The sequence below is a fragment of the Glycine soja genome, chromosome 9 (assembly GCF_004193775.1).
Source record: "Glycine soja cultivar W05 chromosome 9, ASM419377v2, whole genome shotgun sequence".
Taxonomy (NCBI): Eukaryota; Viridiplantae; Streptophyta; class Magnoliopsida; order Fabales; family Fabaceae; genus Glycine; species Glycine soja.
In genome coordinates this window covers 3173861-3241366 of record NC_041010.1, presented here as the reverse complement: position 1 = coordinate 3241366, position 67506 = coordinate 3173861, and the positions used below count along the sequence as shown (strand labels likewise).

Here is a 67506-nt window from a genome sequence, read left to right as displayed (position 1 = left end):
CCAAATTTATTAAAAAAACAAAAAAAAATTTAAAAAAATTTAGGTAATACGGATTGGCAATCCATACAATTCGTAAAGATTACCAATTCGCATGATTCTTACGGACTGTCAATCCATATATTTATTAACATGGATAATTTTAAAAAAATTTAAAAAAGTATTAGGTGTAGAAGATTTTCTTTCGGTGTAGGAAGAAAATCTCCCAAAAGGATGGGGAATTACTACTATTTTGCAAACTCCACCCCCCTTTTCACATTTATTATTTTTTTTCAAATTTTATCCCAACAATATTCTTATATATTCCCTCTGGTTTCAATATAAAAAGAAGAAAAAATAATTCGCACTAAAAAATTAGTTAATTACATTTAATTATATCAATTTCAATGAAAAAAAATATTATTTTTCAACTTACCTTTCATTAAAACTTATTATTAGAAATGAAGAAAAGTTATTCAAACTATCAGGTCAATTAATTAAAAGGTATTTTAAAGATAAAAGTATTAAAGAAAACAAAGTTAATTTAAATTTTTTTATATTTGAGACAAAAAAAAATGTGGTTAGATTTATCATTTTAAAATTGAAATTTCAAAGAAATTGAATTTTTCAAATACCCATCACACAAAATACTTACTTCATTTTACAACTTACTTCCTTTTACTTACTCATCCTGCAAAAAAAAAAAAAAAACTATGGCATCAAGCACTCCTTCATTTCTCTTATAATTCTAAAGCTCTCTTATGCTTTCAAGCTTTCCAAAAGACCTATCCTTTCTCGTATAGGACTAAACTCTATGAAGGCTACTTTTATTCGAGCAATCAGTTAGTAATGTCTCATAACATGGTAAACATCAACAAAATTCTATTGTCCATAACACAACAACCCAACAAGTGCCCAAGACCATTCGGCAACATGCCGGTATCTATTCATTGAAAGCTATTTGTGGCTTTGTTAAGATATTTGTAGAGGGGTAGTTGCTATCACAATAAGCTCATGCATGACTCCGACCCTTTGTGGAGTCTCTCCTCTGAATATCCCTAAGGTATAACTCACACTTGCCAAAGGAAAAAGTATAAGTGCTTAATTCTAAATGCTTATGAATACATGACAATCAATATGTACAACAATACACTACAATTATATTCTCGTTACTTACACCTTTACCATGAGATAAAAATCAACAATGCATTTGATCTTTAAAACATCAGGCTATATCCACAATTGATCACTATAAGTCCCAACATCAACCTGTTAACATTTGATCACTATAAACCACCTAAAAAAAGTTTAGATATATTTGAATTTCATTCTAAAAGTAGGTTTTAAAATTATTTTTTATGTAGATCATAAATACCTTTCAACAAAGACAATCTCGTTTGAGTCAGATATAATTATTATAGGTGGTAAAAAATTTTCACAAAATATTTAATATTTTTGCATTTTTAGGACTCGAACCTAAATCAGATGTCAAGTGAAATAATCTTATGTCAAGTTGATTGACAAATTTAATGGCTATATGATTAAATAATTATTTTGGTGTAATACACATATTAATAAGTTTTATGAGAAATTCATTAAGGTTTCCCATGAAAATTTTATTTAAATATTAAGTATTCAAATTTTTTGAAAAAATAAGGATTCAAATATGTAATTTTTTATGAAATTTCTAGAATTCATTATTTTCTAATTTCAAAATTACTGAAATACCTTAATCTTCAATAATAAGCTTCTTAACTCCAAATATAGTTCCTTAAGTTTTCCTTCAAGGAACTCTAACAAACATTCCTTACAAGCAAACACTATTAAGTATTAACCCCAAACCTCCAAACACTAACATCTTCAGTTGTAAAGACCGAGTTAACCCCAAATGCCATTCCCACCATTCTCCTCCTGGTCAAGAACTTATTCTTAGTCAAGCACCCAAATAAGAATCATTGCATCACCAGAACCCCGCACCTAAGTCACCCTCACTGTCACACATGCAGCACTGAACTCTTCTTCTGATTAATATTCATATTTATAGCTCACGATAGTGTGTAGTCCATGAGTCCATCACCCAACAAAAGTGAGACTTGAAATAAATATGGAAAGAAACTTTTTTATTTTATTTTAAAGAATATAAAAAATATAATAATATGTGAGACTTTTTAATTTGTGCAGGTTTTTTTATTTTAAAAAACTAATGACAAATGTTGGTAGATCTAAAATTAACTTTAGAGCAACCAACATTTATTTTATCCTTGGGACAATCCGGAATCCACAATCATATTGCATTGACCAAACTCACTGCACTGTCTTTGAATTATCACCTAAAATAGCGCTTCCAGTGCCCACATATTTGTGTCTCCTGTGTCTTAATACGAATTGAAGAAGATCGATAGTGTTTTTTAATTACAATACCATCACATATGAAAAAGTTGTTTAACTCATTTTGGTACACCTTATAATGTTACATGAAATTCAAGAACTTCATGAAATTTTCTTCTCACAAATGATACAATTTTTAATATCATTATTTTTTTCCCAATCAAATAACCTTTATAAGATCCGTTAAGAAAATAGTTGCTTATATATATATAAGAATTATCACGCTAATTATTTTAATAATTTTATTTTCTCCTAAAAGTAAGTATGAGACAAGACTAGTCAGAAATAAAAATTACTAAAATGAATTTTATATATTTCAATAATTTTTTTCCGTACGCATCTACCTATAATTAGAATCAAGAGAATCAAATATAGTCAACATACTTAAGTGATATAACTATTTACTAATTGTGCTGGATTTTTTTGTTTAAGAAACCCATTAACAATTGTATTGCATCTTGTTGTTATTATTTTAATGGTAAAATTTCATAAAAGTATTCCTAAAGGTTTTTGTATTCTAGTGTAGTGAAAATAAGGACCTGTTTGTAAAAAAGTTTTGAATTGAGATCTAAATTATCATATTTAAGAGCTAAATAAATTAACAAACAACTCATACAAATGAATTTTAAACTTACAACCAATAATCAAAATTCAACAGAAAAATCAATAATTAAAAGCAAAGGATGGCAAATTAAAATAATATTTATAACTAAACACATAGATCAACTACCTGTTCAAATTTAATTAAGGTTTCTAAATATGCAATTGTATTGAATATTCAAAAAGATATCGTTTATAATAATCCTATCTGGTTCAGACATGATTGTCTCTAGTAATTAAAGAATAATCATAATCTATAAAACAATAAAATTTGAAAGTAAACTATACTAATAATGAAGATTTTGTTTACACTGTTATTTAAAGTCTTACATGTTTTTTGGGATGAAGGAAAAAATAGGAAAAATAAAAATATGGAAATATATGATGATGTATCGAATTTATTTTGTAATTTACAAAATGAACCATGGGATATGGAATCTTATACCTTACTTTCATTGGAGGATGGTCGTCCCCTACTATCTTCTCTATAATTCATTCTTAGTTGTGTTTTAATTTGTCATCTTATTATAGCAACTAATCGTGGCTCATCTCGAAAATTCCATCTTGCGCTCTTAATGGATAGATGCCAAGATCCGCACTTCAACTTAAAGAAGTCTTCAACCTCAAAATGATTTGAAACTGTCATTAGTCAAATGTCCAACTTCATTGGACCATTACTTTGCAACACTGAGGAGGAATAGCATCGTTCCATGCAAGATGGCAGGTGAAGAGCAAAATGTTGTTGGCTACTACCTTAGACTCGAGTTTGAATTTATTCAGTGTTGTACGTCAAAATTGGACTAGTAATTAACTTGGTAAAAATACTGGATTAAATGTTAATGAGTTATTGCCAAGTGACTAGTGAATTACTCACTAAATTATATGACTCGATATAAGGGTAAATAATCATTTTTGTCCTCAATATATAATTAGTTGAAAAATGTGTCTTTGAAAAATAAAAATACAAAATTTAGTCTCCGAACGTGTAAAAAATGCGACAAATAGATCAAGCCGTTAACTTTCGTCCGTCACCGTTAATAAAATAATTTATGTGACATGGAAAGACAAATTAGTCACTGAAATGATTGTTGACATAGATTGTCAGCATAGGGACATATTTGTCATAATATTTTTTTGACTTTTCATCTTCTCACGTTGACAAATGTGTCCCTGAAAGATAAAAATACAAAATTTCGTCCTCAAAAGTATAAAAAGTACAACAAATATATCTGAACGTTAATAATGAATTGTATAGGAGAGAAGCTAGGAAAAAAAGGATAAAAAAATAGTAAAATACAGCTTAAGATTTAAACTTCTATACTTTGACATTCTATCTATTTATCTATCTATCAAATTGTTAATTAGTTTTTTAATTAATCAATATAATTGCTTATTTTTCAAAATAAAATAGATTTCTTTAGTTTTATGATATAAAAAAAATTGAGTTACCATTTTAAAAAAATGAAAACCTTTTATTTCTTGAATTTTTTTGTTTCTTCAATTAATTATTAATCTTTACTACATACTCTGTCATGGTATGTCAAATGGAATGCAAGATTGTTGCAGTCCCTAGATCAGCGAAAGATACAATTCTACATCCCAAAGACAAAAGATAAACCTCTGTATTAGTTTTTTTTTTAAGTTAACATCTGTATTAATTTGAGCATTATTATATTTTTTATTTAAGTTTATTGAAGTTCTTTATTTGTTAGTAACTGTTTTCATTTTATTCATATTATGTGTAAGAAGTATTGTGTCAAATGGAAGCACATAAGGTTTATCCAATGGATTCTTTCATATTTGAGGTATATATATACATTTTATTGATTAAGAAAAAAGACTTATAATTCCACTTTAGTTTTATCAAGTTTAAATTTTGTGAGTCTTTTTTTAAAAAAAAAAAATAGTTGATTAGATTTTTTAAAATAAATAAATTTAGTCTCACGGTCGATTATATTTTTTCTTCTCAAAACTCTCGACATATTATTCTCAATCTAAATATAAGGGTACTTAAGTTAGAATTGAGATATGAAATAATTTTAAAGATTAAAAATGAGAAATTTAGTATAAATTTGATAAAATTATAAGATATAAGATAATTTTTTTTAACAACAAAGATTAAGGTTTGACAAAGAAATTAAAATAATAAAAATACATATATTAAAAGACAATTTAAAAAATATATTACATAAATACTAAACGAATAGGAGCAGTAAATTACAAACACATAATAATAATAATTAGTCACAATCTATTATTAACGTCAGGATATATTTGTCGCACTTTTTATACTTTTGGGGATTAAATTTTGTATTATCATCATTCAAGAACACATTGGAGTAGGAAAACGAAAAGTTAAAAAAATATTATGACAAATATGTCCATATGCAAGCAATTCGCGTTGTCAATTATTTTAGTGACAAATTTGTCTTTCTGTGCCATGTAGGCTATTTTATTAACGGTGACGAACGAAAGTTAACGGTCGGATATATTTATCGCACTTTTTATACTTTCAGAGACTAAATTTTATATTTTCATCTTTTAAAAACACATTTATTAACGAATTACACAATAATAGACAAAAAATTACTATTTATCCTCAAGAGAATTGAATATTACACATTTGTTGAAGGCTAAAGTGCTCACAGCAGCTTTATAACACGGTAAGATACTCGTTCTTCGTCTTATTCTTCAGCATTTGTTATAGTTTCAAAGTTGCAAATCTTCAAGCTGAGCACCCACTACAAATTCTTTAATGAGGCAATTGATTTAGGCCAATCAGTGGATTTAATCTAGTTAATTATGACCATTGCATTTCACACTATAATTTGTGGATGAACCTTTGATAATTGGTGAGAACCATAGTACTTGTTCTCATATGTGATAGAAAAAAATATACAAAGAGAGGTGTGGATATTATAGTATCCATATTTACATCTATCTTCGTTAAAATTTGTAGGTAATTTTTTTGTCTCAAGACTCATTGAGTAGGTAACTATCCTATACATTGTACATTTTGGCTGGTACTTAGTAAAAAAATAGAATTGTTATCCTTAATTAACAACACATTCTTTGGCATACTTTTAAATACACACTCTGTTATTAATAAAAAAAATATTAAAAATCATAACTTTTTTATAAATTTTACGTCTTATTTAATCAATTTTTTAGATTTTAATTTTTTCAATTTTTAATAAACTTTAATCAATAATAAAATATGTTAAAAATAAAAGTTAAAAAATGTATTATTGGCCCTTCTCTTAATTCAAAACATGTTTCTTCATCTATATTTCTTCGGCGTTACTGTGCAACATGCATGCTTTAAAGTTTAAATCATATCTGATCCAATCACTCCAGTCAAACTTTCCATAATTGTTACACATAATTTTCCGTACAAAAAACATAGGTAATTTTATTAGATATTCCGAAAATCCGTGCCTAGGTAGTCCGGTTTTCTCATTCAGGTGTCGGCAATATATTTTGTCCCCCAGTGATCTCTTTTTCTTACTTTTTTTTAAAAAATAATAATAAATATTACTTCCTCTATTTCAAAATAAATATTGTTTTTATAAAAAAAATTGTCTCAAATTTTTTTAATACAATGTTAATTTTTCGTATAACTAGTTACATATCGAACCCATATCTTATACCTAAAAAGCCCAAACTATTGGTGAGTTGTGTCTTATCGTGTGTCATTATGCCATTCATATCAGATATATAGGTAGGTATTTCCTGGAAGACCGTCCCCCACATGAACATGTCTAGTTTTGCTTCTTGGTGCTTTTATGGTCGTGTTCATTGCTTGAAATTGGCTTCTTTATTGTCGTTATTATAGGAACTGGAAACATTGCAATATTCTCCAGATGGAAAACAGCCTTACCTTTTTACCTTTTTTGAGGGATGATGATTTGATTTCCCATAAAGTAAGCAAACATTTTAGGAAAATCAGCAACCTTACATAGTACGACCACTTTGGCATGAACACAGTACAAGTATGTGTCGAAATATCATAAGCTGAATATTGTATTAGAACAATTTTTTTTTCTTTCCTATAATGATGTATAAGAGTCTTCATAAATTATGAAATTTAAATGTTTTTTAATTGCTAAATTAGGAAATTTATATTTTTTAATTCCTCATAATTTAAATTTGTAAATGTAAACTCTAACCGTTAAAAATTTAAAATTAAATTGTGGAACAAATTGCAAACTTATCATGGAAATAATTTTATTTTTTTAAAAAAAGCAATTTAAAAAAATTCACGTACAAAAAAATTTAAAATTTTAGACACTAAAAAAACAGGACTTTTAAATTGAAGTACTAAACCAATAAAGAACCTCAATAAATTTATAAAACACCAACTCTTTAAAATCTTATAAAATATAAGCATCACCTAGATTATCGATTACAGACATGAGAAATTCAACACATTGATTTTTTACTAAAATTTAGTTTTATCCTTTATCTTATTTTAATATTTATTTTAGTCTTTTATCTTTTAACAGATTCATGTTGATACTTTAATTTTTAAATTTAAGTCATTTTGATTTTTCTATCAACTTAAAAGTAACACCATAACCTAGATAAATAAAATGACAATACAACGTCTAATATCGAAAATTGATATTTAAATTTTATATATATTTTTAATTATTTAACAAAAATAAACTATTAGTATATGCAATGTATGCGGTATTATATTAATAATATACAAATTTAATTTAATTATATTAATATTGTAAAAAAAATATTAAAACGTCTCAAATCATTTATTCCTATATAGTAAAAAAAATAATTAACTTTATATCTTAAATTGTTTCAACAACAACAACGTGTTATCCCACTAGGTGGGGTCGGCTACATGAATCAACTTTCGCCATAATATTCTATCAAGTACCATACTTCTATCCAAATCTTAAATTGTTTCACTACTAGAATATTAGCCACAGAAAATGTCACTCACTAAATGTAGAAACTTGGTCTCTAATTTACTTAGCCACCGAATCAGTGACAGAAATAATCGGTTGGCAATTTCCAGGCTGCGAAGCTGTTAGGGACCGGTTGCTAAGAGAAAAACGCCTGTCGGAGAGTATTTGGTCGTTTCTATATCTGGAACAAAAATAGCAACCAAATTAATGGTTTCAGATTTAGTTGCTGAATTTTTTTAAAAATATATTTATAATTTAATAATTATTTATTCGGTCACTATTTATGAAATTTTTCACTATTTTGGTCGCAAAACTAAATTATTATAATTTTTTATTCTCATTTTTATATATTTTAGATTAAATGTATTTAAATTAATAATAAACTTATACCAATTATTTTCGATATGTATTTCAAATGGTTTAAAAAAAATTACATAAAAATACATCACGATTCAAATTATAAAATAAATATTACACATGGGAGCATAATAGTCAAATCATTATATTTAAAATCTATACTTTATTAAACATATTATCAAATAAATAAATATAATTTGGAGGGAACTTTTAATACAACATAATAGGATAAGACAGACTTTACATAACAAAAAAACTTATGGTTTGGGTCATTTATGAATTAATTAAATGGAGCACACTAAATGGGAGAGATTGAATAATATGTTAGTGAAAACTTAAAACTTATTTTTTAAGATGAAAACATTTTCAAAAGCATATATGCTTAAAGATCATCCAACACGATTTGTAGCCAAGTTTTGTAAAACAAGATTTTTAACTAGGATCATCCAAAGAGGCTAAAAACAATTTTCTCAAAACAAATTTATTAAGAATTTATGCGTCCAAGGTGTGTTAAAAGGAACACAAGAGAAAACAAGTTAAAACTTTAAAGAAATAATACAAACACTTGATTTATACCTATTCACTTAAACTCTTAAAGTTAAGTTCAATTCTTTTTCAAAATTTTGAAGAGTTCTACTAATTAAACACTAATTACAAAACAAATATTATATTTTGTCATTTCTGGCACATCCTCAATCTTTCCTTTAAGATTGATAAACACCCAAGTATTTATTTATCATTAAGTTATTCCTAACTTTCCAAACAAAAGTTTGATGAAATATAATTTAAATCAAATCTCACAGAAAGTATATACAATGAAGAACATATTACAAGAAACTTTGTTAAGTAAATGATAGCATACTAAGCATTTGTGTATGATTGTCCAGAGCAAGAATATATAAGAGCAAATTCAACAACACTTGAATATCACATATTACAAAAGTTGTTATGTGTTGAGCCTGATCGAAGTTCATAAGCTTAAAAAAAGTAACCGTTGTGGGGGGATCAAAATCTTGTAAAAAACATTTGTTCTCTCATAGGCTTGTATTGTTACTATGTGGCAGGTTAGGGTGAAGAGAGAAATAGGACAAAATGTATTGTCTTATTTATTTTAGTGCGACAAATATTTTATCTTCATTACTTGTACAAAAAATGGCCTTCCAAGAATATGATCATTTTTTGTCTCACTTAGTACACACTTGAAATTTAAATGATAAGCAATTCAAACATATGAGGGAATGAAAAATGTACAAAACTTTTCAAGAATATGCATTTTGGGAAAGCTCAAAGCATCTATATCTTCCTACTTAACCAAACACCAATAAGCAAGCACCAGAGTGAGTGATCGAAAAATATGCAACGGTAGACAGGACTCATGTTCTCATTCTTGGAAGCTTCCAAAAACTTCTTCACAATGTCAATTGAAGGAAATGAACAGTGAACAATGGATGAATTAGAGATTGAGAAATAAATAGAAAGCGAAGTATGAGAAAGAGATTAATTGACCTAGATAGGAAGATTTAGTGCAACATTTGAGAGTGAGGGGACAATGACTCCACTTGGATCTAGAGATGGAGGCGGTTTGATTGGAGTGAGGAGGAAGAAGAAAAATGAGTATAGTGAAGAAAGAAAATAAAATTTAATGATTATAGTTGTTTTTAGCCGCCATTATGTTAAAAACACTTATTTTAAATATGTGTGTTTAGCAACAATTAAAAACTGCAAGAAAGTGTTAGGTTTAAAATTTAATGTAGACACAACGAAAGAAACAATTCACAAGATTTTCAAAAGTTGGGACAAAATATGCTAAAATAATTTGTTGTGGGTAAAATTTATCAAAAAATAAAAAAAATTAAGTACAGAAATGTAATTAAACTGAAATAAATAAATAAAAAAAATCAATGCCAAAGGAATATTTGCATCCTTTCATCATAATATATATATATATATATATATATATATATATATATATATATATAAAGGTTTATTATTTTTTAGTACTTTTAAAATTTCTATTTTTAGTTAGAATTTATTTTTAATCTAAAAAAATATTTTTTATCAATAAATATTAATTTATTAATTTTATTAAAAATGTCAATTTGGGATTCGAAATGAGAATCTTTTTCTTCTGCCTTATTCTTGCATTCTTCCTTCATCACTTATAAGCTTTATATCTATATAAAAAAAAAATCATTATATATGCATCTTGAACTTCTTAGGGATTCGGGAGTCCATTTTTCTATCATGTTTTACTACTGTTTGATGGGAAATGAAGGTTGAATATATGTAGTTTTCTCGTGATTCTTTCTTATTCCAAATCCAACACCTAAAGCCTTTTTCTTCAGCTTTTTATTTTTATTTTTTGTCAAAATTATCTTTTAAATTTCTATACACAGAAATCCGATCCAATTAGCTTGGGATACGGCGAAGACAACATGATCTGTTGAATAAAACAGAACACAGAAGGAAGATGTAACTGAAAAGGAATGAATGTTCATGTTGTTGTTATTTGCAACAAAGGTTATTTATTTATTTTAATATTTTTATGAAAAATATAAAAGAATCATCTTTCCTCATTTTTTACCAACGAAAAACATATTATACTGTGTATCATATTTCCATAGGCAGGCAATGTGATTTTCTTTATATATATAGTTATGTGAAGAATCTACATCTCTTTATTATCTAAGCTATTACGTACAAGTATTCTGTAAAAAAAAGTACAACATATAAAAAAAAGTTTAGTATGTTTTTTATTCATAGACATTAAATTCATGTACTAAAATGTTTATAATAACTTGTACATACTTCTCAATCAATTAAAATCCCTTGATAATTGATTATGATTTTTATAGATAATGTTATACGAACAACAATTTCCACATATAAAAATTATATAATAACGAGTAGTTGATTGAAGTGATATACAAATTTTATGTATGAAAAAAAGTTTGAATATGTTTTTGGCCTTAAATGGGGTCTGTTTTTTTTAATCCCTAATTTAAAAATTGCATTTTCTTAGTTTCTCATCAAATTCTTTACATTTTTTTTTACTCCTAATTAATTTTTGGTGGTTTGAATGCAAAATTTGTGATGATTTTTTTACAGCACAAGAGATTAAAAAAATATTTCAAAAATTGGAGGGATTAAAAAAATATAAATTTTAATTTGAGGAAGTAAAAAAAGATAAAATTTCAAATTTAAGGGACTAATTAAAAACTTGCATGTTCCACTATTTATAAATATTAGCACAAAGGATATTTATTGTTTTCTGGTTTAAGATACACATATTTTATTTTTACCAAAGACAATATTATTTAAGTTACGAGTAGCAATAATGGATGATAAAGTTTTCTCTTTAATATTTTCCTAATTGTATATCTACTATGCTGAGTAACTGAAAATTACTTATTAAGTTAGAATAAAATGTTAGTTGATCTACATCTTCGGTCGGTAATGAATATCAATTGTTTATATTAAAAATATAAAAATTTACACAACTTATGCTTAATTAGTGTTTTTTTTTCGAATATCAATTGTTTTTTTTAAAATATAGGGTTAGTGCGCACATTTCGGTTTTCTCTTTATGCAGTGTCACATCAAAACTTTATGCAAAAAGCTTATAACAACATTGAAATTTGCAGAACTTGGTTAATTTTGTCCCATCCATGGATCCCAACAATCCAAAATTTACTAAAAAGTTTCTGTACATTAATTATATCGGTTTTTATACTTTTAGTTCTATATTCTTTTGCATTGAAATGAAATTGTTTGAAGGTTTTTTTTTTACTTGATTATGATAAGGTATTAGACTTAGCTAGAATTATTAGGTTAAGCTGAATTTCCATTAAAAAAAATATGTAAGAAGCTTGGTTTTTTTATTGATTGGTCTCTTATCGCATTTGTTGCCTACGGAACTTGATACTAAGTTTCACATGATATGAAAGTTTTGTGTCTATCTGTATTTTTTCAAATATACACAAATTTTAATATGATCCTACCTATTTAATTTTTAAGAACACAAAGATGGACAGAAAAATTTCACATAATGAGCATGTGGAAACTTACCATGAGAGTAACCATTAAATATCATTTGCCACGAAATGTTTGATTTAATTTGGATTACAAGCTCACACAAGACATCTGCCAAATTACTGCAAAAAAAAAAAAAATAGTAATTTTAAAAATAGATAACTCAAATTTATAAGACAAATTAATTTAAGAAATAAATTTGTTAATGCACATTCACTTAATTTTATTTTTTTTAAAAAAGTTATAATTAAGGTATAGCTTGTTAACACTCTTTATGTAAAAAAGAAAAAAATGGTTGTGCATTAGCAAATAAAAGTAGGATTTATTAACCTACGCTCACTTCTTTTTTAGAAAAAGTACATTAATATATATATATATATATATATATATATATATATATATATATATATAATCATTACTTTCTTACAATATACTTAAATAAGAACTTGTTATTGTATTTTTTTTTTCAAAAACATAAGTAAATATATTTAAGCAAATCCCTTTAAGAAATTATACCCATAAGATCACGAATGGAAAAATTAAAGAGTAAGTACTTTTCTTCGTTCACTTGATTATGCAGCATAACATCTTCTGGTATCAGTACTAATTGCACTTGGCTTAGGAAAAGATAATAATAATAAAAAAAGCATGTGATAATTAAAATGTATAATATTTATTTTTTTGGAGTTAAAGTGTGAATATGAACTCTCGGGTAAAAATAAGAAAGTTAGATGAAATATGAGAAATGTTTACAATTTTAATATTTTAAGATTTTACATTAAAATATGATATTTGTTTGTGGTTCATGGTTAAAAATCTCCTAAGTATTTTATCACTCTTATTTTCTAACAATCTCATTTTATTATAAATAAAAATACGGTTATTATTGCTATATATGGGCACTGAATTAAGGTGAGTCAACTAAGCACTGAGTTCAACCAGAGAAACAAAGCAGCATGAGTGCTTCAGAAAACCCTATTATTGATGAGACCACTGAGGGCAAAGCTTCTTCTTCTTCTTCCCCATCCTCATCAACAACGTTAAAACTATTCGGTTTCCTATTAACCCCAGCTGGTAACATTAATAACTATGAAGATATTAATCACATGCCAGCAACTAGCACCAATATTCCTTATAATACTACTTACAAGAGTCGATTCACATGTTACTTTTGCTACCGCGAATTCGCGAATTCTCAAGCTCTTGGTGGCCATCAAAATGCGCACAAGAAAGAGCGCAAAATAGCCGCGCTTTCATCCTTCGGATACTACCATCATCATCCACGGTTCATAGCACCTTCCCCATTAATCGTGGTTCCGCACGGAGGATCATCATCATCATCATCAGGACCGTTGGTTCATCCACGTGGGGGGCCACGCCATAATCATCCTCCAATGGGTGCAAGCATGGGAGAACAACAGAATAATAATAATATTGTTGTTGATGATGCTGATGGTGATGTTGATCTTAACTTGAGTTTGGCTCACAGTACTACAACTTCCAAATTCAGGGGCAAGAAAATTGCCAAGAGGAGGAGAACTTGAACTTAGACCAAAACCATGCCCTTTCTTTCTACCCAGTACACTACTTACATTTAATTTGTTTCCCTCGTGCTTATCCTTTTCACTAGCTAGACAACATGATAGGGATGGATTTGGCTCCCAACATCTATCTAATAATTGTTCATATATATTTTGTTCTTATATATACATATACATATATATATATATATATATATATATATATATATATATATATATATATATATATATATATATATATATATATTAAGGGAAGGAATGTCTGAAGCATATGCATGTACTGGAGTATGTGTATTATTAATATTCTACTATCTTTTTTTGTAAATAAAAACTATCACATTTGGGTGTGGCCTTCCTAGTATTTGTTAGATTTTGAGTTTGTAATTTATTTTTATTTGATAAGGAAAGAGATTCGTGTGTATGCATATTTGGTGATGGTACAATATCTATGACCAAATTGGCAACAAATATCAACTAGTTGTTGCTTGTTGCAAGGCTTTATTTGTGATTCAGAATCATGTTTGCATTTCTTTTTCCTATATATATATATATATATATATGATGCTACTACGTACGACATGTAAGACATGTTTGCCTTTGAGCCCAAATATGAACACATTCTTTCATGACTTAGATAATTCATGTTTTTTTTTTCTTCCTACAATTACTTAAAAGTTATTTCAATCTTTAATTTCGTTTGATTTTAGCTAGGTAGAAAGCCTATGTCATGGCAGTCAAATCTCTCTTTTTGAAGATCGAAATTGAAAATCGTACGTGCGCATATATATTGGAAAGTAAAGTTAAAGTTACTTTTATAATTTTGTTATTATTATTTTAAATTTAAAAGTTACTTTTTTATTTATCAATCACATGAATTTAGTCAGTACCTCCAATGTCATCCCTTATCGTATCAATCTCCATCTCATTCACCACCCCTTATCTTTTCAGGACGAAAGGCTTATTTTTCCTTGTTCTTTTTTTCACCCTTCAATTATATGAGTGGGGCTAGAGCCTTCCTATTTGATATTTAGAGCCCATTTTCTAGGCTACCACTCTCTTGTTTATAGGTTTAGCCCAAATCTGGACCTTCTAGAAGCTTTCAGCGGATCTTGAGAAGGTCCTTGAAGTAGTTGAAGCCAATGAGAGAAGAGAGTATGGTCTCCAACGATGCATATACATAAAGACGATAATGATGGTGTTGATCACAATAATGATAATCATGATGATGAAGATGATAAGGATGATGATAATGACAATGATAACAGTCATATCAGTAAAAATAGTGACAATCATAATGATAATCATAATGATGAATTAATAGTAATTGAGATATTTTAAGAGATGATTTGTTTAATGAATCTTTTAGAAATTTAATGATTATATTAAGTTTTAATTTTAATTTTTAAGTATTTTAATCATAATCTAATGATTGTGTGTGTTCTTATCACTTCATAAATCTATTATATATATATATATATATATATATATATATATATATATATATATATATGTTTATAAATAATCATTTTGGAGGCTAAATTTGGATGATTTGTAATATTCATCCATTTGTTTTGTAATAGATAAATATTGCAAATCATTCAGGAATCTGTCCAAACCAACCTGCATTCCAACACAAACCCAACCTACTCAAGTTTTTTGTGCGACATTTATGAGAGCAAGCATGAGAAAATTTTAACCTATGACATAGTTGACGCTAAAAGAGAACTTTTATGCAAAACCTCAATGAGGAAGTTTGTGTAATTTATTTAACTATAATTATTGTTTTTCTTAAATTATATTAATTACTAAATTTTAGGTTTAAATATGTTTTTATACATGTAAAATGTCAAGTAGTAAAAAAAAAATTTTAAAAAATTTAGATAGTAAAATCAAAATGAGTTATTTTTAATATTTATGCCTAAATTTTATATTCAAATGACTTTATACAAATTAAAAGGGTTGATCCAATGATGTAAGATCGTGTTGTATTAACATGAATGAGAATAATATGAGAATAATTTATTTAGTGAAAAAATTTATATTCGATTTCCATTTGTAAAATTTCATTGGATCGATAGTTGTACACTCCAAGGGAGATTAATTTTTGAACAAGTGAATTGGAGGACACTCATAATATTTAACCTAAGAAAAAAAAGTGACTTTATACATGAATATTCCAAAAAAACAGATAGATGCTTGATTTTTTTAAACTTAAAAACAAAATATTTATGAAACTAAAGAAATAAAGCTAGAGATATTCAAGGTCCACCCTTCCCTAGTTCCCAAGGCCCTCCGGTGGTCCTCCATTCCCATTCTAAATTTCGTCAAAGACACCTTATTTCCTTCTAACACCGTTTGCAACATTTGGTGTCCTTCCAAAACAAGGGTTTACTTTTGTTTCCCCCTTAACTTCATAAAATATCAATTTCAGCATTCCATATATTCCTCACTAAATTATTCTAAACTCAAATTCAATTTAGAACGATCGATCGACCAGGTAAGCCAAAACAGGTTGTCCTTTATTATTATTATTACTATTATTATTTTTTTTTTTAGAATTTTCTTCCACACGTATAAACCCCTAGACACAAATTAATCCTCACCCCCAAAGTAAAAAAATCTCCCATCTCCTCCTTCGCGTGCGTTGTAACCGTCCCATGACCACCGTCGACACATCAATGGACGGCGAAAGGATGAGCGAGATGGAGGAGATGGAGTGTGGTCATTATGTGGATCATGGTTACGTGAGCAACTGGGGCATGCAATGCAACAGCCATACGGGTGAAGCACCATTGGGAAAGGACAAGTCCTATGAAACGGAGAAAAAGGGTTCAATGAGAAGGATCCATTGGTTGATGAAGAACGAGTATGGGAAAATGACCCATAATTGCTAATAGCCAAAGGGAAGCAAGACAATGAATAAATTTGTGTAACTACTTGTTGGGCGCAAGTGAATGATTATGTTAATTTCAAGTTTTTCCTTTGGTAATTCAATTCCAAAGTTTATCGTATCAATTTTTTGTCTTCGTATATTTGTGTATAATCTTCCTCTTGTCCGCATACTTGGCCATTGTTAATTTTGAATGATTGAAAATTAGCACACGTTCAAAGTAAAACATGCTACTTTTTTTCTTTCTTTTCTTTTTCAAAAGAAAATTATTTAAAAGAACCTTTTGACTATGGAAAACCTTAGGTAGTGTTGGGTTGATAAATAAATAAAAAAAGTGTGAGGAATGGAAATAAATAGAAAAGAAATAAAAAATGAGATTGTTGGATTGAGATATGAAAGAGAAATATATGAGAAATGATATAAAAGATTTAAATTAAAGTGATGTGATAAGTAATTAAATAGACAAATTTAAATTAATGAAACATTTGTACAATTCTAATTTAGCCATCTTTGTATTATTTTTTTTGCATTAATACTTTTTTTCATGAAATATAGCTTTAATTTTTTATATAGCAAAACGGTTAATTTCATATGATAGTAACTATTTTTCTTTATTTTATTATATTAACTAATATTTAATTTTGGAATCATCCAACCTAATGTTTCTACGCACATTCTTTCTTCGCAGCATCCAAAGTTTTGCGAATCTGTAACCGTAGATCCCACCTTTCATACCAATTTTACTGTTACTTTCAACTCAACCGAACGAATAAAACATTGAGTTTCTTTCCTTTTCTAAGGTGCCACAACTTTTATCACTTTTCTTTCCTTCAAAATGAAGAGTGTTAAAGTGACCAGTATCTTAAGGTGAATATGCATGATAATGAGATGGGGATAGGCTGATCTCATCATTGGAGAAATTTTGGAATTAAGTTTAAGCAATTAGGAATGAAAAAAATTTAAATTCTCGTTTTTATAGAGGTGAAAAAACTTGCAAAACTCATTTTATCTGTATATTTCTAATTCAATTCGTTTATACATATTATTAAATAAATCATGTACACTTTAATTTAATAGTATAGAATCTTAAAAAAAATAAGAAATCTAAAAATGAAATAATACTTTTAACAAAATGAGTAATTTAATATATAATTTTTAATCCGTGATTTTAGTTTCATTATTTTTATTCATGATTTTGATCTCTTCACTTTAGTTTTTTTAATTAAAATAGAGTGTAAAAATATTTATGAAAAAATAAAACCTTAAATGACTTGTAAATTAATATTGAATGTCACAGAGGTAATTAATATAGTTATGCCTGCAGTGCCAATGGGAAAGGTATCCAAGAAATCTGCAGGTACCCCAAAGACTTTGTCAACAACACAAGGGCCATGGGAACTTAAAAATGACAATAAAAATGTTATGTAACTTGTGTAAAAATAATTAATTCTAATTATTAAACGGTGCAATGCTATTAATATTAATATTAATGTACAATAGTGAGAATAGTGAAGTGACTTTCCTATTTTCAATTTTCAAAAGTTATTAAAAATGCTAATTTTATATTACAAAATAAATGTTAAATTTAAAATGACTATTTTAACCCTAATTTGGAGGGAAAAATACTTCTAAGATAAATCCAACACTCCTACGAAGATAAGAGGGAGGCCACGTCATTCGTGTTTAAAGTACGAAATTTCATTCATACTATTATATATATAAAAATAAAAATAAGGAAATCCACTTAACTTAAGAATAAATTTAAAATGTTACTCTCAGTTTGAAACTTTTTATTTTGTTTTAAATTAAAGATTGAGATTAAACATTTAAATCTCTGCACGTGACCCCAATGACTAAGACGTTTGAGTTACCAAGTGCTACTCCTCCATCTTCCCATGTCTTTCACCATTTGTATTTCTCTATCTCTGACGCAAACAGACCTGCAATTTTCTTTTATGCTTTATAAGGATCCCATGTGTTGAATCTTTGGATTAAGTAGAGGTCTACACACTTAAATTTAGAAAAACTAGTTTGATGCTTAAGTACATTTGCAGTACCAAAAGGGAAATAAACAACAAATTTTATGAATTGAAGTTTAAGCAAAATTATGAAGTACGGACATTTCAGTCTCTTGTCGGGTTCGATGTTCGACACGCGTTTGTGTTACTGTTCGACACCCATACTACGTTTTATATTTTGAACATTACAAATATCTACGTATCCGTGTCATGTCGTGTTGATGTTTCATAGAGCAAAACATCACAGTTGTTCCAACAAAAATAAATACTCATAGTAACCTTTTAAGGTTCTACTGTTATTTTACTTTGCCACACCAATGTTGTTGAAGGTATCTCTTTAGTTAAATAAATTCAGGCCTTTAGATTTGAGGAAAAATAAATTATCTAGATTGAGAGAGTAACATTTTAAACTTGCTTATAGAGTAACTGAATCTCCTCTTATAATGGATTAGGAGAAAGGCGCATTCAAAAGGGACAATGGTACACGTGTCATCCAACAATAGGCGAAGCAATCCTCGAAATACATGGGTCCGGTGACGTTATCAAGCTCCTTGGACCACCTTTTTCCCCGTTTGGAATTTGAAATCCCATCCCTCTCGAGAGAGAGACGTTATAAACTCTTCCCATTTTTATAATGCAAACGTTAAATTCAAAATAAGCATTTTTTAAAAAATCATTTAATATTACTACAAAAATTTTCAATTACTTCATGCAACGAAAATTCTCTTCTCTGTCTCCATTTATTATCACTTCAAACTGTGTCTTTCTCTCTCTATTCTCTGACTCCATTCTCTTCTCTCTCTCAATTCCCGAAAATTTTTCCGTTTAGCTTCTTCATCTTCTATGTGACTGTGATTATCAATTCAATTGCTTCAACTAAGCCTCTGTCTTTCACAGTGTAAAAACAAAAGTGCTTTTTTCGGTTGGTTCTTGATTCTTCCCTTTCACTCTACTCAAATGCTTAGCTGAACCTGACCCAACTCGTTATTTCAACGTAAGTCCTCGCTGCAATTCCAAAGTTTACATCTTTTCTTCATTTCCTTTACTGGGTTCTTGACATTGGCTTTTTCCTTTCAGATTTGCGTTTGAATTTGGGCCACTTTCATTTACTCTTATTGTTATCATGTTTCTTGTTTATAGTGTTTGGATTCAGTTTAAGTTCTTATGCTTTGAATGACCTGAATTTGGTGTTTCTGAGTTTTTCCATTCGTTGTTTGGTTGATGAGAATCATTTCATAGATGGGAAACAAGTTTGAATGAGATTCATTTGGGGTGTGAAGTAATGCCTGTGTATAAGCACAGTTTGTACATGTCTTTGTTTATATTTGAATCCATAAATAGACTATATAGGCTTGGACTTTCTAAGGTAGTCAAGATCCACAAAACCTTTGCTTTTCCAAATAATTGTCAACATTGCATTTTTCAGCCCACTTCTCCTCCCCTTTGCATTAGGATTACTATATACGCATTTGATCCTAGCTGAAATTTTTACAATGGATCTTTAGATTTTTTCTAACTTGCTATTGATTAGTTGTACCAGGCTAAAAATGTCTATTTGCTATTGATTTGGACTGCATATGATTATTTTCAAGTTTAGTAACATCGGGAAAATTGTGAGACTATTTTGACTGGCTAGATTTGATTCTATTGTCTGATTGGTTCTCGCAAAGGCAATTTACATATAAGCAAAATATGAACTATCTAGTGGGTTTTAGGTTTTGTTGAACTGGTATCTGGCTGCTTTCTTCCAAAGGAGATCTAGAGATGCAGAGAACCATACTATTGAAATTTTGGTGATTGTGTATGTTTGAAGAGTTTTGGTTTAGATTGCATCAGTTAATTATTGGTGAATTATTATGTTCTATGTTAATGTTCCCATATGAATATATACTTTTTTCATTTAAAATTTTGTCAAGTTAGCATGAGTAAATCTTTATATAGTTCTTATTTGACTAGCAATGTTAAACTTTCATGCCAATTTTTTTCCTGATGTGCCATGAAGGTATACTGTCTTTAACTGAGACGAATGACATCATGTGATCCATGTAGCTTATCTCACCTAGTTGGACAAGGTTCTTGTTGTATCTTGTAAGGTTGACTGAATTCTGATTTGAAAATGGGAGTTGAAAAAGATGGGACAAAAAGTGGAGGAGGTTATGTTGGTGGTTTTTTCCAGTTGTTTGATTGGAGCTCAAAATCTCGTAAAAAATTATTTGCAGCCAAGTCAGATTTACCAGGTAAATTTAATGCACGCATAGTATAGTATATACAATACAATAGCGTTTTTATGTCTCTTGTCAATTGTTTTGCATCACTGATAGTCTGATACCATAATTTAATTGGTCTAGTCATTTTGTGTTCTGCTGTTGGTAAATTGTTTCTAAATCATTTGCAGAGTCTTTAAAACTAGGAAGAAAAGTCGATTACAATGTGGTAATGACACAGCCCTCCTATCTGGTAGCGATATCACCATCTCACAATCTCAGCTGTTGTTTTTATATACGTATTTATGTTATGAAATTTGATTGTTACACGTTTAATTCTTTCAGGTTGATGAAGATGAAATTGGAGTAGGGGCAAGTGTTAGAGGAAGTTGTGATCATAGTTATGCTTCATCTGTTACGGATGATGACGCATATGGAACAAGGGCCCCTAGTGTTGTTGCCAGGCTTATGGGATTAGATTCCTTGCCTCCTTCCAGTTTTTCTGATCCTTATTCTACCCCATACTTTGATACCCGGTCCCTTCAAGACTCTCATTACTTCAAGAAAAACCTTGGTCACCAGCATGACCATCATACCCCATATTCTGGAAAGCTGGTTGAAAAGGTTGAGGGCTCTTCTAGGAACTTCATGGATCCAAAGCCGCAAAAGGTCATTACCAGACCAATTGAAAAGTTCCAAACAGAAGTATTGCCTCCAAAATCAGCGAAATCAATTCCTGTTACACACCATAAACTCTTGTCCCCTATTAAGAATCCTGGCTTTGTTCCAACCAATAATGCTGCTTATATAATGGAGGCTGCAGCAAGAATTATTGAGCCTGGATCCCAAACTAGTACCAAGTCCAAGACACCTCTGGCAGCACCATCAACACCATTGAGAGTTAGAGATCTTAAAGATAAGGTGGAGGCTTCACAAAAAGGACCTCTAATTGGGCCATCTTCCATGACCTCTAGAACTCGAGATCTAAAAGAGAAAAGGGAAATTTCTCATAGAACAACCAGGAGCTCAGAATCTTCTCAAAGATCAGTTGAGTCAAATGCTGCCAAGTATCTAAAGGGGCAGTCTTTGAACAGAAGCTGGAATGGATCTGCGGATACATCTGTATCCGTCAAATCTCCTACAAATGAGGAAGAAGATTCTTCTTTTAAGAATAAGGGAAAGTCCATCTCACTTGCAATCCAAGCAAAAGTGAATGTTCAAAGAAGGGAAGGTTTGAGTTTGATTGGTGGCAGAAGTTTGACAGGCCAGAAAGAGCATCCTGATGTTAAATCCAACCAACCAATGAAGGCAACTGTTCAGAAAAATTTACATAAGAAATCTTCTGTTCAGAATTCTTCTGGTGCTCTCAGACAGAATAATCTGAAACAGAATTATTCAATTGACAGAGACAAATTACCATCAAAGCCATTGGTTACCAATTCACACAATAGGAAAGTTCCGACTGGGGATTCCTCTTATGGACGCCATAGAAGCTCTAGTAATAAATCCAATGCAAAATCTAAAGTTGGGTCCAGAAAGTCAGCCATGGAGGTGACAGATAGTGAAAAGGAAGTCTTATATACCAGCACAAACAGTTTTCCTAGAAAGAAAAGGTCTACAGACAAGGACTGGAATGATAGGGTTGTGGATAATTTGTTCATTGAAAAAACGCAGAAGCCTGCTAAGTCTAACCCAGTGAGTAATAAACAAAGTAGTTGGACTGAAGAAGTCAAAAAGAAAGACATGGATGTAGTTTCCTTCACATTTACCACACCATTAACAAGGAACAATCCAGGTTTTGAGACATCTGGACAAGCTGGCCAGAATACTAATGGTCTTTCATTGGATCAATGCATTAAAAGAGTGTTACTTGACCCAGACAATACAAAGTCTCCAATAGGATACAATATAATTGGTGGTGGTGATGCCTTAGGTATCCTTTTGGAACAGAAGTTGAGTGAATTGACTAATATGGAAATCACTTGTCATGACTCTTCTAAAGTGAGGCAACCTGCCATCACTGCGCCAATGTCAGATGATCAAGTAGCCAGACATAATATAGTTAATCTCAATCCAAGGTTGCGACAGAAAAAAGACCAAGGTGTGTTATTTTCAGACAAGTTAAGCAGTAACTATGATTCAGACATCTCCTTCACTGGTCCTCCTGAATTGTCATTGACGCGTAACTCATGGGTATGTGACAATCTTGTAATTCTTTTCGCCTATTTTATTGCTCAGTATTTATCAGTCAAGCATGTTAAATGGCCAAACAAATATAAAAGGTTAGGCTTGTTTAATTCGTGTTGAAAATTATCCTTATTAAAGAAAACAAAAGAAACAGATTCATTGTTTGTTTCCCAAGAAAACCATTTTTCTTAGGGAGCAACTAATTACGAGTAAACATAGTTTTGATTTGTGATAGTTTCTACCCGGTTACTACTCTAAAACTGATTTTATTATTCTTCATTGTCGCTTGGTTCTTTTTCTTTAACTATTGTTTCCTAATCATAAATACAAATGGGCATTGCAATTCCAAGTTAGTATAGATTAAAAGATTTAAGTAAATTCTACCTATAATTAAAACTTAGTTTTTCCTGGAGAAATGAAGTCATGTGTGAATCAAGTGAAACGAACAGTTGTTTCCTTAGATTATTTCTTGGCTTAATGCATAAGTTATCTTTGGTGCTTGTTTGCTTGAAATGATCAATCGGGCTCTTACCTGTTCTCTACTATTTTTCTCTGTAGTTTTATGTTGCAGCTGGTTCTCTATGAATCAGCACTTTTAGGCTGTATTTATTTCATGTTTAGCTTGAACCACATCTGATTCCATATTAGTCGATTGTGATGAGTGGTTAAATCATGTATAGATGAGTAACTTTTATTATGCAGTAATGTAAAACCAACTTTGGGTAATTAAAATAAAATGTGATTAAAAGTACAGGTTGTAACAATACCAATGAAAGTACCAATTGTATTGAATAGTCAAGCACCGTTTTTTTACTAATTGATGGCATGTTCCTTATGGTTTTCTTCCATGTTGAGTTGGTTTTTATCTCGTGTTTACAGATTGATGAGATGGAATCACAGTTACTCAATTGCCGACACCCAAGTCCAATCTCTGTTCTCGAGCCTTCTTTTTCAATTGAAAGCTGTGAATCTTCATTGAGCACAGATATTACTAGTACAGAAGGTAGTTTTGTTGTATGCTTAAATGTTGGCATCTAATTCCCTATTTTGAAATTAGTTCTTTCATGACACAGGAGTGCTAATACTTAATCTACTTTCAGGAAGCAAGTTAAGCTCATCTGTTCAAGCTCATGAAGTTCATGGCTTGAGTTTTTCACGGAAGTTCTATCCTTGTGAATCTGATACCGAGTTATCTGACTCAGCTTCTTCAACATTAGCTGGGAACATGATGAGAAAGCACACAAGTACAACATTTTCTGTCACGAGGTTTGGAAGGTCAAGCACATGGGAGTTGAACTATGTGAAGGATATATTGTGTAACGTTGAGTTGATGTATGTAGACTTTTCCCTTGGCCAAGCAACTGAGGTTATAGACTCTCATCTATTCAAACAGTTGGAAGGCTGCAAGGGAGGGTTTAAGCGCGATGACGAGTCTAGGATGATGAGAAGGAAAGTTACATTTGATTGTGTGAGTGAATGTCTGGGCTTGAGATGCAGGCGTTACGTAGGGGGAGGATACAAAATGTGGAACAAAGGGTTTGAAATGGTGAAAAGAAAAGAATGGTTGGCAGAAGATGTGTACAAGGAGATATCAGGTTGGAGTGGAATGGGAGATTCAATGGTAGATGAGCTTGTGGACAAGGACATGAGCAGCCAATATGGAAGATGGCTAGATTATGAGGTTGATGCTTCTGAACTCGGATCAGAGGTTGTGGACCAAATATTTAATTCTTTGGTTGATGATGTTGTCACTGAAATGTTGCAATTGTATACACCTTAATGATTGATTATGAAGAATTGTCTTCTTATTCATTAATTAAAGTAGCATTATCAAGTCTTTATTAGTTGTTTTTTTTTTTTTTGGGTAACAGAAGCTGCTGCTTTCCCCTTGGGCACAATTGTGGGGTAATTAAACTATTTAAGGCGAACCTTTTCTATAAATTTAAACTAATCTTAGCCTTAGCATGTCCGTATATTTTTAAAATATGTGATTTTCATCTCTTTCCACTTGCTCTGTATGTGGCAAAATCACGTTGAATGGACACTTTTTTTCTAACTGAAAGTATAAGGATCACATAAAAATTACATTTTTTCCCTTTTAAAATTGAGTGCAATTGATATTGATAAAATTAATTTTAAGTCATTAGAAACAATTGAAATTCATTCAAATGAATCTAAATCATAAATTATACCGTATATTATAGCTTGTGTGCAAAGAACTAGCTAGGTACCCGTGCATGATCTTCCATCGTAACACATGTTAGAAGTTACATTTATTTATAAAATTATATATTTTTGTTGAAATAAACATAGTTAACTAATAAACTCTCCAAAATGGATTTATTTTAATAATAATCACACATAAATTTATAATTTAATTTAAAAGATTTACTTTTTATTTGTGGGAAGATAATATCAGGGAGTTTATAATAATTTACGCATCTTAAAACCAAGTTAAAAAATTACATGAAAAAATTATTATGTATACAAATTTGAAAGGGATTTAACTTTGATTAAATTTATATATTTTAAATTTTAAGCTATGAAATAATAAAATATTCTAATTACTTTATTATAGTTATCTTATAAATAAATAAATAAGTCAAATTTATAACGTTAAAATTGATAAAAAAAATAATTTAAATTATTAAAAATGTAAAGATTAATTAAATTAGATGAAAACTATTGAAACTAATATTACAAAATAAATTATCATTTTAATCTCAAATAGATAATTTATATTTCATTAGGACTTAAGTAAGATGTGTTATTATAGGTGTTTAACATTATCTTTGTCCCTTAAGAGAAAAATGTATTAAGTTACTAACTATTAAGTTCTCTAATATATTAGTTATAACAATATGTTATTATAACAATATTAGTTATAGGAAAAAAAAAGGTTATATAATGAAAGTGTAAAAAGTTTTACATAGTTATTCATTCATAATCCATCATGATTTGTTGATTTTTAAAATAATTATATTATAATATAAAATTATTTTATACCATCAATGATATTAAACTCATGGTTATAATTATTAAAAGACTAATATTTCTTTCAATAATTTTTATCAAAGTTTCATTAAGAAATAATAATGATATTATATGTCATAAGTATATTAAAAATTACAATGTAAAATAAAAATAATTTCAAAATAAAAAAATTTCATATATAAAATTATTAAACATAGAATCAAAATATTATTTAGTAATAATATATTAATTAATTATTGTTTAGTATAAAAATTTCATCCTCATAAAATAAGTGTTATTGAACACAAAGATATTTATGAAATTCTATTAAAATTATTTTATATGATTTTTATGCAAATTTTTTTTATCGGTGAATTAATGTGTGGTCTCTATTATAAAAGTACGAGATTATCCATGAATTAATTTAAAATTATTTTGTAATAAAAATATATTTAATAGAAAAATATTAAAATATTTATTATAAATTTATGTAAAAAAATTAACATATTATATAAATGTTAATGAAAAAATTGTATATAAAATTATTAAACATAGAATCAAAATACTAATTTATAGTAGATATATTAATTAATTAGATTTAAATTAATAATTAATATAAATTTTTTAAATTCATAATATAAATAGTATTTTAAAATATTTGTACATAAAATTATTTATTATTATTTTATACCATTTCTTAATAAGATTTATCTAGCGTGAATAAAACATGATTGTTTCTCCTGAATTATGCTTGTGATATTTTTTATTAAATAAACTATAAATAATTTAATTATTATATTACTAATAAATTAATTTAAAACTATATGTAATAAAATATATTTAATAAATTAATTTTAGTATTTTTATTTGATATTGATGTAGAAAAATATATTATTATATAAATATTAATCAACCGAATTTTAGCAAAAATTTACTAAACATAGAAACAAACTAAAATATAATTTTATAATTTTTTATGGTTGTATATGCAATACAAATTATAGAATATAAAAAAGTAAGAAAGAAGAGAGACAACATATAAAATATAAAATAAAAAAAAAAGAAAGTGAGAGAGGGTAGATGTGGGAGGACGGAAGACAGAGAGAAAAGAGGGAGTAAAAGAGGAGGGAGGAGAGAGAAAGTATAAAAAATGAGAAAGAAAGCAAAATGACAAAAAAAAAACCACAAAACATCAAACGTGTCAATTTTTTAATTGGTCTAATTTTGTAAAATGAACAACCTATTCTTCGGTTATAGTAAATAAATAAAGTAGATGGACCTATTTATTTTGGAGTGTCAATGTTGGAAGACATTAGAGTTAATAGACTCTGGAGTTGAGCTTTTCCAAATAGAGGCATAACTGGCTTAAATTTGTTGATTAAGACAACGATATAAACGTTAAAACAAATTTTTTGGAGGCCATTAGTAAACAAAGCGCTTTCTGTTTTCCGGAAGATGGGAATAGAAACCATGAAAAAGAATAAACCTTCGACATGCAGAAAAACAAAGGTTTCTTGACATTTACTTGCCCTTTTCAGTACTAATTAAGCCCATTTGAGGAATGGAGATTGAAGCCTACAAAACATTATAGTAAAGCCTTTTTTATTTTCATATAAATTTGTTCCTTTCTACTTCTATTTTATTTCCCATTAAATATTTTCCCTAACACTAATGCTTATGAATTTAAATATCAGAGCAGCTTTACAAAAACAAACAATTCTCCCAATATATAAGGAACACAAATAAATGTTACTATCATGGTTTCAAATAACGACTTTTATTTTAGTACATCATATATATTGATACACTTTAATTATTTATTTTCAGTACAACGACAACATAGATTTTAATCTTATATATGACATCTTGCAAATTGCACAAATCACTGACAAATCAAGTAACCCCCTTTCACTTCTAATTAAATTTCCCCCAGCCTAATCCCACGAAGCTATTATAAAATAAAATTGCGTACTATATATAAACAACTTAATTGCAAGCAATTTTGTGCAACTGATTAGGATTATGGATGAAAACCATAATTTATTTCACCAATGCCAGTACTCCACAAGCAATTCATCACTTGGTCATCACAAAGATTCCACTGATTATTGGATTGAACACTTCCTCCCATGTCCCAATCAGACCACTGATAATCAATGACAGAATTCACTGATGAACAATTGGGGTACCATTCTCCACTCTCTCCATTTGATGAGTTCCAAACACCATTGTTCTTGCTTTGATCTGTTCCCATTACATCCACATTCATCTGGCCACATTCATTTCCATTAGGCTCCTCCTTAAGGGTTAAATCATTACCACATGGATTCACAAGCACCCCATTTTCAAACATGTTACTAAGTTTCATGATTTCATCATCAGACCAATGATGATATGGTCCCAAGCTGTCTTCAAGACTGGGGTATGATGCAGCTTTGCTACTAACTGTAATGCCCTCCATTTCATAACAAGCATCCATCATGGAAATTTCTTCACCTTCTTCTCTGTTGCAACTAGGCATTGACTCAAAGGAGTTTTGGCTCAAAGCAATGTTCTTTTCCTCTTCTGTGGTTGGCTTGTTTCTTGAACCGCGAACTCTTCTCTTGGATGTGGCAGAGTTTATAGCAGCCATGTCAATGGGTGGAAGAGACTCATTTAGAGATCTCATGAAGCAATAGATCTTTCTCCTAAGGTGAGAGTTCCAATAGTTCTTTATCTCATTGTCTGTTCTTCCTGGTAAATGTCCAGCTATCACAGACCACCTACAATCAAACGTTCTTGTAAGTTCACATGAAAACAAAAAAGAGGAAAATAACAACTGCAACTCGAAAGTTAAATGGCTTCTGAAAATGTGGATCACACATACATGCATACATAGAAAAAAGGAAAGGGATATAGGAAGGAAAAGAGGGTAAGGGATGGAAAAGTGTCAGGTCCAGCAGGCCAGCCTGTCTAATTCACTAAAATTCACCAGCCAGGTTAGGTGCTTCAACCCACTAACTCCTTCAACTTCTCTCATTTAACCCACCAACCCAATGGGCTATCAATAAGCCCGGTCAGGTTGACTCCTTAGGTCAACATTATTTATTTCTTAAAGAAAATATATTATTGACTTAAGTAATTTGAAATGTCCCATGTTAAAGAAAAGAATGTTTATTGTTAGGAAAAATCATTGGAGAATGTTTATTGTTAGGAAAAATCATTGGAGTCAATATGATTGATATTAATTTGTTTTTAGTATTCTTCAAAATACACATCTATTGTTATTGTTAAAATCAAGTCCACTAAAAGGAAAGTGTATATTCAAATTTAGGCGAAGTTAATAACATACTTATGTCCTTTAACTAAATTTTCCAATTTGAATTATTGTTAAAATAAGAAGCTTAAACTTTTTTTTTGGGGGGGAGGAGGCCTAGTTCCCTAGCCAACTCCTAAACATTATGAGTTAGCCTTCCTAGATGTCTTTGACACATTAAAGATACCGCATTATAAAACAGGATGGGTCAATACTTTGTCACCACTCCTACAAAGGGTGAGAGTAAAGATCAGGAGAATAGAAGTATTTTGAAAATATAATATACTAAAACTAAAAAAAACTTGGGGAATGAAGAGAAAAAATAAAAAGGCGAGGAGTGCAAACAAAAATTCCGCTTAAACAATACAAACCAAACCTAAATGGATATGTTGTGTTTGTACCTACCTCAATACAAATGAAACCTAAGTGGATCAAGTTGGCCCTTATACCCAACTCAATACAAACCTAACCTAAATGGATCATGTTTGCCCTTTTACCTAACTCCGTATAGTAGCCATGCAAACTAAGTTACTTATACAAACCAAACCTAAATTGACCAACTGTCCTGATACCTAACTCTGTTTAGTGACCCTTACATACTACGAGTATGATCGTATAGACAGCGAGCAAGTAATTATTTGCAAAATATTCTATCCAATTAATTTGGGTAAAGTACAAATAACTTCTTTGGTGCTTAAGTTTTTTTTTTATATATATATATATAAAAAAAACATAAGGTTTATTGTATAACGCATTAATCTTTAAATTTTGGATTAAAAATATCTTTGATTTTGTTAATTTTAACTTTTCTTAAATCAAGAGAAAAACACGTTTCTACAAAATATAAACTTGAGTAAAAAATATTTAATAAAATCAGTCCGTAAAAAAATCCATCATCAATGTCTTTCAGTTGTAAGTGTAAACCTATGCAAAAGTTTATATTGTTTTTTTTTTTTTTGTTACAAGTACTTGCAACAAAGTTATATTGTGAAAAAGATGTAAAAAAAAAATAACATGAAAAAGTCCATATTCCGATATTTGTAACTATTTATTATTTAAAATAATTAATTTTTATATATAACTGAAAATGCATATTAAGTATCATTGTTTTTTAAAAATATAATTACATATAAACAAAATACTACTATATTAATACTCTCAAATTTTAATTAATAAAAATATAAAAATTAAGTTAAAAATTATTATTAGTTTTTCAATTTTTGAATAATAAATAATTTAAAATATACTACAACTTTAAAGTAGTAAATGTTGACGTTGTGATAAAGTCATAAAGAAAGAGGAAATGGCTTCTTTTGGTACAGAAAATAAAAAAATATTTTTTTCTGACTGCAAAAGAGGAAATATCTAAGCCAAATAAATGCATACAATTAACTCATTCCTAAGAATTTGGTACAGTAGTTGAAGCCGTATCAAATGCAGTGAATAGGTCCACCTTGGCCGTGTGAATGTAACAGAGATCTACCTAACACCTGCCTCGTTTCTAAAAATCACTCGTGGTAAGTTGTACTATAAAATTAAATTAAACATAACTAAAATTATAAATTATGTTTTAAATTTGATGAAGAGCATATTATTATTGTTGTAAAAAAGTTAGTCATTGTTTTTTCTTTCATTATTTGCTTCACCTTATTTTCGTTACGTTTTCAAAATACTTATTTCTGTTCATGTATATATGATTATAAACTATAAACCATTTTCTTAAAAAAAAAAAATTGCCTTGCATTGTTGATATTTTTTCTGAAGCAGTAGTATATCTTCTTTCAATATCTTTTATTAATCAATTTAATATTTTTATTTACTTACCAAGAAAATTTTCTTATAGGAATTTAGAATTATTGCTTGGCAATGTTATGGTGACCCGGCCATAATTCCTTTGATATTTTTACTTTTTCTTTAGATACATCATTTCATAATTAATGCCACGTTCCATTATTATTATGGTGAGTGTTCGTTGGCTCACAGAACCCGTATGGTTTGTGAGGAATTGAAGAAGGGTACAGTGAAACCAACATTCCCTCACAGATTTACTGTTGGAAAAATATATCTAACTTTCTCTTTCTGTCTCGTTAGTTTTGTCTTGGAGACGAGAGTGACCTCAAACAATCATTGTCGTTCTTTTAGTCAATTGCTAATGTATGACGAAGCATAATTTATTCTTTCATGTGGGTCTTATAGTTTGTCCTAAAAAAACACACTATTAATTTAAGGGATAATTTGTCTTTATTCTTAAAATATTGTGGGACTTTTGTATATGGAAGCAGTAGTTGTCTCCATGTATGTGTGGCCTAGGTCATTCTTATTTCTTTTATTACTAATGTTTTGATTTTAAGTCGGTTGCAATATATATTGTTAGGCTAATTGTTTCAACACTTGTATTAACCTTACAATTTTATTTTTAAAAGATGTCTCTGTAGGTTTTGTTGAATGCTTTTAATTATATCAGGATCGAACTCAATGCGTATAATTTAATTGTAAGTCAATTATCATAAGAATTGTGGATCCAATTGTCTCAGTAGGTTAATTAAGCCTTTCTAGGGAACAATTTTTTAGAAAAAAAATTCAGCATTTGGTATTCAGAAATTATATAGTATAAAGTAAATAATTAAAGGCATTTGATATGAGGGTGCGAAGCATCACCTATTACCAAGAACAGCATGCAACTTGACAATGATCTCTTCTTCCTCAGGAGTGATGTTACCTCTCTTCACGTCAGCTCTCAAATAGTTGATCCATCTCAGTCGACAACTCTTCCCACATCTCAACAAACCTAATTCATTTTGTAAGATTAAAAAAAAAAATTAACACCAATACAACATGAAATCATTAATTAAATCGCAAGTACATAATTCTACAATGTAGCCTACCCAAAAAAATAATTTTACAATGTATGTATATATATACCTGCATTCTTGGGCAAGATTTTCCACGAGCCTTCACCATTTTCTTGAATGTAATCAGTTAAGATTTTATCCTCTTCTGCAGTCCATCTTCCTTTCTTCAACCCCACTTTCTCACAGCAAGGAGATCTCCCCATTTAAAAAAATGTTTCTGATGAAACACAAACACTCACAAAGTACTAACTCTCACACACTCAGGCATAGATTACTCATTAGCTACTACTATTGAATGGATGTGGGAAGGGATGCAACACTGTAGCAGTATATAAAGGAAATGGGAACAATGACATGTGTAGTGGTAATTAATGGTGGATCTGAACCCTTCAGTGAAAAGTTGCACTTTTTAGCAGGTTAAAGTACACTGCCCTTTTCTCCTTTTTCGGAGTTACCATTATAACTAGTTACGAGCGTGGCCACCACAAGATAAATATCATTGTAGTAGAGGTAGTAGTAAACTAGTAATGCATTTTCTCTTTGAGGCCGCTGTAATGTCTGAGCAATGAATGGGAAATATATGTTTTCACGACCCACATCAAACCTACTTTCATAAAGGATAAATATTTGTACACCCAAATATCTATTCAAGACCTCCGGAAGGAAAAAAGAAAAACAAAGATAAATATAGCTATGAGATAAATGATATGATGTAATAGAAAGAGACATAAAAAAAAATAAGATATGTAAATGAAATGTTTAAAATTTAAAAATGTTTAAATATTATTACTCTTTCATAACTTATTTATTTGTTGTTTTCTATCCTTACATGTGGATTAGGGTCAAAATGGCCCATAAGAGCAAATGATTGACATATAAACTATCTTAGGACCGAAAAGTTCTTAGGATCACCCCATAGGCCCATCAACTTTTTGAATTAAAATAAAATATAAAAGTGTGAGTCTGCATCTTTAATAAGAGTTTTTTAACTTAGTTCTAACATCTTTAATAAGAGTTTTTCAATTGAGTTCTAGAGCTCAAGAACTCAAGTTTACTAGATTTATTACTATTTTTGTTTAAGAGTTCTCTACGTTGGAGGTTGAGTTTAAGGAAAAGAACTCTCAAAAATTTTATTTTTATCAAAAGTATTATTTTTTTTAATGTCATTTGAGAGAAAATAGTGGTTCTTTTTTTTTTTTTTTCTATATAAGTAAAATCCAAAAATCTAAATTGAGTTCTTCCATTAGAGGAAAAATGACAAAAATTCTTGCATCCTATGTGACATCATGAGATCTACAAAAAGTGATTCAAGAATTCAAAATGGTTTTCTCCATTAAAGATGCTCTCACATCATTTTATTGTTCATTTCTTTACATTTTTTCCTCTTGTTCTTCAAACAAATAGAGCCTTAAAAAGTAAAATTTAAAAAGTTAGGACAATTTTTTCTTATAGGAGTTATAAGGTTGGTTTAATGGTAAAAGAAAAAGAGAAGAATGAAAAAAAAGGTCATGAGTTTGATTTTCTCTGCTACTAATAGTTGATAATTAATATTTGTCGATAAAAAAGATAAACTTTTCTTGTGAGTTAGGATTGGTTGATGGGCCTTAAATTTAAATTATTTGACCTACTTTTTTAATACTTTGGTCAAAACAAAGTTAAAGATACTTTAACTGACATCAAATTATAAATACTTTAATTGACTTCAAGATAAAGATACACTAATTGGGACTAAGTTAAAGATATTATCCCTAGTTAAAACTCAACAAGATTCATTTTGGCCGCTATAAAAATTAAATGAGACTTATATGTAAATGTTTATTTCTATTCTTGAGAGATTAAACGTGTTTGAAAATCTATTCCGAAAGTAAAAAGTCACGTTAAATACATAAAAAGATGTCATAATTATCCCTTCCAACTAATAATATTTATAGTATTTGGATTAAATTCAATTTTTCCATAATCAATTTTAATTCTACTTTTGAAACATCAAATAGTTACTTTTGATAGCTATCCAAACATAATATAAAAAATACATTATTTTTCACATCAAATATGTCTGATAAGGTGTGACCAAATATGCTAGTTATAACCTTTAAGTATGCATTTTTAACACGAGTTCATATTAACTTCTAGTGTGTTTAAATTCATACTGAAAAATAATTAATTACTTTTTCATGGTATAGACTAAGTAATAAATACTTACTTTTATTTTTTACTACACTACCATAATTTCGAGGAGCAAGTGAAATTAATTGTTGGTGTTATCCAAACACACTATTCATTTTGAACAGCCAGATCAAGGGAAAACTGGGGAAGATAATAATTATAGTGAGCAACCTGATGCATCCGTTCCATAATGACATTTAGTTCAAATGTTTTGACAATTAACATAGTCACGCATAACCCAGCTGGTAAAGGGTAAATATTACCTCCATCCCATTTTGTTTAATGCTTTAGCCAAAAAAAAAAACAAATATTGTCACATTTTTATTGTCATTTTAGAATACTAATGAAACATTAAATATTTTTTTTCTATATCCTTAACCATTTATTATAAAGCTACTTTAACTTTTAAAGAGTCTTTTCATTTAAATTTTCTAAAAAATAAAATGTATAAATTGATTTTAATAAATAAAAAATAAATTTATTTTATCTTTTTATTTTCATTTCTTTATAAAAAAAAAATCTATCCATACTTATATATACGTAGCTTGCTGCTATCCAACAAGATTTCCCTCTCATTTCTCAAAGACCATAATGAGAGGAAGAAAATCTCAAATGAATCCCCATCACCTAGGCAAAATTAAGTTCCCTATTAAACACCCTGCCACCCATGTGCTCTACTTCAGAACATTATTTTGGATCTTCCTCATCACAAACATTGGGACTTCAACTAGCAACAAATTAAATCAGGGAATTGGAAAGGGGAGGTCTAGTATAGGTAGATAATTGAATTTCTTAAGTATGTTAGTTAAGGTTTAATTTGATTATGTGTATGAATTTTTTTTTGTTAAAAGAGATAAAATAGAATTAATTAATTTTCAACTATAGGTCGAAAGATTTTCTTAGTGTAAACAAAAACCAATGACTGCCACCGCTGCATCTTCCACATCCACTACACACACCAACTGTGAAAGAGACCAAGCGGAGCTCCACCTACTATTATATGAACTTGCAAGTTGCAACACCACATTCATCTTATTTTACCATACACTTTCTTTTATATGCACTTATTACATGTGCCTCGTGAACATTTTCACATTGCAATATAAATTTTTTTAAGTAACCCTATTCGAATATTACAACTGCAATATATAATTTTTTCTAGCCAGTACATTACATATAAAATTATTATATATGTTGAGTTGCAATATATATTTTTGCTTATATTTTTTTTTTCTGTTTTCTTATTAGCATTGAATAATTTTATTAAAAAGAATTACAAAGAATATTCTAATCTTTACAAATACGTAGAAACAGAAATTTGAGAAAAATCTAGCATTCAATATTTCTCATCATATCCTCACATAACAGCAAAACCACCCACCCACCCATACCCTCGATTGCTGCACGTACGTACCAGTCATAAAATGTAGCATTAGATATGTTAGCAACCCCAAGTTTGAACTTGAGCTTTTCCAGGTCGACCAAATTAGGGCATAGATCGAAAACAATTAACCAATCTCCACAAGATATTAATGTTATTTTAAAATTTTGCAATTAAATATATTTGTTGAAATTGTATAGGAATTGAACTAAAGAAAGAAGAGAGATCTTGAACAATATTTTTTTTTCCATTGAAAATGACACAAAATATTCACGGTCAATAACTAATTGATTTTTAATGGAAAGGTGATTGATCACTTATAGTTGGATATTTCATTCTAATAATATTTTCTTCTATTTATAAAACTCGATTCAATATTTTGTTTCAAGAGTCAGACTAATGACTTGTCGGTATATTCTGTTGTATATGATGACAAATATAATGAATGTGATTTGAATGGTAAAATGTTAATCATTATTAATATTAATATATGTTTGACACATAATGAAAGAAAAAAATCATAAAGGGAAATTAAAAAATTATAAGATTTTTTTAAGGTACTTCAAATTAATCAATACAATAATAAAATTGAGTTTATATATATATATATATATGTTCTAACCATATATAGTTTTTCTTTTTTTTATCAGTGTGAAATTATGGTTTTCCCAAGAAACTTTGTTTTCGATATATTTTCATAGGAGTATAATTTTTACAAATGTTATAAAAACTCTAAAAAAATATATGAATGTTTTCCCTTTAGTATGTCCTACGCGATTAATGACCGGCACATTGCTGATATTTTGAAAGAGAAAAAAGAATATGTAATTTTTTGCACTATTATTTTATTACAAATTATTATGTATGATAAGTTTGTTGATTTTGATAATAATCTTAAAAGTCACCATAAAACTGATTTTTAATTGATTGATAGTGTAAAATCTTTTACACTCACAATATATAATTGCATATATCCATTAAACTCATTTTGAAAAATTATGGTTAGCTTCTTATTTTGTTGATATTTATTTATTTTTACTTGAGTTTTAATAAATATATATCATGATATGATAGATAATGCTTTTCAAATAAAAATCTTTAGTTTAATATATTTTTTGGCAAAATTTAAATAATGCTTTCCATCAGACTGTGGAATTCAATCAATTAATTATTAAGAGTTGCAAAGATTTAGAATGAGACATGATCATATAGGACATTGAAATGGAATAAAAAGAAAATGACTATAGAGGAATTAATATTTAGAACTGTATAAAGTATCATAATGTTTTTCATAACATACTTTGTCATTTATAAATATATACATATTGAATTGAACCACGTTAAATTATAAGTACAAGAACATATTGAAAAGGGCTGATAGTTGTCTATTATGGAAAATTGAAAAGGGCTAGCAAGTTGTCAGTTATGGACATAAATAATAATTTGTTGACTTTTCAGTTATCTAAGAACTCTTGAGTCTTGAGTTGTCAAATATGGAAATAAATAGGAATTGTCCAGTCGTTATTTTCTATCTCCATCGATCTTTACTTTTGTCATAATATCATATGACCTAACCTTCCTAGCTAGCATCCCGATTTGCACGTAATGGTAAAGGTGAAAGACATGATATTTTTTTCGCCCTACGTACTCTCTGATCTACATAAAGGAATTTAATGTAATTTTGATTGACTCGTGTACAAGTCATCTAGTTTGTTAGAGTAGTGAATTTAATTTGTCAACATCAATATGACCCTTCATTTGGCAAAGCATTTAATAGGTTCACATGCCATGTTGACGATAACCACCAATGCATAAGGTGAGAGATATGGCTGTGTGCTAACAGACTTAGACCTAGCTGCTAGAAGATTGAGAGTGTACACCGTATGTTATGGGTACCAACAAGTTTTTCAGTGGCCATAGTAGTATTTAATTAGTACCAATCTGTAGTAAATGCTGTGCTGAACGTTTTCTTTGCATAACATCTCAGTGGCCATGGTGTTTTAAGTACCAATCTGTTGTAGTAGTTGCTGTTAGGAATGTTTTCTTTGTCCAAAGCAAAAGGTGATGGTGAATGAATGCATGATTTAAATTAAGGAGAAACGTCCACGCATGCAAGTGTGTGGAACAAGAGGTATATAGTTAGTATGATTTTTAAATTACAGTCTCCAGTCATTATTGCGAACGCAATATAAAAATATTTTGATTTATCACAATCGCATTACAATCATAATTACAATTGTATTTTTCTATAATTATTCGTAATATAAAAGTTTTATATAAGTTTTTTGACTTTACCGGCATGGTAACTGCAACCACGGTTTAAAATCGTGATAGCCAGCAATATGGGGAGCCATTGGAATATGCATGGGTGTCTCCTATTTTTTCTATGTGATTCGTTCCTTCAGTTTGAATTTTGTGGCTTAAAATGTACCATAAGACATAATACTTGAATAATTTTTGGCTGTCCAATGGAGTTGGCTATTAACTACCAATGTATACGAAATATGGACACAAGAGGCTGTTAGGTGCAATTGAGTTGTTTTGCCGCTGACGGATGGACAGTACCAAAGGATACAGTGACATAAATATGTAATGTCGATTAATATTTTAGGCCTTGTCCATAGAAAGTTAAAAAAACTTGTCGGTTGAGGCTATTTCAGTTCATATATAGTTCCTATTTTAGCATGAGAAAGTCCCACAAAAATAATGACAAGAATTATTTTGGTAGACTTTTTTTTTTTTTTTTACTATATCATTAATAAAGAATATTTACTGAGATTTTTCTTTTTTAATTATTTTTTTATTCACAAGACTTAAATTTAAAATCTTATTTTAGGGAACTCAAATTAACGCGTCTTATTAATTATTCTATTTTTGTAGTCTATGAGTACATAACCAATTAAAGTGAGAATGAGGTGAAAAAATTGTTTCCAAAATTAAATGTTTACACGTAAGATTTGTCATTATTCGTGCTTAGTATTTTCATATTGTTTTTCTTTTTGGTTTCTGAATTAGTTATCAATAAAAGAAGGTTTAATGGTAAATTTTATCATCTAATTTTTATAATTTTTTGAATTTTACCATTTAACTTTTATTTTTGTGAATTTTATATTTACCATGGTTGACATGTCAAAAAAAATGTTTAGCCTTGGTTTGGTTGTGGGGAAAAAAATATTGTTCATGAGAAATTTTTCAAAAAATAGTATGGATCTCACACCTCTTTCTCTCTACTTATTTCAAATATTTAATCTCAATTATCTTCTATTCTTTTATCTTTCACACAACTAAACTCACCCTTAAGGAAAAAATAATACGACATAGCTTTATTATCAATGTAATGATAAAATGCATAAAAAAAATTGGATGGTAAAATTCATAAAATAATAAAAATTAGATGATAAAATTCATAACAATAAAACATGGGTGGTAAAATCTATAAAATAATAAAAATTGAATGATCACATTAGTGGTAAAGCTTGGTTTTAGAAACAAAGAACTAATTGAGTTCTATTCAAAGACATTACAACTAATACCTAGATATTTAATCATGTGCAAATTACTCTACAACCTTAGTTCCACTTTTCAATTGAAGTATCTCTTAGGGCTTTGCTTCGCAGCCTTCTCAATTTTCAACAATTTCTTCAACTTTCATTTGTTTTATTAATCACAGCCTACATCCTTAGGCAAAATTTCTATATATACAGCCTCCATTTGGTCCAGATTTTTGTTTGGATAACAAAAACCTCTCCTAACATAAACCGTTACCTTGGCTGCACAGTCATATCAACTTGTAGAGCAGAAAAATCTAAAATTGGTTTTTCAAATTCACACCGCAAAATCAATTTTACATGAACAGTCAGATAACATTTTCTTACGTGAATAGTGGGAAACAGTGTTCAGTAATAGTTCAATTGTTAATATTTTACATTCTAGATAATTGAAAATGTGAAATAAGATGAAATAATGTATATTTAATATATATATATATATATATATATATATAACTAATAACTTTATCAAACAAGGGCATTTGGTCTAGTGGTATGATTCTCGCTTTGGGTGCGAGAGGTCCCGAGTTCGATTCTCGGAATGCCCCCTTTTAAAATATTTTGTTCCTCACGCAAGAACAGCAACTGTAGCTCTGGCCTCTGGGTTATATTCTTCTAAAGCCCAATCTAATAAAGTATTTTTTCTTTTCAAAATTGTTCAGTTCATTTATCCATTTTTTTTAAAAAAAATATTTAAGATAGGAATTTGATTTTGTTGTGATGAAATACATAATAAAATCGCGTTTCTATTTAAAAAATATGCATAGCAAAAACACAATTTTATTGTGAATTTCAACGTAATCACGCTTTTGTGAGGAGTGTTTTTAGAACTCACAATGCATAAGGTGGGAATAGCAATTGTAAAGGTGGGAATAGCAAAACCCTTTTACGGAGTCAGATCAAAATTACATAGACCATAATAAATCCATCTAGATTCGAGAACTGATTAGAAAACATTTTAATGTTGGTTTCAAATTAGTTTACTTCTAATCAAATATGTAAAATTAAGAAAACTTTAAAAATAATTATTTTATCCATTTTTAAAAGATAAAATATAAATTTTAAATATTTTTATTTACTAGTATTTTGTAAATACAAGAATCTTCAATTAAAGTCAATTTTATTATTTTTCAATCAAGAGAAAATTTCTAAAATTATTTTTTTAATCCACAATAGTGGTCCCTTCTTTGTATTCCCAAATGTAATGAGAAATTAAAGTTATGCAATTCTTTATACAAAAGTACTTGTGGATTGATTAGTTTTTTTTTAAAAAAAAAATGCAAATTAAAGAGAATAGTTCATCCTTTGTTTTGCAAAGGTAGGAATGACTAAATTGTTATGGCACAAGTGTTTTGTAAAATATGAGATTCGATCTTGTCATAATAAAAAAAAATCCAAAGTGATTATTAATTTATCATCAATGACCTATATTAGTGTTTTTGTTTTTATCTTTAATTTAAAAGGATTAGGTATTATTAGGTCATCACGATTCAAACATCTTAAACACAAGGTTTTCGTAATAACCAAAGAGAAAGCGAATCCAACATAGTTATCACTAACAATATATTTGTTGAGAAATAATCTAATTTTAATAAGATTATAAATTACAACTAATTATAATATTATGGCTACAAATAAGATAATTAATTTTGATTAATTTGGCTTAATTCTAGGAAAATATTTTAATTTAGATTACGTGTTATGTTGTATTCATTGATGGTAGCAAGAATCATCACCACTAGGTGATTATTGTACGTGTTATGATAAGAGATTAAATCAGATATTCTATTTTGTCAACAGAAGGTCACAAGAGGCCCGAACAACTCCTACTGAGTGGCCCAAGAGTACATTTTTATGAGCATTTTATTCCGTCCTTGCAAACTGTAACACCTTCATCCAGCTCCATAACATGCATAAAGGAAATAATTATTTGTTGATCATGGCACACAGTATTTGCCTATTTGGTAGAAGGCTAATTAACACATTGAAAAAGAGAATAAAACTTCATCAGTAAATGTTTTATGCAGAAATGCGTTGAAAATGAGTATTGTTGGCAAGATTTTATAGTACAGTAGCTGTGATTGATATTGTAAAAAATTATAGATAAATGTGATTGATGTAGCTATAATTTCAGTCATATCACAGTCATAAATATTTTAAAAATCTTGACATTGGGGTCATTGTAGCTCATCACTGCTGCACCTTCTTTCTTTATTAATTTTATTGCTGTTGTTTTTATTTTCTTTTTTCTATTGTTATGTTTGTTTAATAAAGTTTAGAGTCATTAGACTAATAGATTATTTGTCTAAAACAAATAAAAGATTCAGAAGTAGTACTCTATTTACAATTTTACTCTCCTAAGCTTGTAAATGCACGATTTTGACCCCATTTTGGTTTTGAATCGTAGCTCTTTAAAAGCTACGACTTGTAAACATTAATAGAAGCTATTGAAACCAAGAGATCAAAATAGGACTCTTTGCAGATGTCAAAGAATTAGGTATAACTAATTAAACTAAAACTGACGTATAATATATGCCCATATACTACAAAATTTATTTATCGTAATGTGTTCCACATGTACACATCTATAACTTATACAGCGAAGGGAAAATACAGTATAATACAACGACCATAACCTAAAATATTTTCCCCTTCTATAAGCAGCTACATATCAGTAATTAAGTACACATCAAACTGATGACAAGCATAAATAATTCTTATCAACGTAATATCATGTAAAATTCAGAGGCATTAGAGCGCGTCTCATTACGATAATAGCAAGTCCCATTGCAACATGGCTAGTAGCCTTTGGGGCTTTGCTTTCTTCTCTCTGAATGTGCTCAGCCACATTGAAGTTTCCTGCATGAATGCAGCCCCCCCATTTATCAATAGATGATAAGAATTAAATATATTTTTGTTCATAAAAAATTATAACTTTTATTTTAATTGTTTTGAAAGAATTTATTGATTTTGAGTCTAAAAATTTATTATTTTGAAAATGATTTTTATCATTACTATTAATGATGTATAGACCACTGTGACATAATATATAATATGGTTCGATGCATGTTATGTTATAACCGAATTAAAATATGAATTATTTTCAAAACTTTAAAAAAGATAAGAGTAAAGTAAGTAATCTAAATGATTGATGAGAAGATCAGGTGTTGACATTTCAACATATCCATGACTTATCATAAAGACATAAACACATGCATAAAATTGTAAATTATTTTTTTTAATAACTAAAAATACTCATTTTATTCTATAAAATATATTTTTTTTACAAAATAATCGATGAGCAATGATTAATCTTTTACAGAGACATAAATACTTATAAGATGAATATTCTTTAAGATAACTTATTCTATATCTAAATTAAGATTTCAATCTTGAATCACTTGATTAAGAGATACAAGTCGTTATAATTTTTATCAATCAGTATCGGTACTAAAAAATAAAATAAATAAATAAACAAGTGTTGGTAAAGTAAACTGTGCACTTCAAAAAAGTTTCATCCAAACAAACTTACAGGTCGGGATTAGATTGCATGAACATACAAACATATTAAACCTAAAATAATAAAGTTGTTTTAGTCTCCAATGAATCATAGCATGCAATAAAAACCACGTACGATATACCTCTTTGAGGGCCATAGCCACATCCTGCTTCAATTGTTTCTCTGATGTCTTGTATGGTTGCCCTGTTGTAAAATATGAAGTTGCTGAAAACGTTGTCCAGGCAATTGAGGACCAAGTTTGTCTCCGAGAGACATGGTCCTTCGCAGAATGTATCAGTTTTCTCTGCGGGCACGTTCAGGTTTCCATTCTCGTTCAATCTACACGTCTCTTCACAGCTTCGATAAATCTGAGACCCCACCAAAATAACAAAATATATGAGAAATATTTTAACCTATGTTATATATATATATATATGCATAATGGAGTAGAATATCTGAAAAAGTGTTAAACTCTGAGTTTAGCTATGATTTTAAGCTTATTAACTACAACTTTAATGATGATTATAACATTTTTTTTACTTAACCCAAATTTAAGGAGATTAGCAACACAAAACAAAAAATGTAAGGTAATAAGTTGGAAAACTATAAAATTTATAGAGTCGAGAAAAAGAAATTATTAGATAGTTTTTTTATTACTAGATGTTTATAATTCGAGTAATCTCTACATGACACATGAATTTAATTTTTTTAATTTGCAATAAAGAATTAATAATATAAGATTACATGTTATATAAAAATTAATGTAAACCATCAAACACTTAATAATTTTTTCATGAGCAGTAATAATAATATATTTTTTGACACACTTTTTTCCTTTTAACACTCTCGATAATTAGTTAAAATTTATTAACTATTATATGATCATAAATGAGACTCATTAGTAAAACTTATAAAATTTTATAATTTTTAATAAATTTTAATCATATAACAAAAGAGAATTTTATTTTTTTTTAAAGAATCTATCTCTAGTATTTCTTGCATAATTTCAGTCAAATACTAGTAAAGAAAGTGTTCCAAAAGAGTGTATTATTAGTATTTTTTGCATAGATATTGTTTTAAGGAAAAAAATTGCCTTTCCATAATTTTGAAATGAAGGAAAAAAGTGATAGATTTAATAAAATAAAAAGAGAGGAAAAAAGTGAGTGCAAAAATTGAAGTTTAAAAAAGTAACTGAGCAGTAAGAGAAAATTCATATTTTTGTCTTAAGTACTATCTGTGCTTGCATGCATTTCTAGCCTTTTTGAATAATAAACATAAAAATCAGTTTGCACACTCACATTTTTATCATTGAAACAGAGCAAGGCTTTGGAGACAATTTGAGCTGGGTCACCACTACCATACCCACCACCACCGGCTCCAAAACCACCAGTACCACCACCGGCTCCGAACCCACCACCACTGCCAACTCCGGCCCCAGCACCGCCAAAACCACCCCCCACAACCCCGAATCCACCACCACCTGTCTGTGCCTCTGACTCATCCTCATCAGCATTTCCTATCAAATTTTATAGCATAATGCATAACCCACAAGAAAATAAAAAAGTTTAATCAATTCTGGTTAATAATAACATACCAAAGTTTTTCCCGAATACACAAACGTAAAGGATAGCATAGGTTAAAATCCAACGCCTGACATTCACACGGAACAATGCCATTTTCCAAGCTTATCTAATTTTATTTTATTTTTAAAAAAAGTTGAATTTGGAGCACATTATATAGCAATGCAAGCATGCAACGTTACCCTCTTTTGCACTATGCTACAAGAAATAGTTAATTAGTTGTTAAATTCCAATTCCAAGCGAACATTACCAACCACTACCATTCACTTTTTTTTTCGTAATAAAGTGAGGGTGGGCATGAACATTCCTTTTTCTTGCATGTGTTTTCCTAATCAGAATTAAGCTTCAACGAGATAAACGACTGAACATAATTAAGTGAAATGAATGAGGCACACATTAATGGGTGTAAAATGTTGGGTGAATTTCATTAGAGGGAAATTAGTCAAAGGGTTTGCTGCTAGTCACGATTAAAATTTATGAAAGACAAGACTAGAAAAACATAAGGACAGGGCAGCAGTTGAAGTTCAAGCCACCAACTTCAATTCTCTCTGTGTTTAGTCCCCATAAAATCAAACCTAAACTTGTTTTACTTGCGTTTTCTAAATCTTCCCTTACAAGCTTGGGTAACACTTGTGGCGGTGGAAAAGCAAAATTCACCTGCTTGTTTATTAACCACAAGTTTTTGTCTTCGGATTCATAATTTTGCAATTTACTTCTAAAACAATGAATCGGTGTTTTAATCTATGGAATTAATGTCATTTACTATTTACTATATTCTCAAAGAAAGCTGAACGAGATCTAACTCAATTAGTTAAGTTACGTGCTTAAGTTATTATAAATCTTTAATATTTGTCTTTCTATAGATAAAAAAAAAAATCTTGAAGAAAACTTCTAGCTTGAAAAATGAATGCATGCAATAAGTAATGTGTCTTTGAAGTTAAAGTTTAAAACTAACATTTTTTCTTATGATGTGTTGGGTTGAGAAGATGAAAATAGAGAAAATGAAAATAAAATAAAAATACTTAAATTAGAGTAAAGTATAGAAGGTATCAGATTCACTTAAATCTACACTATTTTTTCTTTATTTCTCTCATCCCCTTCTACCAAACACACTCTTAGTTTCTTAATCAAAACTATATGATCATTTGTGAAAATCATGTATTTAAAAATAATCTTTTGGTTGTCTCTGATAAGAATGTTCAATAATAGATTAAACAATAAGACTAAGTCATGAAAAAATGTAAAATTAGGAGTAGTGTTTTTTAGGTTTACGGTTGAAGCGAATCTAAGAAGGCTAGCTGGCTACTTAGTAACCGATCATAGATTCTATGATAAAAAGGTTAGCTACGTAGAAAGGTAGACATTTGAATTGGCTTTAGATGGTCAAATTGTAATCTTGAATTTTGTGTTGCCTGGGTTGTCATTCTATTTTCTTTCTTGAAAATGTCATAGAAAGTCCTAAATACTCAGCAGTATTCAAAGAGCATTTCTGTGGAGCAGATTGTGAAGATAAGAAAAACATAACGTGAGTTAGTCAAGATATAAAGTCTCCTAACCAAATGCAAGTGGTAGTCTTGTAAAAAATTTGGAGTGGTTTAATTTAAGCCTTCTAGGAAAATGGAGGCATCTTGTTGGAAAAGGAGTTGTTTGGTATAATATCTTAGAATACAGATAAGTGTTTGGGTTTGTGATAGGTGGAATCCTTAAATTTCCTCTACATAGTGGAGGGACCTATGCAGTATCAAATATGGGAGAAACATAAACCCAAACTGGTTTTCAAAAAGGAATCTTTGGCATGATATTTCGATGGGTCCAGACAGTTTAAAAGACTTTCTTTCTTAGGTTGTACCAATTATTGGAAGATAAACATGCTGTGTAGCCCACATAGTGTGGATTGGTGTCATAATGATTGAAGTATATATGAAACAGAGATGGAGGAAGAGATTCCTTGTTGAGGAGGACAAATTATTTGTTGATTTGATGAACTTATTGGCTTCAGTCTCTGTTTGCTATGAAAAATCTGATGATTGATCGGTACGAAAAGTGGATAACTCACATGCTTAGATGAGTAAAAGCTTGAAGAAAAAAAGAAAAGTAAAATGAATGTACCTTGATTTTTGGACAAGTTAGATGAGTCTGAGAGTATAAAAGATGAAGTACGTCACTGGATTTTAACTTTTGAAAGAAGTTTAATTCATTTTATCTTCTTATTTCCTTCTTGTGTAAATGTTTATAGAAAACTTTATCCAAACAAGGCCTTACTATATAAGCTCATCTTTCTCTGCAAATTCAAGCTAGTTTTCATGTTTCTATTACCCCGGCTCCTTAATGAGATTTTTCAGAATTTCTGGAAGTGTTTTGCTGCATATTAAGTTGCTAGCCTTTTCAGGGCAATTTTTTATTAATGGATTGCCACCAAGGGTGAACTTGTTTAATAGGATGGTCATATCAGATTTGCTAGAGACTAGTGTGGACTATGCAGTAACCATATATCAAGAGGTTTCAAACCAACTTTTATTTCACCTGCTTGTTATTTTACAAGGATTGATCTTGTTAATTTTTATGCTTGGGTTGGATACTTGGATTCTTTGTTGTTTTTCTAGTAGGTAGCTGAGAGTATCATATCCAACACTGAGGTCTAGTGAGAGGAAAGAATATTAAATACAATTTGCAGCCCCTCGAGCATTATTTCATTATGCTGATTTTAGGCATGGCTAGCAATAATATTTATTTGATAATGAGAGATTTAATTTATTGTTTATTACGGACCTCACTAAAATTCAATCTTGGTATTGTTTTTTAGCTTAAAGTAGGTGGACTTGGTCTTATGTTTTAAAACTCGAGTAATAATATTATCGAATGCATCAGAATTGCCTTTAATTGCATCAGGGTTAGAGTATTTCTTGCTCTCTTACTTTGATTATGTCAGACTTAAAGTACTCCTTATACTTTCATTTATTAATATTTTCTTTACTTATTAAAAGGTTAAGATTGTAATAAAAGATAATAAAAAATTATTGAAATCTCAAATCATTTTTTAATCAACATTTATTACTCTTATCTTTTAAACTACATTCTTTACTTTAAAGTAATCAAATATTCTTATTGACAGTTTTTTTTTTTAATTTGAGGGCAGGAGTTAGTTTTATTTTTAATTTTCGTAGATGATACATGAACACCCAAATATACATACTTATTAATTTGATAATTTTCTTTTTTTTTTCCTCTTATGCATCTCTTCTTTTCACTTCATATTACTTTACACTTTTTTCTCTTTTTTCTTGTTCTGCATCTCTTCTTTTCACTTCATATTACTTCACAAATTATTTTTTATTAAGTTATATAATGAAAGTAAGTAACCTTCAGAATAAATTATACTCATACTCCCTCGGTTTTTTCAAATTACACAATATCTTTTTTTTACACTAATTATATTTGATTGTTTGAAAAAGATTATATCATGTATCCCTACAAGGAAGTTAAACCTTAAAAAAAAGTATTATGTGACATTAAAAAAATATCAAAAAGTAGATTAATTTGACCCTTCACGTCCCATCTTCCACTGTTGTTAGGCCCATATATCCAACAGATAGAATAGAAGAAACAAAAGTGAAATGAAATGAAATTTTTATTGAAGTGCTAATAATAGAAAGCATGAAGTAAATATATATATATCAGATCAGGAACATCATGTGTTTTGTAATAGTAAAATTGACTGAGCAAATCCTTGTTCCACTTATTAAGTCTACTCTCCCTGCATTAAAATGGATGAAAAATCATTGAATACATGCATAAATAGAATATATAACTCAGTAATGCTGATATGCTAAAAAAATTATTAAAGTGAGAGCATTACACATTAGAGTAATTCACGAAATTATCTCAACCAGATGTGCATGCAGGTCGTCTTGGAGGAAGCTGCTGATGTGGAGTTCTCTGTTTGAAAACAACAAAAAATATATAAAGGAAAAGTGGTTAAGTACTTAAAGCAAAATCATTCATTTAAAACATGAATTATAACTTAATAGATAGTGTTAAGACTCTAAGTACCTGTAGTTTTGGTCGCAATGTCTCCACAGCTGTTGTAGATTGTTGATTCACTCCAGCACCTTGCTGTTGAGACTAGATATCAAAAAAAAAAATATTATTAAAAAAAAATAAGATGTTGTGTTATACATACTATTTATTTTAATTTAATGATTTTGGGACATTATCAGAAGTCATTTATGTGTTTATTTAGCATTTGAAATTCAAATATACCTTGCATAATGCCCAGTCTGCTGAATCAAAGAATGCTCTTTCATTATTCTTTTAACCCCAAAAAAAATTAAAGCATAAATTAAATTAAATTAGATACAACTGAAACTTGTATATAAGGAAGTAAATTATGGATGTGCTAATGTAGTTTTTCTAGTTTGGGCTTACTTTCGATATCAGAGGCTTCTTCTTTGGGGCAAGCGTACCGTACTTTCCCGCGCATGTTGTCTGATATTAAATAATTGTTAAATCAAACCAAAAGAAATAAAAAAAAAAAAAGGGAATGTTATACTATAAAATTAACAACTGATGATGACCAAAAATACTATAAAGCTAGCATATGTTATATTTTGAATCTTAGGGCCATATCTCACCAACCACAAAATAGAATTGTCTTCAATAAGAAAAATCATGATATCACATACTACATTTGTTTGTGCAAGAAAAGGCATTCATCAAAACAGTCAATGTTTGTCTAGCGGGAAATGATTTAACCTTAGATGTTATGCAATTGGATCATTCGTTAATTTGAATCCTAAATGTAAGAAAGTAATCCAATTTGTTCAAATTATATATTTGTCAACTAAGACTAGGTCGTGATTGTTCTGTTTTTCTTTGCATAAAAGTTGTCATTACTACCCATATGATACTTGAGCTACTTCTAATAAAAGTATGCATTGACTAATTCTATTGATCATTAACATAATTAGAACCTAAATCCGTCCTTTGATATCATCAAAATCAAAAGAGTGTCAAAGTTAAAAAAGTTGGTGCAATTTAGGAAGAAAACCCTTTCACGTGGGTGGGGAGGGAGAATATTCTAGAAGACCTTAATTATGTTCTTTTTTTTTTTTAAGGCAAAAAAAGGTGAATCAATGATGGCCATGAGAACCTCATGTTTGATAGAAAACGAAGTTCACATGATTTGCTTGACAGCCCAAAAGCCAGTTAAACTTGTTTTGTGTGGCTTCACTTTAGGTAGGGACACCATGAAACCCATAACGGAGTAACCGACAATTTTGCAAGCACCCCTAAAATACTCGAAAATCTTCCCATCTTTATTAAACTTCTTTTTCAAATCTTAGCTTAATTATTTTGATACTTCTAAATGTTAAGCAGGCAAAAATTAATAATGATAAATTCGAATGTATCTCATTGACGAGTACTTGTAAAAGTAAAATAAAAACGTCTCTTGGGCACATCGAAAAAAATAAAACAAGAGTAAGACATTCAAATGTCACGTATAGTATTCAAAAGAAACGAAAAGGTCGAAATTGAATTCACATAATATTCTATATATTACGCGCAATAATTTGTTTGACATGACTGTAACCTAATTAGACAACCAATTATCTCGAAAAATAAATATAAATAAATAAACTTCGATACCCATATGATAAATGCCACAAAAGTACATGGTACAACCACGATGAAGCTAGAAAGAGTACATGGGTACAACGTAATGTACACGGTACACCAATGAAAATAGACACGTGCAGCTATGTCACTCTGAATAAGAAAATAAACAGTTAGATTTTCCGTCTGATTCTCCTTTTAAGTTTTGATATTATTTTCTTTACGTGTGGTAGTGTTGTTCCAAATTTGCAAATAGCACACACATGGCATTCACATTATTCACTACTTTGATTGCTAATTATCATTTTGTTCTGGTTAGCACCTGCCGTCAAAGGAAACCTTAGTTTTCCTAATTCTTAGCACCACTAATCGCAAATTATATGATAATGTTTGTGCTATTAAGAGAAAAAGAAATTGAGGTTCGAAAAATTATATTATAATTAAAATAAAATATTAAAAAAGGGTGAATAAGTGGTTAGAGTTTGGTTATGTACCTCGGCATTCGGGGCAGAGAAATAGTCTTCCTTATCATACCCTGCCATCTTTGTTTACCTGTTCAAGAAAAACCAATTCGCGATCGTGACTAACAAATCAGAAACTAATATTCAAAGCTAGACTATTCTTAATCTATGAAATGTAACCTTTAATTTGTGTGAAAAGAGAGAAGAGGGGGGAGAAGAACCCAAAGAATAGAAACAGGGCACTCTCCCAATCAAGCAAGTAAGAACTAGTTGCAAGCAAAATGGTTTATGGGGATACCCAATTATATGGTGAGTGAAAAACACACAAAAAAATGGAGAGAAATGAAAGAGATTAAATAAAAGGGATGATGTTGATAATTACCTTGTGGTAAGAGGAAGGTAGAGATGCAAGGAAGAGAAAGTGAGAGAAAAAGGTATTAAAGGGGAGAAAAGAGAGGTAGAGACAATGAGATAGAAGAGGTTTGAGTGAGAAGGTTAGATAAGAATATGCATCCACTACGCATGCCAAGAGATTACATTTATATGAAGAGAGGCTAAGAAACAAGCCACCAAAAGGAATAAAATTAAAATATTAAGCATTTAAGTTTGGATGCTAAATGTCAAATATCCAGTCTCAAACACTTTCATATGATGAGCTTTACGTGGGTGTTTTCTAGTGGCTAGTTGACACTAGTTTCACTTTTTTGCGGGATTTTTATTTTTGTTTCTAAAGTGGTGAATGACAATTAACTGTGGCCAGATTCAATTAAATTATTATTCTTGTGATTTACTTTTAAAAAAACTATGGTCTTTGTAGCCATTGGATGTTGTAGTTTAAGACGTTAGGATATCAACATCATTTGGTCCATCTCATACCCCCCAACGTACAATTTTCTCATGTGCCAGTCATCTACATTACCGACACTTTCCTGATTACGAATTTATGAGTTGTTATATCTGTAAATTATTTCCCTTTTTTCATTAAAAACTCTCTAATCTCCAACTTTAATAATTGTAAAAGACTAACATTTGCATTGTATTAACCATTATATATAGCCAAAGGAAACATCTTTTCTGCCAATTCGATCATAATTCTCTGTTTTTTTCTCTCAGCTGCCTTCACAACTTTGGATTCTTACCCTTTCAAACATCTGTCTAATTCATAACTATCCTTTAGTACATAAGCAATCTCTGGTAACAAAGAACAATTGAAAATTCAGTTACAAAGTATTCTATTATTTGAGCTGATTGGAGCAAATTATTTTAGATAATAGACTGATCTAGGAAGATAAAGAAAATTATTTATTCTGGTTGGAGCATAAAAGATAGCACAGAAGCATACTGTGATAGAATAGTAATCCAGCTTAAGATCATATGCAAGGCCTTTATGTGCATATGGCACATGATAGCCACCATCTAAGTAGTTATCACAGAAGACTCCAAAATTAACAAAGCCCAAGCACCTCCTTGAATCATACATAAAAATGAATGACATTGTGTATAATAATAAAAAAAATTGATGTTGTTTAAAATTTCTTGTAGAGAATGTCCGCTGGTGAGATAAAACAAACAGGTTTACTAAGATAAGTGAGGGTAAAGTTTCACAAACTGGGTAAATTTTCCGTTCACATAATCATAAAGAAAATGAAATAGTAACCCCAAATAATAAAAGTAAGTAAAAAATAATTGGAAGATCGATTTAATCCGTACAAAATAATTGTCCTACTCCTATAGCCTATATAGTTCATCAATCCTTATCCCATGTTCTTAAGTAATTGCAAATACACAGCTCTCACTATTTATAAAATTCAATTAAAGTACCAACCATACACGTGACGGTGATACTTTACCATTGGGGATACAAATTACCCTTTGACTATACAGATAATAATCCATTTTTAAGTTTTTTTATACATGAAGTTTCCATAAAGCGCAGCACCTTTGGTAGCAGCAAGTAACCCCCTCCCTCTCTTCATAAACAGAACAAAAAACAAAGACCAACTTGGATAAGTAGTTATTTGTGAAATAATGAGCCAAAATCAACTTTTGAGAGAGTTGTTTTACTCAAACTTTCCTCAAAATCCAAACCTCAATTTTTATTTTTCCTTTACCTTTTTATTTTGATTTCCTCTGTGGTCATTATGGCGAAGATAGCCCAAATGTTTATAAATAATAAATAAGGGTGCAGACCATAACAGTAACGAAGCCCTTGTTAGCTTGTTCAAGATTGAATGAGAAAGAAATAAGAACTTCAACTTTGATTAAAATTAAAACCCTTTTTTCAACATATGAAGTATCAATAATACACTTTGCCACTATGATTGTTGGTTTACAAATTACAATTGCCACCTATACATATGTATCCTTATTTTTACATTTGCAGGGAGAGACAACACTTTCTGTTTTTTTTTTTTTTTTTTCTTTATTCTCCATATGTTTTTTGCCATTTGCAAAACTTTCAGTTGTATCTGTCAAATTTTCTTGACAGTTAAATTAATCATCTTTTAGTGCTTGATTCAATGCGTAGTTTGGACATTAATTGAATGTTTGAGATCACCAATGTGGAGTTCATGTTCACCGGTTGGGATTCTTCGAACCCCAAACTGGTCCACAACGGACAAGTGTTTGCAGGAATGAACATTAACCTTAAGTCGTTGCTTGGAGCCAGCAGGAACATGGGTCTTGTGGAAGGTCACCAACTGTTTAATTTGTGACCATTTTCCCGGGGGTGGTTTCGAGAATATGAGAAGGGTGTGGGTTCCATCCATTGAGCCTTCGTTTTTCACGTCAACGTGGAATTCCGTCTCCAATGAGTCGTCACAATTGGCATGGCTCACCTTCACTGCTTTGCTTGAGAGGGTTGAGTTTGTCAAGGCTTGGAGGCTCAGTATTTGCACCGAGACCTGTTTTGGAGCAAGTGCCAAGCTTTGGCTGAATCTTGAGTAACTTAGTCCATGTCCAAATGGGAACACCACTGGTCCTTTGTAGAATCTGTAGGTTCTTCCTGGGTATCCTGTTGCTGGGTTTGGACGCATGTCCATGTTTGTCATCGGCACTTTAGCCAAATACCCTTGTGGGTACCATGTCATGGGTAACCTTCCTCCTGCAAAACAAGCCCAATCCAAAAATAACTCATTAAGTCATAGGGAGCATGTATCCATTATTCATACTTTAATTTCTTTCATAGAGTAAAATATTTTATATATAAAAATATGCAATAAGACTTTATTATTAGTATATGAGTTTAATCATCAAGTACTAACATAAGAAAACAATTTTTAATCTATCAGAAATTGTTATTGATATGACTTTTCATGTAGTTTATTGATAAAATCAATAAACTTATCATAAAATGATTATTTATGATTAAATGATGATATAATTACGTGAGTGGATTGCCTATTTTTATTTTTTCTTGTTATATCATTCTATTAATTAATATGATATGTTGATAAGATAAAATTTTAGAGCTTAATTTCTATATGTAGTATGTGTAAAATTTTAATTATGATTGTATGATATTTTAGATTAATTATGCGTTGTACACTGTATACACAAATTCTTATTTAGTATTTGTGTAAAACATTTTATATTGTATATGAAATGAATTCAAGATAATGGTGTGAGAACAATTTACCTGGGTTGGTTGCACCAAAGATCACATCAGCAATGGCAGTTCCCCCAGCTTGACCAGGATAACCAACCCACAAAATGGCACTAATCTTAGGGTTATTTTTAGCAAACGAAACATCAACCGGGCCACCAGACATGATGACCAAGATAACGGGGCCCTTAGCGGCCCTGGCCACCCTAGTCACAAGTTCTTGTTGAAGGCCTGGTAAGAGAAGCCCAACCCTATCTCTTGTTTCCGCTTCTATGGTCTGGTCAAGGCCCATTACTAGAATAGTCGCATCAACTTGCCTAGCTATGATCTCTGCGGCACCAAATAGTTCATTTCCCCTGCAAGCGACACCCCTACAACCTACTTGATGAGCCGTCTTTACATACCTCGCAATTCCTTGCAAAGGGGTGGTATAACCACATGCCACACCTATCCCAATACAAAAAATATATATATTCAAATTAGATATATTATATATTATCTTTTTTAGAAAAAAAAAATATACATTAACAACATAAAAAGTTTTATACCTTCATCCAATCACAAAATCATTATGTATAATAAGTTTATTGACTTTTAAGATAATTATTTTAATCGGTAAATTTTGATTGGATGATTGTGTAATATTATTTTATTATGACCATGTATGACTATTAAACTATTTATTTTATAAAATAAATATGATATTAGTGATCATTAACTAACCAGCATAGTTTCCGATCATTGTAACGGTAGCATCCGTATTGGGTCCAATGACTCCTACGATACGAAGTCTTGAAGGGGATAGTGGTAGGGAGTTTCCTTTATTTTGTAGCAAGACTATACTCTCTCTAGCTGCTTCAAGGGCCAATTGTTGATGGGCTGGGGTGCAAACATCTCTTGGGCCCAAGTTTCCGAATGGTTGGGTTGATGGTTCACCGTCGAACATACCCAATCTCATTTGGACTGTAATAAGGTTGGCCAATGCAAGGTTAAGATCATTTTCTGAAATGAGTCCCTTCCTAATGGCAGAATCAGTGTGGATAGCCAAGAATGGGCCACAATCCAAGTCCAGGCCAGCTTTGATGGCCTCAGCAGCTGCCTCCTCAGGTGTTCTTGTGTAGTGTTGATTGTCAAAGAAAACTCCAACCGAGTCACAGTCCGAAACAATATACCTATTTTATATAACAAGCAAAATAAGTCACATTCACAAAATTTATTAAAACTTACAAGTTAAAGCAAATACAAAGTGAATGTGAATTAGAAAATGACTATATTGGACTCACCCATTGAGGCCCCATTGGCCACGAATAGTGTTGCGAAGGAGATCAGGGTCAGCACACGTGGGCTTGCCATTCACCTGATTGTAGGAGCACATCACACTCGCCACTTGCCCTTCCAACACGCACGCTTTAAATGGTACATCATAAGTGTCCTCCAAATCCTGTTTACTCACCTGCACGTGCATCAATAGCCCAAACCAATTTCAATTTCGGTCCATGCTTTTTATTTGGGCTTAAACTTTAAAGTTTCTTTACCCACACCACACCAAACTATTTTCATTTATTTTGGCTAGTTTTCGGTATTCTTAAGATATCGATTAAAAAAATTAAAAGGAAAAAGATTTTTATTAAGATACAGAAAATTATGTTATTCATAATTTTTTTCTACAAATTTTATAATTTTTACAATAAATATTTTCTCCTTTTAAGTTTTAATCAATGTCCAAAAGATCCCGGTTAGGAAGAAAAAAAAATTTCCCACTTTTTTCACATTAAAGGCATGTCACGAGGGACACCATAATCAATGGCAGGGAAAATAGAAGCGTTTATGGGCTATGGTGCGTAAGTTTGAATGGCATCGCTGTCACTTATCCTAACTAATTTGTAAGTGGTCTCATGTCTTTGTCCCAACAACTTGCATCACTTCCACTTTAGTTAAATTCGGTTCTATTTTTCTCTTGCATCATAGAAAACATCTTATAAAGAAAAGAAAAGGATAAGACTATATAAAAAAGACGAAATCGAAAGTTAGATACACTATATTTAGCCTTGTTTGCTGAGCATAGATAAATAAATAGATAGGCATAGCATAACAATAACATGACAGTATATCCATGTGGCATAAGTGACCATTCAAGAAAGTATGGAGCCACATGAAAAGTGCGCTCAATGCACTCATTCTATAGCTACCATTTCACTTGGGTTATTAGCTCAAATAATTATTACAATAATATTAATAATAAAAAAATCATAAAAATATGTAGATAATTAATGAAAAAAATAAAAATTAAGAGCATAATAATACCTTGGCGTTGAAATGAAACCTGTCCACACCATTCCAATTATCAAGATCATAGGCAGTGTAGTGTTTACAACAAGCAGCAACCTTGAGGCGATTTCCGGCACCATCGCCTTGGAGTCCTTTGACATAGCTGGCGGCGTATTTTGCGGCCAATGTCGGGTCCTCGCCGGGAGTCTCTTGGCCACGGCCCCACCGTGGGTCACGGAAAATGTTCACATTAGGACTCCAATACGTCAAACCAGCCTGTCCACCGTTGTACATTGCTCTTGCTTCATCAGACACCACCTGCATTTGCATGCATGATTAATTAGGTACATATTATAAATTAAATCACCAAAGAAATAATATAATTTTATTAAATATTTAATTCATCATGCATGATGGTTTATAATGAAATTTATTTTATGCATTCGCTCAATCATTTAAGTTAGATCTTCTAGTATAGAATATGATAATTGTAAAAAAGAGAAACTTTAGTCCCTTCAATTTTTGTTTTTTTACTTTTAATGCATGTCTCCTAATTGCTACAACTGTTCCGGTAAAATAGATATATTTTTTCTTATTCTGAAAAGAAAAATCTTTATATTGGTTTATTCTCTGTCCCTTAGCTGAACTACCAACCGGAATAATAAAAGTAGTTTTTGACACTAAAAGACAAACAATACACTCCATTTTTGACATTTCCTGGAATCCAAAAGTCACGACGTATAACTAATATATCCAAACGAATATCGAATGGTTTCCTTTTTCTTTTTCAAGATCACTTTATCGTAAGAAGAAGAACTTCACTTCACCAATAATAAATTAACATATCAACTTTGGCTAATGTGATTGGCTAGGCTATTACTGGGTCTCGTTGTTACAACAACGAACGCAACTTAATGAGCATGAAAATTAAGCATCAAACAAGTATATAGCCCCGGGACCCAAAAGAAAAAAGGACGTTGTGGAAAGTTCAACGCAAGGTTTTGCAAGGCGTTGGTGTGGGCAACATCGATATCAAACACCTATAGTGTTTGCTCAATTATTCACCAAACCAATTATTAATAAATGATATAGAGAAGATGTAATTTTACGCTTCATTAAACAACATTCAAACATGCAAATTGAGATGATTGATTTCTATGCTTCTCTAACCGTAATTAATTTTGATGGGAAAACCTTGTCAAAAATAGCCCGCTATTAAACTGAACATAACGATTTCAAGTATGTAAAGGATCTACTAATCACCTCCAGAGGTGTACAATTAATTATTATTCCAATCTTAATGCATACATATATTTATTTAATGACGTCGAGAGGGACTAATAAAGACAAGGACAGCCAAAACCACCATCTAATCAGGCTGATGTTGCTTTCGTAGTTATTGAATCAATGGCGTAATGGACTTCTTTTACCCTCTAGTTGCTTACAATTTAAGTTGATGAGATTTTTCAAAGTTACTATCATCATTTTCTTTACCATTAAAATGGCCTGATTTTCAGATTAATTGCATATATTTCTATATGAAAAAAAATGCATGCAAGGCGCACATGGTTGTTGGGACACAATTCGTCAGCAACCATGTAAACCAGCTAAAACAGGTGAGTAGTGAGTGGCCAGTAGCCTAATAGCTCCACCTTTTTAATAATATTTTTCCTATGTCTTTCATTTTTATATATATGCACTCAAAACAATCTTATTTGGATGAGAACAAAAAAAATTAATTGGCAAAAAAAAAAAACTAGTGACTTTTCGCCTACAAGATTGGAAACTAAATACTAAATTATTGGTTTTTATAATTTACAACTACATTTTTTTTTCTGTCGTTCTTCAGATGTTTTGGTAATTAAATAGGAGAATATATATATATATATATATATATCTCGAGCCCCGGTTTAAGACTCTTTTTATTCATGTACCCCAAAAAAAGACTCTTTTCATTTTCAACGAGGACTCAGAACCTGATTAGATTATTACTGTGTGTCAAAACTTAAAGTGCAAATGTACATTGGTTAAAAATCAAGAGATTCAAAATTCATATATAAAAAAAAACTAAACTATTTTTTAAAAATACAAAAAAGTATTAATTATTACACATCAATTATACAAGAAGATTTTATAAATTGTAATCAAGATGTGGGAATTTTTATCTTCATAAAGATAAAATCATTTCATTTAACTAAAAGTAGCATATGAAAGATAATTAGTGTGTGTGTATATATATTATGTAAATGGTATTTACCCAATTGGCTAATGTCTGTGTATAATATTCTAATTCTCAAGACATGCATGCAACATGTAATGTATTAATTATTATGGATATAAAGTTGAATGGATAAATGCATAATTTTATCATGAATGGCCGAAAAGGAGAACCAAGGAATCTGCTTTTTTTTTTTTAAATTATTTATTAGCCAACAGAAGGTGGAAGCAGAAAAAGTTGATGTTACAAGCTCATAATTATGTTATGAAGTGTGTAAGCACAAAGAGAAACAAAATCTGACCCGTCCAATTTCCTGCCACAGCGACTGATTAAACGAAGCAGCGGTTGAGATGACTTGAGGGAACATGGTGGCGCCAGGGAAGGCCCCACCGAACTTGGTGCCGGGGCCCACATTGGAGACGCCGTGGAGCGCCTCCGACCACCACTCGTATCCTTGGATGCCGAGCCTGGGCACGGCGATGGCATTGTTAACGACGAGCCTAATTTTTTCCGGCAATGTGAGCCTCGCTATGAGGTCCTGCACCCTCACGTGGATCGGCACGTGCGTGTTGCAGAACTTGAACCCCCTCGTGAGCCCGTTCCTAGGGTCGCATGCAAAGGGCACCCTCCCTTCGGTCACCCTTGGGAAGAAGGTCAGGGTGACGCAGAGCACTAGCCCTAGGGCAAGTAATAGGTGGCCTTTTTTGTCATTTTCACAGGCCATGATGATCAAAATTTTAAAATGTGGGTTTGGAATGAAGAGTGATGGTGAGTGGGGTGGGTTATTTATAGAGGGGGAGTTGCGTCTTTCAATGGGTTTTTGGGGGGCACAGAAACAAAAGAAACTACTTACATGATTGGGTTTCCACATCGATTAATAGAAGGATTAATTAGATCGATGCATCATATATATTTTCATATATATTCACATATGTATATCGACCTTTTTTATCATGAGAAGTTTACATGAGTTAAGTTTAGATGATTCTTTTTATAATAGGAACATGTCACTCAATGAATACTTATAAATATATTTTCAAATTATTCTTCAATAAAATTTTCACATCTTTAGTTTAGAATATAAATTTATTTGTTACTAGTGAGATATGTATATCAAGCTAGCTTTTATTATAAAGACTAGGAACTAAACTAACGGGGTGGAGAGTCATTTGACTCACAAGGAAAATGGACAAAATTACAAAAAAAATATATTTAAAAATATAAAGTTGTTATAAGGGTTTATTTAATTCGAGAAAAAATATTTACAAACATCTCTTTTTTAAGATTGATCAATTTAAAAATAAAGGATGGAAATTTTATGTTTGTGAAAGACTCGTAATATTAGCACTAAAACAAGTTTTCATGTTTTCTTAACATAAAAAAAAAAAAAAATTCCAAACGTATAACACACACAAATAATCTTACTACTTACGCACCCAAACGTGAAAATACGCCGCCAATTTCCTGATTAATATTAATTACCATGGGGATACAGAAAGAAGCTTTAATTTCATGATTGGGTTTACACGTCGGTTAATTGAACGATTAATTGGACACATCATATTTATATGTAATGTATCAAGTTTATAACGACTGAGAAGAGAGAGTGAGTCAGTGTAACACGTAGTTAGGCTCAGTGGGTGGTGACTGGTGGCTGGGTCGGTCCCATTGTGGCCTAGCTAGTAAAATACATCGATTAAAATATATTACATGCCATAACTTAGGAATACAGATAATTAAATAAAGAGAAAACTTACCAAAAATATTTAAAGAATAAAACAGAGAGAGATAAAGTTGCGTGTGTAATTTTTAGTTTTTAATTTATATTTAACCTTTTTGAGAACTGCAAGTTATGGACATTAATTCACGGACGAAAGAATCTCTCGCTTTCTTATATCTAGCTTTCTTGTGTGCATATGGCCTATATGGGTGTTGCATTTATATTCACAAATTTACAATTCCACAACCTACCTAGCTCCTAGCTAGGATGCTATTTTTTCCGTTAATCGTGAAAAATATCTATTAATTTTTATATATTTAACTATTTTTTTTTTCGATCATCGTAATTAAAATATTTGATTTTTTAATATATCGATAATAAGATATGTTTACAAACTTTAACCTGGGTTGGTAATGAAATTAATCTTCGACATGAGAATTAGTCAATTCTTAAAGTTATTTTGACTATGAATCAAAAAAGGCTTCGTTCACATGAGTTAAATAGAACCATAAATTTCATTGACCTAAATACATTAGAAAACTACCTGAGTCAAAATATTTGACGGTTTTCTGAAGGTTCTTCCCACCTGTTACAATGACTTGTCTTGAAGACTATTCAAATTAAAAACCTCAGCTGTACTTGGGGAGAGTTTACCTATGATATCCGCGAAAAAACGCTTTCACCCTCCGTGATGTTGCTGGAATTGACTAGGGCACCATAAAAAGAAGATCAAAACCCGTGACCCCATTTGAGGAAAATATATGTGCTTTTGGCATGTTTTTACTTCTGTTTTACCTCCCATATGCATGCACTTATGAAGTATGCTAGGGTTTTTCTATGTACTTTTCTACGATACATGTCAATGCCGAACTCATTTTGGTCCAAGAGATGATGTCTCACTCTTCTTGATATATAAATAAAATATCCAATAACTTTACCTCATTTCATTTTTTAACAACTCTGATTATTCTGACAGTATAAAAAAACTGATTAATTATTCTTCACTGGTGGGTGGAAGTACAATGTATGTATGTGTGTGTGTGTATGCCTGTTAAAGAATTTCTATTTCTATGCCAACTTGTGAGGGCCCCACATGCTTTTAAGAAGTGCGTATATCTTGATAGGCATATAGACATTTTGAGTATGTGATTGGATAAGGAAAGATAGGCAAATGATGATATCTATTTAGTACATCTATATAAGCGATATAAGAATAATTGAGAATAAATAATGAGGCTTCTGTGAACTTCATTAATAAATCTTGCATATTTAAAAATTTGATATCATTGACCAAAAAAATAATTTGAAATTGTCTGCGAACATCACCTCACATTTCATTTCATTTTTTTGTCAATTAATAAAAAAAAATGAAGCAGAAGGAAGTGGGCTGCATCCAATTGTAAATCATATATGTGATAGACTACCAACTGTCTTGAGAGTATGGCATGTGAGGTTCACAAGCAAGATTCCAAGTTCCACATGCCACTACTGTCTCAATACAATAACATATATTTAATTAATTAATCACGCATGGAATACAATTTCTTGTGGTTAAATTTTGATTTTTAAAAAAGATTATGATAATCCATGTTAAGGATTTTTATTTATTGAAGCATAATATATCAGATTGGATCGAAAAATATCAAATGCATTAATTAGCGAATCATTAATTCATGCTCTTGAATGTGGAGAAACAAACATCATTTCAAGGGAAAAGAAATCAGGAAAAAAGCTATGAGTGTACATAATGGTTTGGTCTATTTTTGTATTAAATATGGGTAAACCAGCTTCTTAAGTCCAAACAAATAGCCATAAGCGAAATATAGTTTTTTTTTCTTGCTTTACGCCTCGTAAAATTGAAAGAAAGAAAAACGTTTATTTTTTAAACTTTAAAAAATAATATTTTTTTAGAGTATGTAGTTTTTAAATTTAAGATCACGTGTATATTTATGGAATAAAATCTTACTCCGAATAAAATTAATATAGGATGAAAAAACTCTCCCTCTAAATATTTACATAATTTAGAGTATTTGTTTAAAATTATTTTTAATTTCTAAAAAAGGATACTGAAATATTTATTTTATGATTTCGTTTACAAACATTTATCTAATTAGCATCTTAATCCTTACAAATGCATAGGATAAATTAAAGTTATTTTTATCACAGTCTTTCAATCATAAATCAAAATAATATTAAATGAAAATTAAATTTATTCAAATTTGAATATAACTACACATTCAAAATAAAAACAATTAATATAATTTAATTTAAAAAAATGGTATTTATTATAATTTAAAACAAAATGTGATTTAATCTAAATTTGGTATTGAAGATAATAATAATAATAATAATAATATGAAAAAATTGAAAAATATTTTAAAAAAATGAATTTCATTCTTATAAGTTGTGTGAGAAAACACTATGTAACGAGGAATGAAAAGGAACATTAAAAAGAGTTAACGAAGAGTGTGAGATTCTCACCCCCTATCTAAAGTGAGTGTCGTAAATTATTATAAAAGTTATAAGCATGTTTTATATTACACATTAGTATTTGTTTAAAAAATACACATAAAAATTAAAGGATAGTAAAAAGAAACAGAATGATTAGTTCTGTTCCACTTTTTTTTTTTGTTGGTGAATAATATGGAACGTAACTACCAAACTCTTCATGCAACTGATGCCAAACTGACCAACAATTAATATGATATAAATAGATAATTACGAAGACGATGTCCATTGATTAGAAGTGGGTATATCATTCCATTTGAACTTTTATTCTTTAAAAATTCATGGAACAGATTTTTCGCCTTATCATTTTCCTTAATTTTGAATAAAAAGCAGATACGATCTGTTTTTCTTGTAAGAATAAAAAAATTGCTGGAGCCACATAATTTTGAATATTTTATAACATCGAAGATGTTAGAACTTAGAAAGACGAATATAAAATCATGAATGTGACATCTCCTAACAACTTTAATTTTCGAGGATACACCTTCACTCTTATTTTTTTTCTCAATCTACTTTGTCATCTAATTTTCAATATATACTATTGGGGATTTTTTCTCTCTTTTTTTGTTTTTTTTTAATTTAAAATATTATAAAATATAAATATTATACTATATAATTTTTTAATTGATTTTAAATTTACTTATTTATTAAATTAAATTTTATAATTTTATTTTTTATTATTTTAAATATAAAATTTACCGACAACATAATCATAACAGAAATAATTGTCCTAACATGTTTTTATTTTAAATTTTTTCTTAGCTAAATTGTTTAAATATTTTATAGATAATGTAATATAATGATCTTTTAGTTAAACAAAAAAATTTCTCATTTTTAAGTAAATTTAATGACATAAATAAACTAATTATATTTAGTAATATAATTATATTAAAAAAATTATATTAAAAAATTTAAATTTTAAATAAAAATATTCATCTATAAAAATATGTTAAGTAAATAATAAAACAAAAATAATTATATTTAATAATATCATTTTCTTTAAAAAAAATTAAAGAAATATAAAATTTAATTTAATAAATAAGTAATTTTAAAACCAAATAAAAAAATTATATAATATAATATTTATATTTTATAATATTTTAAATTAAAAAAAAAACAAAAAGAAGAGAGAAAGTTAAAGTAGTGTATATTAGGAATTAATTTGCAAAGTAGTATAAATTAGAAGAAAGAAGGAGAAAAAAAAGTGTATTTATGGATATAGAGAGTTTTGTCATCCCATTATAATATCAGTCATTATTTGTTTGCCTTTTTCTGCGCGTTATGTGAGCAATATTAGTTTTGTTCTAATTCCCTTTCGTAATCGTTCTATTTCCAGTACACCAAATATTTTCTCCTCTTTAAATGGCATCCCCGTTGTCATCTTTAATTGCTCTCAATACAAAAGGAATTTTCTAAAATGGCTACACTTGTCTCACTTAAGCATAGATAACTTATTATTGTATTCATATTAGTGGGTAAATGATGAGAAAACCTCAACAAATTAAGAAAAATATAAGATTGATCCAATTGAAAAGGGAGAATCAAATCTAAGACTTTAAGTTAAGTTAGGGGGACAATTTATTTATAACAATAATAATTAATAATTAATATTATAAAAGGAGTATAAAATTCAGAGTAGGGGATCAAAACGCAAAATTAGGCGGATATAATCTACACATTCAATATATTTATGTAATTTTTAAAAAATGAAGAGATGCATTAATTACACCCCTTATTATAATGTGGATCTGTGCTTAAGAATATAAAAAAAAAAAGGAAAGAAAGATTATGAAATCAAATTTTTTACTAATATTTCTAATAAAAACTAATAAATTAACATTTCTGATAAAAAAAAAATAAACAAATGAAAGGGTCACCATAAGTTTATGAGGTAAAGCTTCAACTTGAAGCATATATAGGAAAGGCAATTATGGTAAAATCCTTTTAAAGTTGATTTTTTTGGGGGGTCTTAGTTCGATTCAATTTTTTCTTAAGAATTTGGTTCTCAGCATATTCATACAAATAATGATTTTTCATGATATACAAAAGAAAAAACAAATCTGTATTGTCTTTGTTGGTTTCCTTCTTCGCTCCAAAACACTAAAAAGCATGAGTCAGCTTGAGTTACGTTAGGTCGGGTGGGACATATTGTTTAACAGAATTTACAGAGACCATTCAACGATTCGATTAGATGTCACTAAGGGACTCTCACAACTTTTTTTCTTTCTCCTTTTAACTCTGCTTCCATTTGAAAACCTTGAAGGAACCAGATAAGACATCCAATTTTGGTGATAATTTACAATTAATAAGACTTTTATGATAATTCTGTCACCAAATGATAATTTCTTATTGAATGATAATGTATAATTATTTTTTCTCTAAGATAAATAAAACAATTAATTATAAGTTAGATTCCAGCTCTGAATCGATCTTTTTAAAAGATATTTTAGAATTTTGTTCCTTCACTGAACTAACATTAATGTCCTCGTGTTTTGTTTTGTCTTAATTTAGTTTATTAAAATCTCTTAGTTTTTATGTGTCTCTAATGGAAGGAATCGGATAGAATTCAAGTATGAAATCAGTGTGGGTAGAAGGAAGCTTGGTGAAGGAAATCAGTTTGCCAACTTAGTAAGCAATTTTATTATAGTCCAAACCAAAAAGATTAAATAATCCAAAATTTTAATGTGTGTATATATGTGGATCAATTTGTTGGAATATATGAACCGCATTTCCAGGGAAGGATACATAACACCAAGTAATCAATCATCCATCGAACCAAAATTTAATAAACCAAACCAAACTGTCCTTTTCTTCTTTCCAATAAATTGACATGGATTTAATAAATTGTGAAATATTCATTTTGTAAAAACATGTGGTGTGATTGTGTGTAATTTAAATTTAATATACAATTAGTGTAGATTTTGTACCCTAGCTATCTACAAATTAAAGAATTAGAATTAGAACAGGAGATTACAGTAAAGAATTCCAATGGTCTAAACCAAAAAAAAAAAAAAAAACATACAAATATCAAAATATTTGTGGCGGCTACCAACATGAATGATGAATCCATGCTATCATAGTGACTTGCGTACAACTCTCATGCAAGATGTGGTGGCTTGTCTAGTGAGAGAGTGAATGAAAGCGAAAAGAGGGAGTGGATAAATTGTAGAGGTGGCAAAGGCAATGGGCCTAACCAGATCCAACCAGATCATAAATAAAAAGGGCCCACAAATCCTATCCGTTGAGTATGTGGATTTTGATGAAGATTTTTGGATTAGAACAAAATATTAGCTATGTATTCACCATTGAAAGTTTGAAACCAAATCCATCCTAAGGCTACTTGTGTTGCTGGTTCATATCTAATAGATGAGAACCAAATCCACCTCAGCAACCCATCACCAAAATAGAAATAGAAATAAAAATAAAAATAAAAAATTCTTCTCTAACAGTTTCAATGAACTCTCTACAAAGAACTGGCATGGCATAAATGGTATACCTTAAAAACTATATATATAAGGTGACGTGAAGATGTTGCTTTTCCAAGAACAAGTTATCCAATTGAAAGTTTTCTTACAATATGAAGCTAAGTCATAATGTTAAAATTTCAAGGAACAATAATTTATTCATTACATGGTTTGGGTTATCAAGTAAGATCATCAATTTTCTTTAATCCCAAACATTGAGTTGACTTTTCAAAAGTTGTACTTACCTAATTTTGAAGCCCTGCCCTATCATATATGCTACTTAACTTTACCATTTTTTTGGTTCTCTGTCCAATGATTTCATCTTCAAGTGTTTGTGCTAACTGCAGTCATAAAATGCAGCTAAAGGTAGAGAAATTATTGGTTTGCTTTTACTATGTAATCCAATGGAATATAGACATAGTGGGTCCTTGAGGGAAAATTGTACTTGAGTTTAAGAATATTGAAAGGAACATCTTTGTGAGATCGATCGCTTCAATCAAATCATGGTAGTTAAGAGATTGAAGTTATGGTATCCATTATACAAAGAAGATTGCTTTAAATAACCAATTGGGAAGAACCTTTGCTTTATCCAGGTAGTTTAATTTTATCCTACGCCAGTTCATTTTTCAAAAATTTTGAGCTTATAGATGTTACAAGTCATTGTTAAAATCACATGTTGCCTCCATCTCATATTATTTATTTTTTAAAATAATACACACTTCTTTAAAAAAAATATTATTTTTCTCTCAAAAATTTATTTATTTTTTGCTGAGTTCTCTCAAAAAAATATTAATTACACAAGTTATAACATAAAAAATATTAAATTATCCTCATTAAAAAAAGAGCTCAAATATAGGTTTGAATTTATTTAAATTAGAATATTATTAAAAAAACAGTTAACACTTTTATCTTTTTCAATAACAAATAACTTGAAACAAAATAAATAAAATAAAGATGTGTAAGAATGAGGCAAGAGTAGACAATATATAAAATATTTTCTGTTCTTGATACTTTTGTCCATGATAAAGATTATGTACAAGTAGACAAATTGTTTTCAGACTTAAGTCCCTGCAGAGTGCAGACGTAGTGGCAGACCAATTATATCCGGTTAGTTTGATACTGCCACATTAACTTGTTGGATCTTGGATTTTTTTTGCAGTTATCCAGTATAGCAAATTAGCAATCATATTTCTTTTGCAGTTTATCTTTGTTTTCATTTTATGAATTTTATATAC

At 29.6% G+C, this 67506-nt stretch overlaps 5 protein-coding genes, 1 long non-coding RNA gene and 1 other non-coding gene across 11 annotated transcripts; 3 read left to right on the top strand and 4 right to left on the bottom strand.

The window, feature by feature from the left end:
* The first annotated feature begins 13237 nt into the window (after positions 1-13237).
* LOC114367744 (zinc finger protein 5-like) lies at positions 13238-13825 on the top strand. Its single transcript, XM_028324937.1, has one exon. The coding sequence runs from the start codon at positions 13238-13240 to the stop codon at positions 13823-13825; it is 588 nt and encodes a 195-aa protein (XP_028180738.1).
* A 5636-nt stretch (positions 13826-19461) lies between these two features.
* Positions 19462-24962, top strand: LOC114368983. Of its 2 annotated transcripts, none has more exons than XM_028326286.1 (6): positions 19462-19724; positions 20733-20967; positions 21126-21163; positions 21280-23127; positions 24001-24124; positions 24222-24962. In XM_028326286.1, exons 2-6 carry the CDS (start codon positions 20847-20849, stop codon positions 24899-24901), a joined length of 2811 nt encoding a protein of 936 aa, XP_028182087.1. In that variant the 5' UTR covers positions 19462-19724; positions 20733-20846; the 3' UTR covers positions 24902-24962. The 2 variants fall into 2 exon arrangements, with proteins under 2 accessions (XP_028182087.1, XP_028182086.1); XM_028326285.1 differs by having other exon boundaries at positions 21126-21187.
* A 2898-nt stretch (positions 24963-27860) lies between these two features.
* LOC114367363 (transcription factor MYB13-like) lies at positions 27861-32543 on the bottom strand. The gene is made up of 3 exons (XM_028324528.1): positions 32312-32543; positions 32048-32177; positions 27861-28856 (listed from the first exon to the last, which is right to left on the bottom strand). Exons 1-3 carry the CDS (start codon positions 32442-32444, stop codon positions 28115-28117), a joined length of 1005 nt encoding a protein of 334 aa, XP_028180329.1. The 5' UTR covers positions 32445-32543; the 3' UTR covers positions 27861-28114.
* Positions 32544-39812: 7269 nt separating this feature from the next.
* Positions 39813-39884, top strand: TRNAP-UGG. Its single transcript has one exon. It is a non-coding gene; the product is annotated as a tRNA-Pro (tRNA).
* A 1952-nt stretch (positions 39885-41836) lies between these two features.
* On the bottom strand, positions 41837-44553 carry LOC114367257. Its single transcript, XM_028324407.1, has 4 exons — positions 44430-44553; positions 44134-44351; positions 42978-43203; positions 41837-42195 (listed from the first exon to the last, which is right to left on the bottom strand). The coding sequence occupies exons 1-4, from the start codon at positions 44509-44511 to the stop codon at positions 42068-42070; spliced, it is 654 nt and encodes a 217-aa protein (XP_028180208.1). The 5' UTR covers positions 44512-44553; the 3' UTR covers positions 41837-42067.
* A 3394-nt stretch (positions 44554-47947) lies between these two features.
* On the bottom strand, positions 47948-51028 carry LOC114367139. 4 transcript variants are annotated; one of them, XR_003657129.1, is made up of 7 exons: positions 50872-51023; positions 50523-50580; positions 48841-48900; positions 48676-48723; positions 48466-48537; positions 48272-48351; positions 47948-48169 (listed from the first exon to the last, which is right to left on the bottom strand). It is a non-coding gene; the product is annotated as an uncharacterized LOC114367139 (long non-coding RNA). The 4 variants fall into 4 exon arrangements; XR_003657130.1 differs by lacking the exon at positions 50872-51023 and adding an exon at positions 50670-50812; XR_003657131.1 differs by lacking the exon at positions 48676-48723 and having other exon boundaries at positions 50872-51028.
* Positions 51029-52721: 1693 nt separating this feature from the next.
* On the bottom strand, positions 52722-59356 carry LOC114367342 (beta-D-xylosidase 1-like). Its single transcript, XM_028324507.1, has 6 exons — positions 58881-59356; positions 56398-56679; positions 55377-55546; positions 54817-55265; positions 54127-54540; positions 52722-53592 (listed from the first exon to the last, which is right to left on the bottom strand). Exons 1-6 carry the CDS (start codon positions 59301-59303, stop codon positions 53006-53008), a joined length of 2325 nt encoding a protein of 774 aa, XP_028180308.1. The 5' UTR covers positions 59304-59356; the 3' UTR covers positions 52722-53005.
* Between the last annotated feature and the right edge of the window lie 8150 nt (positions 59357-67506).

What these genes read in the sequence shown, in the direction of transcription:
- LOC114367744 (XM_028324937.1), top strand. Translation starts at nt 13,238, where the DNA reads ATGAGTGCTTCAGAAAACCCTATTATTGATGAGACCACTGAGGGCAAA.
- LOC114368983 (XM_028326285.1), top strand. Translation starts at nt 20,847, where the DNA reads ATGGGAGTTGAAAAAGATGGGACAAAAAGTGGAGGAGGTTATGTTGGT. An exon ending in AGCCAAGTCAGATTTACCAG is followed by an intron (nt 20,968 to 21,125) that starts GTAAATTTAATG and finishes AATCATTTGCAG; the next exon opens with AGTCTTTAAAACTAGGAAGA. An exon ending in AGATATTACTAGTACAGAAG is followed by an intron (nt 24,125 to 24,221) that starts GTAGTTTTGTTG and finishes ATCTACTTTCAG; the next exon opens with GAAGCAAGTTAAGCTCATCT.
- LOC114367363 (XM_028324528.1), bottom strand. Translation starts at nt 32,444, where the DNA reads ATGGGGAGATCTCCTTGCTGTGAGAAAGTGGGGTTGAAGAAAGGAAGA. An exon ending in AATCTTGCCCAAGAATGCAG is followed by an intron (nt 32,178 to 32,311) that starts GTATATATATAC and finishes AAAATGAATTAG; the next exon opens with GTTTGTTGAGATGTGGGAAG. An exon ending in CATGCTGTTCTTGGTAATAG is followed by an intron (nt 28,857 to 32,047) that starts GTGATGCTTCGC and finishes GTTTGATTGTAG; the next exon opens with GTGGTCTGTGATAGCTGGAC.
- LOC114367257 (XM_028324407.1), bottom strand. Translation starts at nt 44,511, where the DNA reads ATGGCATTGTTCCGTGTGAATGTCAGGCGTTGGATTTTAACCTATGCT. An exon ending in TCTGTTTCAATGATAAAAAT is followed by an intron (nt 43,204 to 44,133) that starts GTGAGTGTGCAA and finishes GTGGGGTCTCAG; the next exon opens with ATTTATCGAAGCTGTGAAGA. An exon ending in TGGCTATGGCCCTCAAAGAG is followed by an intron (nt 42,196 to 42,977) that starts GTATATCGTACG and finishes GCATTCATGCAG; the next exon opens with GAAACTTCAATGTGGCTGAG.
- LOC114367342 (XM_028324507.1), bottom strand. Translation starts at nt 59,303, where the DNA reads ATGGCCTGTGAAAATGACAAAAAAGGCCACCTATTACTTGCCCTAGGG. An exon ending in AATGATCGGAAACTATGCTG is followed by an intron (nt 54,541 to 54,816) that starts GTTAGTTAATGA and finishes GTATTGGGATAG; the next exon opens with GTGTGGCATGTGGTTATACC. An exon ending in CTTTGGTGCAACCAACCCAG is followed by an intron (nt 53,593 to 54,126) that starts GTAAATTGTTCT and finishes CTTGTTTTGCAG; the next exon opens with GAGGAAGGTTACCCATGACA.